Source organism: Durio zibethinus, chromosome 4 (assembly GCF_047325235.1).
Source record: "Durio zibethinus cultivar Kanyao isolate XHJ-2024 chromosome 4, ASM4732523v1, whole genome shotgun sequence".
In the NCBI taxonomy this organism is placed as follows: domain Eukaryota; kingdom Viridiplantae; phylum Streptophyta; class Magnoliopsida; order Malvales; family Malvaceae; genus Durio; species Durio zibethinus.
This window is the reverse complement of record NC_143165.1, coordinates 20,996,373-21,068,461: the sequence shown is the minus strand read 5'-3', so window position 1 is coordinate 21,068,461 and position 72,089 is coordinate 20,996,373. Positions and strand designations below refer to the sequence as shown.

Below are 72,089 nucleotides of genomic sequence, written 5' to 3'. Positions count from 1 at the left end.
AGTTCAAGTTATTCGAATTCATTCCCATTTAAAAGCTTGCTAAAACAATATTTCATATTTCAAAGCCCAACCATAGCAAAAATCGTTTTTAAAGTAAAACAAAAAAACTTCATAAATATTAAGCTTTGAGTGCTTCTCCTAAGTTTGTGCATAATTTATAAAACAAGTTAACAATTAATCGCATCAAGCACCAATAACAATTTAACAAATCATACTTAAATATCATGAGCATTCATATGTAATACCATAAATTTCTTAGAGTGTTTATGAATTCTCCTAAAAATGTACTAAAGCAAGTAAATATGAAACAAAATGAAAAACTTAAAATTGCACAAATGGTTTTTATATCACAGTTTGAAATTGTGCAAATGATTTTTATGCCCATAATTGTCTGAAAATAAATTTTGATATTTTAAGCTCCAAAATCGTTTATAACTTACACATAACATTGTGAAAAATTTAAACCAATGCAAGCTATCCAGTTTCTTTGCTTGAGCAATTTTAAAACACTGGATTCAAGATATTCAAATTCATTCCCATTTAAAAGCTTGGTAAAAGAATATTTTATATTTTCAAGCTCGACCCTCGTAAAAATTATTTTCAAAGTAAAACATAAAACTTCAAAAACATTAAGCTTTGGGTGCTCCCCCTAAGTTTGTACATAATATATAAAACAAGTTAGCACACAATTAATCACAACAAGCACCAATAACAATTTCACAACTCATATGCAAATATCAAGAGCATTCATATGTAATCCCAGCAATTCATGAATTCCTTAGAGCATTCATGAATTCTCCTAAAAATGTATCTAAAGCAAGTAAGTATGAAACACAACTAAAAAATTAAAATCGTGCAAATGGTTTTTATATCACAATTTGAAATTGTGCAAACGGTGTTTATGCCCATTATTATTCAAAAATAAATTTTGATATTTTAAGTGTCGAAATCATTTTATAACTTACATTTAACACTGTGAAAAATTAAAACCAATGTAAGTTATCTTGTTTTGTTTGTTTGAGCAAGTTTAAAACACTAGATTCAAGATAGTCAAATTCTTTCCTATTTAAAAGCTTGCTAAAATAATATTTCATATTTTAAAGCCTGACCCAAGCAAAAATCGTTTTCAAACCAAAACATAAAACCTCAAAAACATTAAGCTTTGAGTGTTCCCCTAAGTTTGTGGATAATATATAAAAACAAGTTAGCACACAATTAATCACATCAATTACCAATAACAATTTCAAAAATCATATCCAAATATCAAAAGCATTTCTATGTAATCACATAAATTCCTTAAAGCGCTCGTGAATTCTCCTAAAAATGTATACAAAGCAAGTATGAAACAAAACGAAAAAATTAAAATCGTGCAAATGGTTTTCATATCACAGTTTGAAATTGTGCAAATGGTTTTTACGCCCATAATTATTCAAAAACAAATTCTGATATTTTAAGCTCCAAAATCCTTTTATAACTTACACTTAACACTGTAAAAAATTAAAACTAATGCAAGTTATAATGTTTCTTTGTTTGAGCATTTTTAAAACACTGAATTCAAGGTATTCAAATTCATTCACATTTAAAAGCTTGCTAAAAGAATATTTCATATTTTAAAGCTCGACTCTAGCAAAATTTATTTTTCAAAGCAAAACATAAAACTTCAAAAACATTAAGCTTTGACTACTCCCCCTAAGTTTGCGGATAATATATAACAAGTTAGCACACAATTAATCACATCAAGCATCAATGACAATTTCACAAATCATATCCAAATATCATGAGCATTAATATGTAATCCCACAAATTCTTTAGAGCATTTATGAATTCTCATAAAAATGTATCTAAAGAAAGTAAGTATGAAACACAACGAAAAAATTAAAAATCAAGCAAATTCTTTTTATTTAATAGTTTGAAATTGTGCAGATGATTTTTATGCCTAGAATTGTTCAAAAATAAATTTTAATATTTTAAGCTCAAAAATCTTTTATAACTTACACTTAACATTGTGAAAAATTAAAACCAATGCAAGTTATTCTGTTTTTTTGTCTGAGCAAGTTTAAAACATTGGATTCAAGATATTCAAATTCATTCCCATTTAAAAACTTGCTAAAACAATATTTCATATTTTAAAATTCAACCCTAGCAAAAATCATTTTGAAAGCAAAATATAAAACTTCAAAAACATTAAGCTTTGAGTGCTCCCCATAAGTTTGTGCATAATATATAAAAACAAGTTAGCACACAATTAATCATATCAAGCACCAATAACAATTTCACAAATCATATCCAAATATTAAGAGCATTCATATGTAATCACACAAATTCCTTATAGCATTCATGAATTCCCCTAAAAATTTATCTAAAGCAAGTAAGTATGAAACACAACGAAAAAAATTAAAATCATGCAAATGGTTTTTATTCCCATAATTGTTCAGAAACAAATTTTGATATTTTAAGATCCAAAATCCTTTACAACTTATAGTTAACACAATGAAAAATTAAAACAAATGCAAGTTATCCTGTTTCCTTGTTTGAGCAAGTTCAAAACACTGAATTCATGATATTCAAATTCATTCCCATTTAAAAACTTGCTAAAACAATAATTCATGTTTTAAAGCTTGACCCTAGCAAAAATTGTTTTTAAAGCAAAACATAAAACTTCAAAAACTTTAAGCTTTGAGTCCTCCCCCTAAGTTTGTGCATAATATATAAAAAACAAGTTAGCACACAATTATTCACGTCAAGCACCAATAACCAAATATCAAGAGCATTCATTTGTAATCCCACAAATTCCTTAGAGCATTTATGAATTCTCCTAAAAATGTATCTAAATCAAGTAAGTATGAAACACAATGAAAAAATTAAAATCGTGCAAATGGCTTCCATATCACGGTTTGAAATTATGCGAATCGTTTTTATGCCATAATTGTTCAAAAACAAATTTTGATATTTTAAGCTTCAAAATCCTTTACAACTTACACTTAATACTTAAAAAAATTAAAACCAATGCAAGTTATCCTGTTTTTTTGTTTGAGCAAGTTTAAAACACTATATTCAAGATATTAAAATTCATTCCTATTTAAATACTAGCTAAAATAATACTTCATATTTTAAAACTCGACCCTAGCTAAAATCATTTTCAAAGAAAAACATAAAACTTAAAAAACATTAAGCTTTAAGTGATCCTCTAAGTTTGTGTATAAAATATAAAAAATAAGTTAGCACACAATTAATTACATCAAACACCAATAACAATTTCACAAATCATATCCAAATATCAAGAGCATTCATATGTAATAATCCCACGAATTCCTTAGAGCGTTCATGAATGCTTCTAAAAATGTATGTAAAGCAAGTAAGTATGAAACACAAAGAAAAAATTAAAATCGTGCAACTTGTTTTTATATCACAGTTTGATATTGTGCAAATGGTTTTTCTACCTATAAGTGTTCAAAAACAATTTTTAATAGCTTAAGCTCCAAAATCCTTTAAACTTACACTTAACACTGTGAAAAATTGAAACAAATACAAGTTATCTTGTTTCTTTGTTTAAGTCTAAAACATTTGATTCAAGATATTTAAATTCATTCCCATTTTAAAACTTGCTAAAGCAATATTACATATTTTAAAGCTCAACTCTAGCAAAAATCATTTTCAGAGCGAAACATAAAACTTCAAAAACATTAAGCTTTGAGTACTCCCCTTAAGTTTGTGCATGATATATAAAAACAAGTTAGCACAAAACTAATCACATCGAGCACCGATAACAATTTCATAAATCATATCCAAATATCAAGAGCATTCATATGTAATCTCACAAATTCCTTAAAGCATTCATGAATTCTCTCAAAAATATATTTAAAGCAAGTAAGTATAAAACACAACGAAAAATTAAAATATGCAAATGATTTTTATATCACATTTTGAAATTGTGCAAATGATTTTTATGCCCATAATTGTTCAAAAATAAAATTTGATATTTTAAGCTCCAAAATCTTTTATAACTTAGCTTTAACACTGTGAGAAATTAAAACCAATGCAAGTTATCATGTTTCTTTATTTGAGCAACTTTAAAATATTAGATTCAAGATAGTCAAATTCATTCTAATTTAAGAACTTGCTAAAATAATTTTCATATTTGAAAGCTCGATTTTAGCAAAAATTATTTTCAAAGCAAAACATAAAACTTCAAAACTATTCATCTTTGAGTGCTCCCCTAAGTTTATACATGATATATAAAAACAAGTTAGCACATAACTAATCGTATCGAGCACCAATAACAGTTTCATAAATCATATCCAAATATCAAGATCATTCACGCAATCCTAAATATCAAGAGCATTCATATGTAGTCCCACAAATTCCTTAGAGCATTCATGAATTCTCGTAAAAATATATCTAAAACAAGTAAGTATGAAACACAATGAAAAATTAAAATCATGCAAATGATTTTTATGCCCATAATTATTGAAAAACAAATTTTTATATTTTAAGCTCCAAAATTCTTTATAACTTACACTTAACACTCTGAGAAATTAAAACCTCATTCTGTTTCTTTGTTTGAGTAAGTTTAAAAACACTGGATTCAAGATATTCAAATTTGTTCCCTTTTAAAAACTTGCTAAAATAATATTTCATATTTTAAAACTCGACTCTAGCAAAAATCATTTTCAAAGCAAAACAAAAACCTTTAAAAATATTAAGCTTTGAGTGCTCCCGCTAAGTTTGTGCATGATATATGAAAACAAGTTAGCATACAATTAATCATATCAAACACCAATAACAATTTCACAAATCATATCCAAATATCAAGATATTCAAGCCATCCCAAATATCAAGGGCATTCATATGTAATCTCACAAATTCCTTAGAAAATTCATTAATTCTCCCAAAAATGTATCTAATGCAAGTAAGTTTGAAACATAACGAAAAATTAAAATCATACAAATGGTTTTCATGTCAGATTGAAATTGTGCAAATGATTTTTATGTCTCTAATTATTCAAAAATAAATTTTGATATTTTAAACGCCAAAATATTTTATAACTTACACTTAACACTGTGAAAAATTAAAACCAATGCAAGTTATCATGTTTCTTTGTTTGAGCAATTTTAAAACACTGGGTTCAAGATATTCAGATTCAATCCCATTTAAAAACTTGCTAAAACAATATTTTCATATTTTAAAGTTTGACTCTAACAAAAATCATTTTCAATGCAAAACATAAAACTTCAAAAACATTAAGTTTTGAATGCTCTCCCTAAGTTTGTGCATAATATATAAAAACAAATTAGCACGCAATTAATCACATCAAACACCAATAAAAATTTCACAAATCATATCCAACTAGCAATATCATTCACGCAATCCCAAATATTAAGAGCATTCATATGTAATTCCACAAAATTCTTAAAGCATTCATGAATTCTCTCAAAAATATATCTAAAACAAGTAAGTATGAAATACAATAAAAAATTAAAATCGTGCAAATTATTTTTGTCACAGTTTGAAATTGTGGAAATTGTTTTTATGCTCATAATTGTTTGAAAAATAAATTTTGATATTTTAAGCTCTAAAATCCTTTATAAATTACACTTTAACACTATGAAAAATTAAAACTAATGCAAGTTACCATGTTTCTTTGTTTAAGAAAATTTAAAACATTGAGTTCAAGATATTTAAATTTAGTCCCATTAAAAAACTTGGCAAAACAATATTTCATATTTTAAAGCTCGACTCTAGCAAAAATCATTTTCAAAGCAAAACAAAAAACTTTAAAAATATTAAGCTTTGAGTGCTCCCTCTAAGTCTGTGCATGATATATGAAAATAAGTTAGCACATAATTAATCATATCAAGCACCAATAATAATTTCACAAATCATATCCAAATATCAAGATCATTCACGCCATCCCAAATATCAAGAGCATTCATATGTAATCCCGTAAATTCCTTAGAGAATTCATGAATTCTCCTAAAAATGTATCTAATGCAAATAAGTATGAAACACAACGAAAAATTAAAATCAGGCAAATGATTTTTATGTCAGATTGAAATTGTGCAAATGATTTTTATGCCTATAATTATTCAAAAATAAATTTTGATACTTTAAGCGTAAAAATATTTTATAACTTACACTTAACACTGTGAAAAATTAAAATCAATGTAAGTTATCCTTTTTCTTTGTTTGAGCAATATTAAAACACTAGGTTCAAAATATTCAGATTCAATCCCATTTAAAAACTTTCTAAAACAATATTTCATATTTTAAAGCTTGACTCTAACAAAAATCATTTTCAAAGTAAAACATAAAACTTCAAAAACATTAAGTTTTGAATGCTCTCCCTAAATTTATACATAATATATAAAAACAAGTTAGCACCCAATTAATCACATCAGACACCGATAACAATTTCACAAATCATATCCAACTAGCAATATCATTCACACAATCCCAAATATTAAGAGCATTCATATGTAATTCCACAAATTTCTTAGAGCATTCATGAATTCTCTCAAAAATATATCTAAAACAAGTATGAAACACAATGAAAAATTAAAATCATGCAAATGATTTTTATGTCACAGTTTGAAATTGTGAAAATAATTTTTATGCCCATAATTATTTAAAAAATAAAATTTGATATTTTAAGCTCTAAAATACTTTATAACTTACACTTAACACTATGAAAAATTAAAAACAATGCAAGTTATTATGTTTCTTTGTTTGAGCAAATTTAAAATATTGAGTTCAAGATATTCAAATTCAGTCCCATTAAAAAACTTGATAAAACAATATTTTATATTTTAAAGCTCGACTCTAGCAAAAATCATTTTCAAAACAAAACATAAAACTTTAAAAACATTAAGCTTTGAGTGCTCCCCATAAGTTTGTGCATAATATATAAAAACAAGTCAGCACACAATTAATCATATTAAGCACCAATAACAATTTCACAAATCATATCCAAGTATCAAGATCATTAACGTAATCCCAAATATCAAGAGCATTCATATGTAATCTCACAAATTCCTTAGAGCATTTATAAATTCTTTAAAAAATTAAAATTGTGCAAATGATTTTTATGTTACAGTTTTAAATTGTGCAAATGATTTTTATGCTCATAATTGTTCAAAAATAAATTTTGATATTTTAGGCTCCAAAATCTTTTATAACTTACACTTAGCACTGTGAAAAATTAAAATCAATACAAGTTATCCTATTTCTTTGTTTGAGTAAGTTTAAAACATTAAATTCAAGATATTTAAATTCATTCCCATTTAGAAAACTTGATAAAACAATATTTCATATTTTAAAGCTTGACTCTAACAAAAATCGTTTTCAAAGCAAAATATAAAACTTCAAAAACATTAAGCTTTGAGTGCTCCCTCTAAGTTTATGCATAATATATAAAAACAAGTTAACATACAATTAATTACATCAAGCACTAATAACAATTTCACAAATCATATCCAAATATCAAAATTATTCATGTAATCCCAAATATCAAGAGCATTCATATGTAATCCCAAATATCAAGAGCATTCATATGTAATCCCATAAATTCCTTATAGCATTCATGAATTCTCTCAAAAAAATATAACATAACGAAAAATTAAAATCGTGCAAATAGTTTTTATGTCATAGTTTGAAATTATGCAAATTATTTTTATGCCCATAATTGTTTAAAAAATAAATTTTGATATTTTAAGCTCCACAATCATTTATAACTTCACTGAAAAATATAAAAGTTCAAAAACATTAAACTTCGAGTACTTTCCCTAAGTTTGTGCATTATATAAAAACAAATTAGCACACAATTACACATCAAGCACCAATAGCAATTTCACAAATCATATCCACATATCAAGATCATTCACGCAATTTCAAAAATTAAGAGCACTCATATGTTATCCCACAAATTCCTTGGAGCATTCATTAATTCTCTCAAAAATGTATCTAAAGCAAGTAAGTATGAAATACAATGAAAAATTAAAATTGTGCAAATGATTTTTATGTCACAGTTTGAAATTGTGCAAATGATTTTTATGCCCATAATTGTTTAAAAACAAATTTTGATATTTTAAGCTCCAAAATCTTTTATAACTTACACTTAACACTACAAAAAATGAAAGACAAATTAACACTGAATTATAAAAATTAAACTGTGAAAAATTTTTATATTTTAAGTTTGATATTTTAAGTCCACTTAACTTAACATTTGAAAAATTATTGTTTATGTCTTTATATTATTCCTAATTCTCAAAAAATATATAAATAGGAACAACTGTGGATAAACTTAATTTTACCTAAGATATTTTATTGTTTTAATCCGGGTTTGTATTAGCAATTGGGTCAACTCTTCATTTTTTAAGCCTAGTAAATAGCTTACTTTTAAATGCTCGTATAAGGCCCAAAATGACCCAATAAAAAGACCAATCTTAAAATCCCATTAACAACCATAATAATAATAATAATAATAATGATAATATTTAAATTTTAAAATTTTAGAATTTAAAAAAAATTATTAATTAAACGACTCCCGAATCTAATTTTGTTCTCCTATAACAAAATTATCTTTTTAATAAACTTATTGTTTTATTAAAAAGGTAACTTTTTTAAGTGACCAATCATACCCTAAAAAAGATTAGTGACGACTCCCATTTTTTTCACGATTTTTAAATTATTACATCAAGCGATTGTGTCTCTAGATCGATACATTACGACACATGATATACAATCCTAAAGGAAAAAAGAAACACTTAGCGTTTCACCTACACTAATTTATATATCTTTAAGTTTAAGACACACAATTCAACCATAATTATGGACTAATGATTAAATATGCTACGAAACTACCCCAAGCATGTCACTGTTCTTTTATCAAGGAATAATGTTTATTCTATTCAATCCTTTTGGTCTAGCAATCATCCATGTAGAAATTTGATTCTCCTACATTTGTGCAAATTTGATTCTCCTACATTAGTGTAGCTTGATTTTTAAATTTATTTTAAAAATATTTTTCATTTGTTCTTTTAATTTAGTCAACTATTCTGGTTGTTAAGTTTTTAAGGATTTATTTTTATTTTAGAATAGAATAATTCTGCTTCTTTTTATTATTTTTTGTTTTCTGTTTCATATAAGTTGTTCCCTAATAAGGAACTTCACTTTTCCTATTTATTTTGATGAACGCCTTTATCGTAGATACAATAAAAAGAAATACGAACAATTGCTTTTTAAGTTTTTTACATGGTATCATAGCAAGTTAACCTAAACGATTAGAATATAGCCACAAAAGTTTCTGTTATGACTAGTAAGAGTGAGAACTTTTCTTTTGCAGACGTATGATATGAAAAAAGTTACAAGGAGGTGATGCTACAACAAACCTTTCAAAATAAGTCTACAACCTTTGAAACTAGTTTACTAGCACAAAAAGATAATTTTCTAAATACTTTAAGTGTTCAATGGGGAAATACACAATCTTGGATTGTTGATTCAAGAGCATTAGATCACATGATTAGATATGCATCCTTATTCAACACATATAAACCTTGCTATGATAGTTTTGCTGTAAAAATTACGGATGACTCTCCCTAAAAAATGGCAGGAATGGGTTCTATTGTAATTTTGAAAGACATAACATTTGACTCTATCCTCCATGTCCTTAATTTAAGCTATAACCTATTTTTTATCAGTAATCTTATGAAGGATAGATGTGTCACTAAATTTTTTCTTAACTAGTAGGAATTTCAAAAATTAGGCTTAGAGAATATTATTGACAGTGCTAGGATATGCTAGGATATGCTAGGATATGTGCAAGGGTCTACCTTCTTCAAGATTATGCACTTAAGAAACCACAAAACTCTTGTACAGCCTTAGCCTCTAGTACTAGTAAGGATGACCTTATCATGTTATTGTATTATATATTAAGACATCCAAATATTTCATATCTAAAAAAATTATTTCCCTTATTATTTAATAACATCTCTAAAGATTTTCAGTGCAAAATTTATCAACTTTTCAAGCACACTTAAAATACCTACCCTAATTTTTCCTATAAATCATCTCAGCCTTTCTCAGTAATTCATAAGGACATTTGAAAATCATCAAGAGTTAATAATATCACAGGTTTTAGGTGGTTTGTTACATTCATCAATGATCATACTAGACTCACTTGGGTATTCCTTATGATAGAATAATCCGAGTTTAGCCAAAATTTTCAAAACTTCAATGGTATGGTACAAATCCAATTCCAAGCTAAAATCTAAATCCTAAAAACTGACAATGAAAGGGAATACTTTAACGCTATTCTCCTCTTTTACCAATCATAGCATTATCTATCAAAGCTTTTACTTTGACACTCCATAGCAAAATGGGGTTGTCGAATGCAAAAATAGACATTTGATAGAAATGACCAAATCCTTCTTGTTGACTTTCAATGTGCCTAAATATTTTTTAGGAAAAACAGTCCTCACTGTAACTTATTTAGTTAACTGAATGCGTTCTCAAGTTCTTAGCTTTAAAATACTTTGTCAAACTCTCATTGCTTTTTACCCACAAACTCGATTGATTTCTTCCATTCCGATCAAACTCTTTGCTGTATTGCCTTTATTCATATTAGCCAACACAACCATAACAAGCTTGATCCCAAAGCCTTAAAATGCATCTTCCTTGGTTATTCCTCAAACTAAAAGGGCTAAAGGTGTTACTCACTCATCACAAAAAAAGATTCTCTAACTTTATGGATGTCACATTCTTTAAGAATCTTTCATACTACAGTAAGAATGATATTCAAAGGAAGAATACTACTCAAGAATATCAATTCTTAACTGTTGACTTGCCAATTTTCCAACCACCCCTTCAAAACCAGATTCCCAACTAGCCCCTTCAAATCTAAATTCTTAACCCACCCAACCTATTAGCCATGCAGATTTGAAAACCCAACCTGTTCAGACAACTCTGGACTCTTTAAACCCTAAGGTTATGCAAGAAAAAATAAAAGAACTACCACAAAAAGAAGTGGACAAATTATACACAGCCCAGCACTAAAAATAAACCTGATCCAAATCTCCAAAAACCTGAAACTAACATAGGTAACATCCCTATTGAGTCTGAAACTGAAACTTGTGAGCCAGCTGGTGACCTTGACATTCCTATTGCATTAAGAAAAGGTGTGAGATCATGCGCCTAGTACCCTATCTACAAGTACATCTCATATGATAGGTTAAATCTAAACTTTCGAGCCTTTACTACTAACCTTGGTAATGTGCAAATTTCAAGAAATATTCAGGAAGCCTTCATTGAACCAGATTAGAAGGCAATAGTCTTGAAGAAATCAGGCACTAGAAAAAAATGAGAAAAAAAATTTTAGATTTACCCAAATGAAAAAACCTGATTGGATGTAAGTGGATCTTTGCAATAAAATACAATATAGATGGAAGTATAAAGATGTTCAAAGTTAGACTAGTTGCAAAGGGGTTCACTCAATCATATGGGATAAACTGTGTGAAGACATTTGCTTTGGTAGCCAAACTCAATTCAATTAGAGTTCTATTGTCACTAGTAGCCAACTTGAATTGGCATCTCCACTAACTTGATATCAAGAATGCATTTTTAAATGTGAATTGGATAAGGATATCTACATGGAAATTCTCCTTGGTTTCGAAAGGCAAGACAACATAAGCAAAATGTGCAAACTCCGAAAATCTTTATATGGATTTAAACAATCTACTCAAGCTTGGTTTGAACAGTTGACCAAGGTAATGAAGAGGTATAGAGTCCTTCAATGTCAATTTGACCATATTATGTTTGTTAAGTTCACTAATGAAGGAAAAAAAGCTATTCATATTGTTTATGTAAATGATATCATAATCACTAAAGACCACAAAGAAGGAATAAATGATTTAATGAAACTCTTTACAAAATGTTTGAAATAAAGGACTTGGGGTTCCTTATATATTTTCTTGGGATAAAAGTGACTCGATTTAAGAATGCAATATCAGTGTCTCAGTGTAAGTATGTACTTGGTCTACTTAAAGAAACCAATATGATTGGATGCAAACTTGCTGATACACCCATAGATTCAACTAATAAAATTAAAAGTCAAAATGAAAGATCTCTCATGAACAAAGGGCGATACCAAACGCTAGTTGAGAAGCTTATTTATCTCTCTCACACATGACCTGATATCAGGATTACAGTAAAAATGGTGAGTAGATGCATGAATAATCCAACCAAGGAGCATCTCAAGATTGTTTATCATATCTTACAGTACTTAAAAGAAAGTCCTGATGAAAGTTTATATTTTAAGAAGTCAACAGACAGGACAGTCGAGGTATATATAGATGCTAATTAGGCTAGATCAATAACAGATAAAAAGTCCACTATTGGATATTGCACTTATGTTTAGGGCAATTTGGTCACTTGGAGAAGTAAAAAGCAAGCTGTTGTAGTTAGAAGTAGTGTTGAGGATAAGTTTAGAGCAATGTCCTATGGTATTTGCAAAGGAATTTGACTGATGAGGTTATTAAGAGAATTAAAAAGTTCAGAATGTGACATTTATGACACTATTTTGTGATAGTAAGGTTACTATAAGTATTGCCAAAAATTTTATTTATCATGATAAGACCAAACACATAGAGCGGAATCGACATTTCATAAAAGAAAAGATAGAAAATGGATTGGTCAAACTAGCCTATATCCCTGCAAATTCACAAATTTCAAATATTTTGACTAAAGCTTTTCCTAAAAGTATTTTTGACAGATTGAAATCCAAACTGAATATGATTAACATTCATAACCCAGCTTGAAGGAAAGTGTAAAAGTCGGATTCTCCTACATTAGTGTAGCTTGATTTTCTAATTTATTTTGAGAATATTTCTCATTTACTCTTCTAATTTAGTCAACTATTTTGATTGTCAAGTTTTTAGAGATTTGTTTCTATTTTAGAATAGAATAATTCTTTCCTTTTATTATTATTTGTTTTCTGTTTCATGTAAGTTGTTTCCTAAATAAAGAACTTCATTGTTCCTATTTATTTAGATGTATTCCTTCATTGTAGATAAAATAAGAAGAAATAAGGACAATTGTTCTTTAAGTTTTCTACAATCCAAGATACGAATAATGGTTTACCTTCCCAAGTTAGAGCTAGGCGATAGCATTAGTTTCAATAAGAAAAATATAGTGCAAAGCAAATTAAGAATCTCACATGCAAGATGACAAAGATAATGGTTAAACTTATGTCAATTCAAGGCATCTTTTGCATTAAAATCTAAAGTCTACTATGGTCACACCATGAAAGAGTATGGGAGCCCCAAAAAAACTTACCAGCAAAACCAGCCAATTCTGAATCCTTTTTAAATTAAACTTGTCAAGTATGATCTTATTTATTTATCTATAAATGAATAGGTCTGCAATTTGTTATATAAAACAAGCATAAGGTCCTGCCTATTGTTAAGCAAGATAATGAAAAAAGCACTACTTGCATATGGTGCAAACTTTTAGACAAGCAAGGTCACATTTAGCTAGTTGAAGCAAATATAAACCATGGAAACTAGAGTGTATAGGTAAGAACTTACCAGCAAATAGAGAAAAAGTATTTTGCTTGTTGTAGATGTGATGGGTTGCATAAAGATACATGTATAGGGGTTTTATATCATGCAACACTCGATGCATCTAGTAAATCCCAAACTCCACCAGCACAAGATATACAAATAAATATACTACATAGGGAAGCCCACCGACACTGCTTATTCTAGCATAACATTTTGTCCAGCCATTTTCAACCATGTATTTTCAACCAACATCACTTATTCAGAAAGAGTTGGAAAAACACAGTACCAAGGCATGGCCTTCATAGCAACACAAATTTGCAAGAGCATTACTTTATTTGTCGGGATAGCATCTGCATTTTTCAAGAAATAAACAAAAGAGCCATCTTAAGCAAGGTTAGGAATTTCACATTAGAGAGAATATAATAGAGATTCAGTGTTGTTTGTTACCTAAAGGCTTTTAAGATTGTGTTATCTATTGCAAATGAGAAGAAAAACTATAATTTTTTTTTCTTTTAGAGAAGCATTGGAGTCTGTTTTGCAGGTAACCTGCATGTCTATACAAATCTTGATCCAAGAATTAAATAGAAAATACCGGTTAAAGACTAGCATTCACAACAATCTCATAACCTTAATTCATGACTATTTTAATTATCTTGTGAAAAGTATCATCCATGAAATCAAAGGAAAAATATAGGGTGCAGATGCAAAATAAAGGCCTATTAAGGGAGTTGTTTTACATGCAAGCAAAAGTTAATTGCTTTATAGTTTGCATAAACAACTCGCTTACTGAAACCACCTAAAAACTTAATCTTACAAACTGAAGTGCACTACTTCTGAGCAAGTTAAAGAGAAATGTTCTTCAATAAGGCAGTGCAAGTAATATTGGGGGCCATATATATACAAGCATGATTTTATAATCTAAGTGAGCTATGGTTTCGAAACCATAGAGACATTAGGAATATGAACAGAATACTTGAACAATTCAATTTCTTCAACACAATTTAGCTGAAAAAAGAGAATAATGGAGGAACTTGACCTGGCGATATCTTTAGAAAGTTTATAAATACCATACTAGAGTTTCCGGTCCATACCTACTACCTAGCTAGTGTTTGCATGTCAGAAAAATGTGCCATCCTTAACAAACTATTGCGTATTCTATAATCTCTAGTCTAAAACTTTCAGAAGAAATTTTTAAATCAAGGTAAGATCACTTGCATATGTAGAAACTTGATTATAATTAGCAAACAAAGGGAAAGGAAGAAATTTATGTAGTGAAGCTATAAGAGATGCTTGTTTATGTAACTTAAGGCCCAAAATGCAAATGCAGGAGGTTTCAAAGAGTTTAACCAAAAAAAAAAAAAAAAAATCCACTCTCTGATTTGGAAAATGAACTGCTACAAGTTACCAAGCCTACCATTCAAGCAAAGCTTGTGATTAGAAGACTTTTTCTTCCTTGTCTGTCCATCAAGAGGATGCAATAGCTGTGCCTGCAATAGTATCACAGGCCAGAAATGTTAAATATCCCATGTGAACTTAGGATTTTGTTTTTCCCAAGAAGTTATGTTTTTGAAAAATAATTAAATACTAACCAAAGACATTTGATGCCCCAACAAGAACACTTGCTGCAATATCAGATGCAATTCGAGCACTAAGAAACACAGCCGTAGAATAATATAACACAGCATTTATCCCAGCTAACTGTTGGAATAAGAAAAGTGCAGCACCAACACTCACAACTGCAACAGGACATAAAGTCAAGAAAGGAAATTACCATGATATAACAGAAATCATTAGAAACTTGAAGGTGTGGTCTCAGAATGATCAGTTTTAAGGAAATTACCATGATAAATTAAGAAGCATTAGAAACTTGAAGGTGTAGTCTCAGACTAATCAGCTTTAAATATGTTACTAGTGATTCAATAATCAGAAGAATCATGAGCTATACTAATTAGAAGTAGGAAGAAATGAAGTTTAAACAAAATGAATAATATTACATCCATGAGCCTTGAGTTCATCCTTATTAATCATCAAGGCATCAAGAGAAAAATAAGTTAGTGCAAGGAAAGCAGTAATTGATGGTTAAACAAAACCTAAGCCTTGCACATTAAGTACTTGTGTCTTTATTTGGTAATCAAGAAACACTAGATGGACTGGTGTTGCTACAACTCTTCAAAACAAAAAGAGCATACTAGTTGAAAGCATGTTTTGAGAAAATTGAACCTTCAAGGTCAAATTTTACAAGGTACTATAGTTTGAAAAAAGCAATACAAGAATTTAATGGATCTTTTACATTACCATCAGGTCCTTCTTAATATTGTCCAGTAGCATTTCTAACAGGGCATGTTTATCAATGGGCTTTATAGCAGTATAAATATTCCATGCAGATTTATGGTAGCTTTCAAAATTCAAGCATACCTTTCCAATAACAACTGCTAAAAAGATCAAACCATCCTGCTTCTTGTTCTGTAGAAACCTGACCTGCAGTTCTTAACTCATATGTAACCTCAGCAACTCTTTCCATTCCATTTAATGTTCTTACAGATTTTTCAGCTATAGGAATTTTTCCTTTGCTGCGAAATTGATGTGTTCAATCAATAAGGAATCAATATTATATACATCGATGTGAGATGAATAGAAATGCAAAATAAAGAGACTGAATAGTCCAATAAGAAACCTGAAACAGCCACCAAGGACTTTCTAGGGAAAGAGCCACTCCTAGTGCCAATAAAATAGAAGGGACAGCAGCAATACCATTGTCCTCCACCTAATAGAAAAAAATATAAATAAGACAGAACTAGTTAGTGTAAATGCTTAAGCAGACACAAAAATTAATTTGCAAAAGAAATCCAATTCTCAATTACATTTTGGCACATCATGCACGACATTAATATGTATAGTGATGAAGAGGCATTTTCCTGACCTATTCACTCAATCTCACAAACACAGAAGAAGATCCAAAAATTAAAGACAGATAAAAAAGCATACCAAAAAATTAGACATTCGAATTAGTCAGATGGAGCTTTTTCTTTTTTTCTTTTTTTTTTTTATCTAGTACAACTTTTTTGGGGAAAGAGGGATTTGCCTGCAGCTCTTTGAGCAGGGAGGTAAATGCACCTATGATTGAGACAAATGCTCGGGTGCATTGGGAATACAGTTACAAGGAATATGGAATAATGACAGCAAATGGACAACAAAGAAGCCTAATCCCACACCATAGTGTGTGGGATTGACTACATGAATTATATTACACCATTGTGCTTTGTCTACAAACATTTGCCCGATATGATTAGTAATGGAAAGGTCATTTTTATCCTTTTAACCCATGTCTTATAGGTCTACCCGTAACCCTTTTGCCAGCAAGATGAACAAAGAAAAAAATAATGCAGAAAAGGGATAAAATCAGCCTATTATTCCATGAAAAGGTGCCAATGAGAGGAAGAACAGTCTTGGAGACTAGTAAGGGAAAGATTTACTACCAAATATAGCTACCAAAAACAAAAAAAAAAAAGAAAGAACTTTTAAGCTTTAATACCAAATTGAACACAGATTTTAGAAACTTCTAACTCAATTCTCATCAACAGTTAGAAGGGTCCAAACTCTTTAGATGAATGATTGAATGCATGCTCGGTAGTTTCCAGACAAATAGTAAAAACACTATTTAACATACCAAATGAATCATGTGAAATAAATATACCATAGCAGGCTTCCAGCTAAAGGTAATCCAGCCACCAACGTCACAAGAATTCCAATGCATATAAAAAGTTGGTTTATACATTCAAGGGCACCACGGATTTCAGTTGGTGAGATCTGACAAATAGAAAGAATGTCAGCAGATGTTTCCAAAAAACTAGACAACTAAAGCAAATAATAAAGATGAAAAATACCTCAGATATGTAAAGCAGAACAATAGAAGACGATTACCAATACCAACACTGGCCGGTAAGCGGCCAATTATCATAGTCTGGACAGTCTGGGCCGTAGCACTGAAAACATTTAAGGCATTTTGAAGAATTAGTTTTCTACAACAGTAGACAAGCTATTAGCGAATGAAACGAAACAAAGTAAGAACAGCTCCAATAATAAGAGGGATAGCATCTAATTGAAAAGTTCTTGTCCTGCCAAACTTGTCTGCCAGTTCTCCCCAAGTAAATGAACCAGCAGGGGCACCAGCAAGGAGTGTGCTGACAACCCTCCTACTCAAATTAACATAACATGATAAGAAGTTAGCTAGTTAGTCGAAAAGCTGTACAATTTAAAGACTAACAAACTACACGCGTAATCAAAACAACCAAATTGACAAAAAGGCAAAAAGCCAATCCAACAATGTCTGAAATTGCTCGAATGATTACATGTGAAGCCATTTCACTTTTATAAACAAAGCACATGACAAGAGATGAACAGCATGGGGAGTTGAATGTGCTCCATTTCACTTAATTTCACTAAATAAGCTTCAAGCAATAAACGTGTTATGGGAATTATGGGAATTTGGTTTATCAGAGACCAAAATGCACATGTAAAGGATTTTCGAAACAAACAACAAATCAAAGGAAAAGGAAAGGAAAGGAAAAAGAAACAAATTAAGAGGATGAATTTTCATAGTAATTAAAGATCACAACACATGCCTTGCATGACGGTATTTTCAGCAATCCCCAGATCCTTAGATAGATATTCAAGAGCACCAATTACCACCTTGAAGAAAGAAAAAGAAAAAGAAAAGGAGGGTGGGGTGAATTAGAAGAGTGTAGCATTATCAAAGCCAAGCACAAAGCAACAAACAAATAAGCCATATGATAAAAAAAATGTAACATGCCAACTGCCAAGATATCGATTATGGATTCTTTGCAGAAATTTTTGCAACAAATTTTTTTTATCTAGAATATTACCAATGGAAGGAATCTTATCCAGTGTTTGACCACTCCCCAAATACAGGAAACGTTCACCCACATCCCTTGTTGCAGGCATCGTATTTTTTTGGGACACATAAATGAACCATATTGATTCTCTCTGATGCTTTGGTATTACTGGAGAGTATACTTATCTGTTTCTACAGCTCTAATTGGCTAAGGTATAATAGAGATTCTAAAATCACTAATTAACAAGTTTAGAACCAAGAAACAAGAGCACATTCCTTCTGAGTTGAATTGGTATATACCCTAGATGGGTAACCAACTAATATAGCTCCCAAGCAAGCAACACCGACAAATGGCAGAACCATCCCAGATGATTTCCCCTGAGGGTTGATCAGTTTCAAATCCTCAATGTCTCCACCTGCAGAATAATTCCAGTTGCCATTTGAAAACAATATAGAAAAGCAGGTTAGAAAGAATCTGACAAGCATACATCCAGCATTACCAACACAACCATGCAAGTTAATAGATTTTAGTGGAAAGAATGTTACGTCTGAATTAAATAACACAATAAAAAAATCAGTTAAATACATCTGCAAGAATAAAGTATGTAACTAGTTATACCCTAAACCATCACCATAGTGCTATAGAATATATCAGTAGAATTTAGTTATTGTTTTTGCAATTTGTATTTTGCACTAGAAGCAAAAAGCAAGCTTGAAAACAAAATCAAGTTATATTCATATATAATTAAAAGTAAAACATTTAACCTTTTAAACACCAAAATGCATGAATTTACTTTTATGGGGAATAATAACTTTTGAATGTGTCACATTTCAGGTTTAATCAAATACAAGATGTTACTTTTTATTATTTACTTTTACTTTCCATTGATTTTTCAAGAAGCAAAAAGGAAAGTATTGAAATTCACAACCGAACAAAACCAAAATGACTCATTTCTTTACAAGATGCTCCCTACAATTCCCAGGATGCAATGCCTCCGAAGTTTTTTTTTTACATAAAAGAATTTGAAATATCTGTCCAATAACTAAAACAAATGCAGATGATTAACAGGAGCAATGTTTTGTGCTTTAAGATGGGAAACAGAAAGGAAGGATTAATAGAAAAGAAAAAGTAGAGAATAGAGAAGAGGAGAGAGTAAAACAGAATTTGCTTCCATTTCGTGAGTGCCCAATACCTCACGTTCATCCTTTTTGTTACAGACAGTTGCATTATATGGAAATATCCATATGGATTATCCCAGCTACTGAGCTTGGCCTAACACTAGCCCAAAACAACAGAAAATAACAAATCTAAACAAATAACAAAATTATCTATTACTCCCACAATCAGGCATGAATATCATTAGCCAGAGAAAAACCGATCTCATCAAACATGCAATGCGTTCATCAAGAAAATTTTCTCACTTTAAAAATCTAACATTAATTCACTAAAAAAATTCAACCGAAACGCAGATTAAATTTAAAAAAAAAAAAGGAGCGAGAGAGAAAGAGAGAGACCAGAAGCCTGGGCTTTGATCGATCAAGATTTGACCGAAGAGCGAACGACAGTTTCGATGCTATTTCTGGCACGTGCGAGTCAATTCCCATTGAAACTGCACCGGAGTTTAAAACGCTGCAAATGGAACCACTTCGGAAGCAAAGATTAAGATTCAAAGTTAAATTCCGTTCGGTAACTTTACCAAAACAAGGTAAAACTCTTCGTTTTGAAAGCTCAAAGCCTAAATTTCCTTTGATTAAATGTGTTGACACCTGCATTCTGAATTACCTGACTCACAAAAAAAAGCATATTTAACCGACAAATCAAAACAGTCCAAAAAAAAAAGAAAAAAAGAAGAAGAACATTAAATCTAGAAATAAAGATCAAAACAGAACCTTATTCAAGAAACAGAATGACTGAGAAGTGAGAGTGAGATTTCGAATTCAAAGGCAGAGTGAAGAGAGAGAAAGGATGATCCGGTTTCCGGGTTCTGTTTGGATATGAGATTTTATTTTGTAGTGTTATTTTCATAGAAAGCTTCGGAATATCCGTTGAGAGAAAGAGGAAGTTACTGTTTGCTTACTAAAATAACTTACCAAGAAGAACAAATTTGGTGGAGAATTCAATCCATTATTCTCTTTCTCTTTCTTTCACTTTTTCTTTTTCTGAAAATTGAAATTAATTAATTATAAAATTTTAAATTTTAAAATATACTACTAATCAAGGTGTAAAATTTTTTTTTCAAAAACGAGAATAATAAAACAATAAAAATAACGTCAGGAGTATTTGTATTTGGATGGATTTATGATTACGTGAGGTTATTTTAGATTAAATTTGTAGTCGTGTTAGCATTGGCATGGACGCAGGCGAGATCCGCTTCGCGATGTCCCATACAATAAATTCTTGTTTTTCTTTATTCAAATTGAATTAGATAAAATGATAAACAAATTTTTTGAACTAAAAGTTAATAATTATTTAAATTTTATTATTTTCTTAATTAATTATATTTTTAAAAATCTATTTTCATCAATTGAATTTTTTTACAATGAAATACCTAATTAAATAAAAATTAAAATTTTAAATTTTAATTAAATAAAAATAAATCTTTAAGGATTTAATTGATACAAAATAAAATATTTAGTGTTTAATTAGTGATAATAAAATATCAAAAAGTTTAATGATTACTAAATTTTTATTTGAAAATTTTTTTGACTCACTTACAAATTGATTTATTATTTTATAATTTATCATATTATTTTTTTGATTTTAGGCTAAAATAAGTTTTTAACATCTAAATTGTAGATTACTTTAAAATTTAAAATCTCATCTTATATGAGTACCAATTCAAGATCATGTATTTTAAAAAAATTTTCAAATGAGGCAAATATGTAAAAATATATATTATAATTAGAAGCACAACTATAAATATATATGGCTTAATGTGAAAATTTGTTCATAAAATTTATTCAACTGATAGTTACATTTGAAAATTTTTCTAAAAAATAAATATTCTTAATTGAAGCAGCCCAGTGAAAAAGTTTTAAAAAAATTAATTATTATATTTATAAAAAAAAGGAAAAAGAATAAAAGAAATAATGAATTTTCATCTTTATTTTCATTAAAATTAAAAAAAAATGAAATGAGAGAAATTATGAAAAAAGTATACGTACTTACCTTTTAAAGAAATTATGCTTTTTTTTTTCAAAATGAATAGAATCTATTTAACATAACAAGGATTAAAAATAATGATAAATATGATTGTGAGATTGATAAATATATTACAAGATTAAAAATTAAGCATGAGATGGTATTTGTTTGGGAAAAGTGTAGTGAGATAAAATAAAAAAATTCATTAAAATATTATATTAAAATTTGTATATTATGTAATTTATAATATATTAGAGCTAGGAATATGGTTTCACCTAGTTTGTTATAATAATTTTTAATATTTTATTAAATTGATATTTGTTTCAATAATAATTTATATAAATTAGACATAAAAATTTTACTTTTTATATTTAAAATATAATTTTAAAAAATAAAAAATTATCTTACAATTAAAGACATGTCTAATTCTAGTTATGATAAAGTTTACAGTTAATATTAAACAAAAATATTCAAAATGTGAGATGAAGTCGTGACCAAAGTTATGGTAGTTAATATAAAGTAAAAATTTAAGAGAAAATTGACATCGTTAATTGCTAGTTCTACAAAGCCTGCAAGTCATACTCTCTCCTCTCCAAGTCTTTCTTTAGCCATTCCATCTCTTGAACTCTCCTAGTTGCAATTGGAACTATCAAGTTTTTATCATTCTTCCATGAAAAATCAAAGAAAATACTCAATGAAAACATCATAATTAGTAATTATATATATATATATATATATATAAAATCTAGTTGCACCAAATAGATTAACTAAACCAACCTTGGTGCCAAGAGAGAGCATGGAATGCAAAGCAAATTTTCATAAATTACCTCCTCATGCAAGGTAGCAGGGAATACAACACTAACACCAGAATGATTTCAGTGAGTATTAGAAGTTAAAAAGACTAAATAGAGTAAAAAAGTTATATGTTTCAATTTGGTTAGCATGTCAAAAACAAATGCATCTTAGCATAAATAAATAAAGAAAAGTAATCTTTAAAGGTTGCTCCTGCTATGTCAAAGCTTAATAGCCCCCGATTTGTACTCAAAAGTAAAAAGTAGAAAAACGGTTAAACTTACAGTTCATTTTGATGTAGCCAAAATTTGTTAGGCAAAACAGTACAGTTATAGGTCAAAAATAATGGAAAAGGAGGTAAAAGTGATACTACCTAATTTCTGATTCTTATCTAAATCGTCTCAAGAAGACATACAGCTGAACAAATCAACGATGAAAGGGTGATTATCAATTTTTGCAGCAGCAATTGAAATAACTGCCAATCCACATATTGTTCTTTTAGTATGATTTTTTTTCCTTTGCAATAGTTCCAATTGGTTATCCACCGCATTTTGCATTGCATCGATGCATTTTTTGCATGAACCATCAAATGGAGAACTAAGATTTGAGCAAGTCTTTAATGTGTCTTAGTATGATGGCTTACTCTTAATCTCTATCAAAGATAGACTTGAGCATTGGCTATTGCCATGGTAAAAGTCATCAAAGCCACAAGAACGTATGGACACTGATTTTTGCCCAGTAAAAGGACCATCACATTTTCTCTAAGCCACAAGAAGCTATCTAATTGGTGCCTGCTACACAACACCAAAAAATATCTAATCTAACACAGAAAATTTGATGGCATTTATGAGTTACCTCCTCATGCCTGGGAATCCATTTATTTGCATGCAACTCAAGAACATCATGAACCATAAATCTCAGTCTTGGTGCAAGCTGAGGATTTGTAATCAATTCCTTCAGTCTGGTGAAGTACATATCATTTATGCACTATGATTTTGAACTCTCATCAAGTTGCTTACCAATAGTGATGAAGAACTGACAAATGGCTTCAACATTCTCCTTTGCAGGGCAAGCTCTAGTATTATGGCCCAAAAGTTCCTATTTGACAAAATAGGCAAAAAATGATTTAGCATAACGTACAACAAATTTAGGTTCCTTGGATAGAAAGAATGTATTGGCAATAACCTGTTCAATATGATGGACTACTTTCTTAGGTACCATTTTCTACTTCAGAAGCTTACCAAGTATAGGAATGTTACCTAAAGTGCGTAGCTTGACCATCCTTTCTTTATCTCTATGCTCCTTCTCTTCCTTAAGTGTAGTCATTAGCCTCACTTCTTCCCTGAGCTTGTTAGCTCCACCAAACAAAATTGGTCATCGCAACAAATAATTGGTTAATCAAAATAAAACAACATGCAAACCTCTCAACAAATTCTAATCATTCTAGAAAGCTTATTTACATGTAAAAGAATTCATATTTGAAATTTGATTCTTGATATAATATCTGCAATTTCTGCTGCACGCCTGCATATCTCTAGAGCATGGCGTGCATCCTCTAAACTAACTGCTACTTGAAATATGTGTATGACATACTTTAATTGGCGAGTGTCAACACATCTTACAACTTGGGTTGAGATTAAGGAGGACTTATCCAAAACTAAGTTAGGCCTATCCTTTGTCCAAATCCATTAAAACGTAGAAATAAAGTGGGCTAGAATAGAGAGATTGTGTTCACACTAGCTGGAAAAGGAAAAAATGAAAATGGATGCGATTATAGTCAGATTCATGGATGAACCTAGACACCAAATATTAGGCACATTATCAATGTGCAAGGCTGTAATTTGCAAGAGTAAATGGACAGCTAATTATGTTCACACTACAATTTATTATATTCACATGCAAATCCATGATTTTAGGCACCATTTTAGCAAGACAAGTTTGAAGGGGATCCCATCAATTCAGCAATGCAAAAAAGGCAATCTTTGAAGCTCCCATGCTTTGAGGGATATTCCTAGCTTACTTATTTTCTGTTATTCTTTGCAGAATGCAGAAAAGAATTTGTTTTATCTTTAAACAATCTTTTAGATTGTTCTCAAGTTCAGTATCTCTTAAGTGGATTTTCTAAAATGGTGAACTTTTATAATTCTGTATCCTTAATTAGAATTCTTAAGGTGTTGTTTCTGTATACCTTAATGTCTAGTCTTGGTGGTGAACTTTCATCATTTTAATCTAATAATAATATTCTGTCATTATTCAAATTCTTGTGAGTTATCTTCTTTGTAAGTTTTTCTATTTACAATTAATCTTTAACATCTCAACCATCAATTCCCAACATCATTAACATCAAATGGAGGGTAGTATAGCCTTATAAAAATGCAAGAATACATCAATTTTAGTAGATGAAAATAAAGAATGAAACCTTTCACAGAAAAACAACAACCCATATAGCAAACATTCCAAATTAATACACAAAAACTGACTTGAGCTTGGATATGAAATGCACATAAGCCAAAAGAACCATGAAAGTAAATACTAAGCTAAGACAATAAAAAACCTATAATATCAAACATCCCAAATTAATCATAAGAAAATACAACTTTTAGCTTGCATAATAAAACCCAAAAACCAAAAAGTTAAAAAAAATAATAATAATAATAATAATAATTATAATAACGCAGCTAAAATAATAACCCAAATCAAACTTCCCATTAGTCATAAAAAAACAGAACTTTGAGCTTCAGTAACAAATAGCCAGGATCCAAGAACCAAAAAATAAGACAAACCAATAATTAAGCTACAATAACAATGGTCCATATTAATCAAAAACTAAAAAAAATCATAAAAAAAAACACATCTTTGAGCTTCAATACTAACTATTCAAAAGACAAAAAAAGGTGATTGATAGAGAAATAGCTACTAGAAAGGGACATAAGGTTGAGCTCTTGAGGCATAGGGATACAACTATCATGAACCTTCATGGTGATGCTGCCACCTATTTCTGAGACTCATCCAAGATTATAGAACTGGAGACAAAGCTCAGATATCAAAGACCTTGTCTCCTTCACTACTTTGCTCTCTAAATAAGCTTGTCAACACTCCTCATCTTCAAGCCCCCGTTTACTGCCACTATTGTAGGTATAGCCATTGCAAAAACAAAGGCTTTCTTTATATTGGCCAAAAAAGAAAAAGGAAGTTTTGCATGTTTTGTAGGATAGAATTTAGATATGGACCAGTCTTTACAGTTTATTATCAGAATTATATATCTTAAGCTTTTTTATATATAGACACACATATATACATATTGCACCTTGCTTCACTTAGGCAAGTAATTTTTTTGCACATTGCAACACAAGCAATATAAGGGTTCTAGAGCCTGTAGTGCACCTAGCACCCTTGATAACACTAAATCCAAGTACCTTATTTAAAAGAGAAACAAAGCTAAAAACATGTTTGGCATGATAGCCATTTATTTTCTATTTGGTTAGGACTGTTATGTCACAAACTTAATTCACTATATTTAATCCCGCATCACAAAGACAAGTAAATATACATAAAAGGTCAACTAAAAGCATATATCTATCATCATATGACTCTAAGATATATGAAAATTGCTTGTTTTACAACCACATTATCTATCCCAAGAGAAAATTAGACCGTACGCTTCTTTTGGTTTCATGGTATAACGAATTCGCTTAAGAAAACCTTCTTGCAATCTATCATTCAAGTAATCCTATTCAAACCAAAAGAAATTTGTAAGCCAATAAGATGGCCAAACTCATTGAAAACCCTGACAGACCAATTGAGTGAATGTAGAGAAATTCCTTACCACATCAACCTTTAAAGGCCTGTCCAGCCTAAAAGTCTCAAAACCTTTTCCATACTCAACTCCAATAGGCAAAAGGGCAAAATAAACATGAACAAAACCATCAAAATTTATCACAACACATACATACCACAAGAAGGCCATATTAAAACAGCTCTCCTCTCTAAATTTAGAGAATTCACCAAAAAAAATTCTTTCCAAACAAATTAGGAAAAAAAAAAAGCCTGCTTCTTGTTCTGTAGAACCCTGACCTACAGTTCTTACCTCATACATAACCTCAGCAACTCTTTCCTTTCCATTTAATGTTCTTACAGATTTTTCAGCTTCAGAAATTTTCCCTTGCTTCAAAATTGATGTGTTCAATCAATAAGGAATCAATATTATATATATATTGATGTGAGATGAATACAAATGCAAAATAAAGAGACTGAATAGTCCAATAAAAAGCCTGAAACAGCCACCAAGGACTTTCTGGGGAAAAAGCCGCTCCTAGTGCCAATAAAATAGAAGGGACAGCAGCAATACAAAACATTGTCCTCCACCTAATAGAAAAAAATATAAATAAAACAAAACTAGTTAGTGTAAATGCTTAAGTAGACACAAAAATTTATTTGCAAAAGAAATACAATTCTCAATTACATTTTGGCACATCATGCACAACATTAATATGTATAGAGATGAAGAGGCATTTTCCTAACCTATTCACTCAATCTCACAAACACAAAAGAAGATCCAAACAATAAAGATAGATCAGAAAGCATACCAAAAAATTAAACATTTGAACTAGGCAGATGGAGCTTTTTCTTTTTTTCTTTCTTTTATCCAGTACAACTTTTTTGGGGAAGGATGGGTTTGCCCCCAGCTCTTTGAGCAGGGAGGTACATGCACTTATGATTGGGACAAATGCTCGGGTGCATAAGGAATACAGTTACAAGGAATATGGTATAATGACAGCAAATGGACAACAAAGAAACCTAATCCCACACCATAGGTTGTGGGATTGACTACATGGATTATATTACACCATTGTGCTTTGTCTAAAAACATTTGCCCGATATGATTAGTAAAGGAAAGGTCATTTTTATCCTCTTAATCTATGTCTTATTGGTCTACCCGTCACCCTTTTGCCAGCAAGATGAATGAAGAAAAAAATAATCCATAAAAGGGTTAAAATCGGCCTATTATTCCTTGGAAAGGGGCCAATGAGAGGAAGAACGGTCTCGGAGACAAGTAAGGGAAAGATTTAATACCAAATATAGCTACCCAAAAAAAAAAAAAAGAATGACTTTTAAGCTTTATTACCAAATTGAACCCAAAATTTAGAAACTTCTAACTACAATTCTCATCAACAGTTAGAAGGGTCCAAACTCCTTAGATGCATGATTGAATGCATGCTCAGTAGTTTCCAGACAAATAGTAAAAACACAATTTAACATACCAAATGAATCATGTGGCATAAGTATAAAAAGTTCTAGGATAACATACCATAGCAGGTTTCCCACTAAGGTAATCCAGCCACCAACGCTGCATGAATGCCAATGCATATAAAAAGTTGGTTTATAGAAACAAGGGCACCACGGATTTCAGTTGGTGAGATCTGACAAATAGAAAGAATATCAGCAGATGTTTCCAAAAAACTAGACAACTAAAGCAAATAATAAAGATGAAAAATACCTCAGATATGTAAAGCAGAACAATAGAAGATGATTACCAATACCAACACTGGCCAGTAAACAGCCAATTATCATAGTCTGGACAGTCTGGGCCATAGCACTGAAAACATTTAAGGCCTTTTGAAGAATTAGCTTTCTATGACAGTAGATAAGCTAATAGTTAATGAAACAATACAAAGTAAGAACCACTCCAATAATAAGAGGGATAGCATCTAATTGAAAAGTCCTTGTCTTGCCAAACTTGTTTGCCAGTTCTCCCCTAGTAAATGAACCAGCAGTGGCACCAGCAAGGAGTGTGCTGACAACCTGTCCTACTCAAATTAACATAACATAATAAGAAGTTAGCTACTTAGTTGAAAAGTTGTACAATTTAAAGACTAACAAATTACATGCATAATCAAAATAACCAAATTGAAAAAAAAGGCAAAAAAATAATCCAACAATGTCTGACATTGCTCGAATGATTACAAGTGAAGCCATTTCACTTTTATAAACAAAACACATAACGAGAGATGAACAGCATGGGGAGTTGGATGTGCTCTATTTCACTTAATTTCACTAAATAATCTTCAAGCAATAAACGTGTTATGGGAATTTGGTTTATCAGAGACCAAAATACACATGTAGAAGATTTTAGAAACAAACAACAAATCAAAGGAAGAGGAAAGGAAAAGAAAAAGAAACAAATTAAGAGGCTGAATTTTCATAGTAATTAAAGATCACAACACAAGCCTTGCATGACAGTATTTTTAGCAATCCCCAGATCCTTAGATAGATATTCAAGAGCACCATTTACCAAACTGAAGAAAGAGAAAGAAAAGGAGGGTGGGGGGAATTAGAAGAGTGTAGCATTATCAAAGCCAAGCACAAAGCAACAAACAAATAAGCCATATGATAAAAAAAAAAATGTAGCATGCCAACCGCCAAGATATTGATTATGGATTTTCTGCATAAATTTCTACAAAAATTATTTTTTTTATCTAGAATATAACCAATGGAGGGAATCTTATCCAGCATTTGACCATTTCGAAAATACTGGAAACATTCACCCACATCCCTTGTTGCAGGCATCGTATTTTTTTGGGACACATAAATGAACCATATTGATTCTCTCTGATGCTTTGGTATTGCTGGAGAGTATACTTATCTGTTTCTACAGCTCTAATTGGCTAAGGTATAATAGAGATTCTAAAATCATTAATTAACAAGTTTAGAACCAAGAAACAAGAGCACGTTCCTTCTGAGTTGAATTGGTATATACCCTAGATGGGTAACCAAATAATATAGCTCCCAAGCAAGCAACACCGACAAATGGCAGAACCATCCCAGATGATTTCCCCTGAGGGTTGATCAGTTTCAAATCCTCAATGTCTCCACCTGCAGAATAATTCCAGTTGCCATTTGAAAACAATATAGAAAAGCAGGTTAGAAAGAATCTGACAAGCATACATCCAGCATTACCAACACAACCATGCAAGTTAATAGATTTTAGTGGAAAGAATGTTACGTCCGAATTAAACTAACACAATAAAAAAATCAGTTAAACACATCTGCAAGAATAAAGTATGTAACTAGTTATACCCTAAACCATCACCATAGTGCTATAGAATATATCAGTAGAATTTAGTTATTGTTTTTGCGACTTGTGTCTTGCACTAGAAGCAAAAAGCATGCTTGGAAACAAAATCAAGTTATATTCCTATATAATTAAAAGTAAAACATTTGACCTTTTAAACACCAAAATGCATGAATTTACTTTTATAGGGAATAATAACTTTTGAATGTGTCACATTTCAGGTTTAATCAAATACAAGATGTTACTTTTTATTATTTACTTTTACTTTCCATTGATTTTTCAAGAAGCAAAAAGGAAAGTATTGAAATACACAACCAAACAAAACCAAAATGACTCATTTCTTTACAAGATGCTCCCTACAATTCCCAGGACGCAATGCCTCTAAAGTTTTTTTATACATAAAAGAATTTGAAATATCTGTCCAATAACTAAAACAAATGCAGATGATTAACAAGAGCAATGTTTTGTCCTTTAAGATGGGAAATAGAAAGGAAGAATTAATAGAAAAGAAAAAGTAGAGAATAGAGAAGAGGAGAGAGTAAAACAGAATTTGCTTCCATTTCGTGAGTGCCCAATACCTCACGTTCATCCTATTTGTTACAGATAGTTGCATTATATGGAAATATCCATATGGATTATCCCAGCTACTGAGCTTGGCCTAACACTAGCCCAAAACAACAGAAAATAACAAATCTAAACAAATAACAAAATTATCTATTACTCTCACAATCAGGCATGAATATCATTAGCCAGAGAAAAACCGATCTCATCAAACATGCAATGCGTTCATCAAGAAATTTTTCTCACTTTAAAAGTCTAACATTAATCCACTACAAAAGTTTAACCGAAACGCATATTAAAATTTTTTTTTTAGAAAAAAAAGAGCGAGAGAGAGAAAGAGAGAGACCAAAAGGCTGGGCTTTTTCGATCGAGATTTGACCGAAAGGCGAACGGCAGTTTCAATGCCATTTCTGGAACGTGCGAGCTCAGCTCCCATTGAAACGGACCGGAGTTTAAACCGCTGCAAATGGAACCACTTCGGAAGCTAAGATTACGATTCAAAGTTAAATTCCGTTCCGTAACTTTACCAAAACAAGGCGAAACTCTTCATTTTGAAAGCTCAAAGTCTAAATTTCCTTTGATTAAATGTGTTGACGCCTGCATTACCTGACTCACCAAAAAAAAGTATATTTAACCGACAAATCAAAACAGTCAAAAAAAAAAGAAGAAGAACATTAAATCTAGAAATAAAGATCAAAACAGAACCGTATTCAAGAAGCAGAATGACTGAGAAGTGAGAGTGAGATTTCGAATTCAAAGGCGGAGTGGAGAGAGAGAAAGGATGATCCAGTTTCTGGGATCTGTTTGGATGTGAGATTTTATTTTGTAGTATTATTTTGATAGAAAGCTTCGGAAAATCCGTTGAGAGAAAGAAAAAGTAACTGTTTGCTTACTAAGAACTTACCAAGAAGAACAAATTTGATGGAGAATTTAATCCATTATTCTCTTTCTCTTTCATTTGTTTTTTATTTTTCAGAAAATTGAAACTAATTAATTAGAAAATTTTAAATTTTAAAAAATACTACTAATCAATTTATGAAGATTCAAAGAATCGAAGGTGTAGATTTTTTTTTTAAAACAAAATTAATAAAAAAAGCAAATGACGTTGAGAATATTTATATTTAGATAAGCTTATGATTATGTGGGATTATTTTGAATTAGATTTATTGTCGTGTTGGTATTGGCGCGAACACACACGAAATCCATTTCATCAACGTCTCATGGAACAATTCTTATTTTTCTTTATTCAACGTGAATTAGATAAAAGAATAAACAAATTTTTTGAATTAAAATTTAATAATTATTTAAGTTTTATTATTTTCTTAATTAATTATATTTTTAAAAATCTATTTTCATTTTTTACAATGAAATACTTAATTAAATAAAATAAATATATAGAAGTTTAATTAAATAAAAATAAATATTTAATGATTTAACTAATACAAAGTAAAAAATTTAATGCTTAATTGGAAATAATAAAATATCAAAAACTTAAATCATTATTAAATTTTTATTTGAAAACTTTTTTTTACTCTTTTACGATCAAAATATTATTTTTTAATTTTAAGCTAAAATAAGTTTTTAACATCTAAATTATAAATTAACTTAAAATTTAAAATCTCATCTTATATGTGTACCAATTCAAGATCCCGTCTTTTAAAGATTCTTCCAATTGAGACAAATATGTAAAAATATATATTATAATTAGAAGCACAACTATAAATATACATGACTTAATGTGAAAATTTGTCCATAAAGTTTATGATGATTTTTTTGACTAATAGTTGCATTTGAAAAATTCTCTAAAAAATAAATATTATTAAGTGAAACAGCTGAGTAAAAAAGGAAAAAAAGTAATTATTATGTTTATAAAAAAATAAAAGAAATGATGATTTTTCATCTTTATTTTCATTAAAATTAAAAAATAAAATGAGAAAAATTATGAAAATAGTATATGTACTTACCTTTTAGAGATATTATGCACTTTTCTTTTTTTTTCAAAATGGGTAAAATCTATTTAACATAACAAGAATTAAAAATAATGATAACGATAATAACGAGATTGATAAATGTATTATAAAATTAAAAATTAAACATGAGATGCTACTTGTTTGGTAAAAGTATAGTGAGATAAAATAAAAAAATTCATTAAGATATTATATTAAAATTAGTATGTTATGTAATTTATAATATACTATAACTGAAGACCTGGTTTCGCCCAATAATTATAATCAATTTTAGTATTTTATTAAATTGATATTTGTTTAATTAATAATTTGTATAAATTTGACATAAAAATTTTACATTTTATATTTAAAATATAATTTTAAAAAATAAAAAATTATCTTACAATTAAAGACATGTTTAATTCTAATTATGATAAAGTTTACGATAACATTAAACAAAAATATTCAAGACGTGAGATGAAGCTGTGAAAGCTGTGACCAAAGTTACGACAGTTAATATAAAATAAAAATTTAAGAGAGTTTACATCGTTAATTGCTAGTTCTACAAAGCCTGCAACTCGTAGTTTCTCCTCTCCAAGTCTTTCTTTAACCATTCCAGCTCTTGAACTCTCTTAGTTGGAGTTGGAACTGTCAAGTTTTTATCATTCTTCCATGAAAAATCAAAGAAAATACCCAATGAAAACAGCATAATTAGTAATTATATAAAACAAAAAAAAAAAATCTAGTTGCACCAAATAGATTAACTAAACCAACCTTAGCGCCAAGAGAGAGCGTGGAATGCAAAGCAAATTTTCATTAATTACCTCCTCACACAAGGGAGCATGGAATGCAACACCAACATCAGAACTATTTCAGTGAGTACTAGAAGTTCAAAAGACTAAAGAGAGTAAAAAAGTTATACGTTTCAATTCGGTTAGCATGTAAAAAACAAATGCATCTTAGCATAAATAAATAAAGAAAAGTTATCTTTAAAGGTTGCTCCTGCTATGTCAAAGCCTAACAGACCTCGATTTGTACTTAACAGTAAAAAGTAGAAAAATGGTTAAACTTACATTTCATTTTGAGGTAGCTACGATTTGTTAGGCAAAATAGTACAATTATAGGACAAAACAAAATAATTGAAAAGGAGGTAAAAGTGATACTACCTAATCTCTAATTCTTACCCAAAACGTTTGAAGAAGACATACAGCTGAACAAATCAATGATGAAAGGGTGATTATCAATTTTTGCAGCAGCAATTGAAATAACAACTGCCGATCCACATATTGCTCTTTCAGTATGATTTTTTTCCTTTGCAACAGTTCCGATTAGTTATCCACTGCATTTCGCATTGCATCGGGGCATTTTTTGCATGAACCATCAAATGAAGAACTAAGATTTGAGCAAGTCTTTAATGAATCTTGGTATGATGGCTCACTTTTAATCTCTATCAGAGATAGACTTGAGTATTGGCTATTGCCATAGTAAAAGTCATCAAAGCCACAAGAATGTATGGACACTAAGTTTTGCCCAAAAAAAAGACCATCACATTTTCTCTAAGCCACAAGAAGCTATCCAATTGCTGCCTTCTACACAACACCAAAAAATAAGTTACCTAAGAAGCTATCTAACACAGAAATTTTGATGGCATTTATGAGTTACCTCCTCATGCCTGGGAAATCCATTTGTTTGCATGCAAATCAAGAACATCATGAACCATAAATCTCAATCTTGGCACAAGCTGAGGATTTGTAATCAATTCCTTCAATCTGGTGAAGTACATATCATTTATGCACTGTGATTTTGAACTCTCATCAAGTTGCTTACCAATAGTGTTGAAGAACTGACAAATGGCTTCAACATTCTCCTCTGCAAGGCAAGCTCTAGTGTTAGGGCCCAAAAGTTCCTATTTGACAAAATAGGCAAAAAATGATTTAGCATAACGTACAATAAATTTAAGTTCCCTGGATGAGAAAGGATGTATTGGCAATAACCTGTACGATATGATGGACTACTTTCTTAGATACCCTTTTTGCTTCAGAAGCTTACCAATTAGTGGAATGTTACCTAGAGTGCGGAGCTTGACCATCCTTTCTTTATCTCTATGCTCCTTCTCTTCCTCATTGCACCTTACTTCACTTGGGCAAGCAATTTTTTTGCACATTGCACCTAAGGGTTCTAGAGCCTATAGTGCACCTAGCACCCTTGATAACACTAAATCCAAGTACCTTATTTAAAAGAGACACAAAGTTAAAAACATGTTTGGCATGATAGCCATTTATTTTTATTTGGTTAGGACTGTTATATCACAAACTTAATTCACTATATTTAATCCCACATCACAAAGACAAGTAAATATACATAAAAGGTCAACTAAAAGTATATATCCATCATCATATGACTCTGAGATATATGAAAATTGCTTGTTTTACCACCACATTATCCTAAGAGAAAATTAGACCATATGGTTTATCTGGTTTCATGGTATAGCGAATTCGCTTAAGAAAACCTTCTTGTAATCTATCATTCAAGTAATCCTATTCAAACCAAAAGAAATTCGTAAGCCAATAAGATGGCCAAACTCATTGAAATCACTGACACACAAATCGAGTGAATGTAGAGTCACTTAAATTCCTTACCACATCAACCATTAAAGGCCCGTCTAGCCTAAAAGCCTCAAAACCTTTTCCATACTCAACTGCAATAGACTAAAGGGCAAAATAAACATGAACAAAACCATCAAAATTTATCACAACACATACATACCACAAAAAGACCATATTAAAACTGCTCCTCTCTCTAAATTCAAAGAATTCACCAAAAAAACAATTTTTTTCAAAACAAATTAGAAAAAAGAAAACGTGTTTCTTGTTCTGTAGAACCCTGACCTGCAGTTCTTAACTCATACATAACCTCAGCAACTCTTTCCTTTCCATTTAATGTTCTTACAGATTTTTCAGCTTCAGGAATTTTCCCTTGCTGCGAAATTGATGTGTTCAATCAACAAGGAATCAATATTATATATATATATATATATATATATATATATATATATCGATGTGAGATGAATAGAAATGCAAAATAAAGAGACTGAGTAGTCCAATAATAAACGTAACAGCCACTGAGGACTTTCTGGGGAAAAAGCCATTCCTAGCGCCAATAAAATAGAAGGGACAGCAGCCATACCAAACATTGTCCTCCACCTACTAGAAAAAAATATAAATAAGACAGAACTAGTTAGTGTAAATGCTTAAGTAGACACAAAAATTTATTTGCACAAGAAATACAATTCTCAATTACATTTTGGCACATCATGCACAACATTAATATGTACAGTGATGAAGAGGCATTTTCCCGACCTATTCACTCAATCTCACAAACACAGAAGAAGATCCAAAAAATAAAGATAGATTAGAAAGCATACCACAAAATTAAACATTCGAACTAGTCAGATGGAGCTTTTCCTTTTCTTCTTTTTTTTATCTGGTACAACTTTTTTGGGGAAGGAGGGATTTGCCCCCAACTCTTTGAGCAGGGACGTACATGCACCTATGATTGAGACAAATGCTCAGGTGCATAAGGAATACAGTTACAAGGAATATGGTATAATGACAGCAAATGGACAACAAAGAAGCCTAATCCCACACCATAGTGTGTGGGATTGACTACATGAATTATATTACACCATTGTGCTTTGTCTAAAAACATTTGCTCGATATGATTAGTAAAGGAAAGGTCATTTTTATCATTTTAACCCATGTCTTATTGGTCTACCTGTCACCCTTTTGCCAGCAAGATGAATGAAGAAAAAAAAAAGAAAAAAACAATGCAGAAAAGGGATAAAATTAGCCTATTATTCCTTGAAAAGGGGCCAATGAGAGGAAGAATGGTCTCGAGACTAGTAAGGGAAAGATTTACTGCCAAATATAGCTACCAAAGAAAAAAAAAAGAAAGAAATTTTTAGCTTTATTACCAAATTGAACCCAGATTTTAGAAACTTCTAACTAAATTCTCATCAACAGTTAGAAGGGTCCAAACTCATTAGATGCATGATTGAATGCATGCTCAGTAGTTTCCAGACAAATAGTAAAAACACAATTTAACATACCAAATGAATCATGTGATACAAGTATAAAAAGTTCTAGGGTAATATACCATAACAGGTTTCTAGCTAAAGGTAATCCAGCCATCAACGCTGCAAGAATCCCAACGCATATAAAAAGTTGGTTTATAGATCCAAGGGCACCACGGATTTCAGTTGGTGAGATCTGACAAATAGAAAGAATGTCAGCAGATGTTTCCAAAAAACTAGACAACTAAAGCAAATAATAAAGATGAAAAATACCTCAGATATGTAAAGCAGAACAATAGAAGATGATTACCAATACCAACACTGGCCAGTAAACAGCCAATCATCATAGTCTGGACAGTCTGGGCCGTAGCACTGAAAACATTTAAGGCCTTTTGAAGAATTAGTTTTCTATGACAGTAAACAAGCTAATAGTTAATGAAACAATACAAAGTACGAACCACTCCAATAATAAGAGGGATAGCATCTAATTGAAAAGTCCTTGTCCTGCCAAACTTGTCTGCCAGTTCTCCCCCAGTAAATGAACCAGCAGTGGCACCAGCAAGAAGTGTGCTGCAACCCATCCTACTCAAATTAACATAACATAATAAGAAGTTAGCTACTTAGTCGAAAAGTTGTAGAATTTAAAGACAAACAAATTACACGCATAATCAAAATAACCAAATTGACAAAAAGGCAAAAAAACAATCCAACAATGTCTGACATTGCTCAAATGATTACAAATGAAGCCATTTCACTTTTATAAACAAAACACATGACAAGAGATGAACAGCATGAGTAGTTGAATGTGCTCTATTTCACTTAATTTCACTAAATAATCTTCAAGCAATAAACGTGTTATGGGAATTTGGTTTATCAAAGACCAAAATACACATGTAAAAGATTTTAGAAACAAACAAAAAATCAAAGGAAAAGGAAAGGAAAGGAAAAAGAAACAAATTAAGAGGCTGAATTTTCATAGTAATTAAAGATCACAACACATGCTTGCAAGACAGTATTTTCAGCAATCCCCAGATCCTTAGATAGATATTCAGGAGCACTGTTTACCACCCTAAAGAAAGAAAAAGAAAAGGAGGATGGGGGGAATTAGAAGAGTGTAGCATTATCAAAGCCAAGCATAAAGCAACAAACAAATAAGCCATATGATAAACAAAATGTAGCACGCCAACTGCCAAGATATTGATTATGGATTCTTTGCATAAATTTTTGCAACAATTTTTTTTTTATCTAGAATATAACCAATGGAGGGAATCTTATCCAGTGTTTGACCATTCCCAAAATACTGGAAATGTTCACCCACATCCCTTGTTGCAGGCATCGTATTTTTTTGGGACACATAAATGAGCCATATTGATTCTCTCTGATGCTTTGGTATTACTGGAGAATATACTTATCTGTTTCTACAGCTCTAATTGGCTAAGGTATAATAGAGATTCTAAAACCACTAATTAACAAGTTTAGAACCAAGAAACAAGAGCACATTCCTTCTGAGTTGAATTGGTATATACCCTAGATGAGTAACCAAATAATATAGCTCCCAAGCAAGCAACACCGACAAATGGCAGAACTGTCCCAGATGATTTTCCCTGAGGGTTGATCAGTTTCAAATCCTCAATGTCTACACCTGCAGAATAATTCCAATTGCCATTTGAAAACAATATAGGAAAGCAGGTTAGAAAAAATATGACAAGCATACATCCAACAATCCTGACAAAACCATGCAAGTTAATAGATTTTAGTGGAAAGAATGTTACTTCCAAATTAAACTAACACGATAACAAAATCAGTTAAACACATCTGCAAGAATAAAGTATGTAACTAGTTATACCCTAAACCATCACCATAGTGCTATAGAATATATCAATAGAATTTAGTTATTGTTTTTGCAACTTGTATTTTGCACTAGAAGCAAAAAGCATGCTTGGAAACAAAATCAAGTCATATTCCTATATAATAAAAGTAAAAAATTTAACCTTTTAAACACCAAATGCATGAATTTACTTTTATAGGGAATAATAACTTTTAAACGTGTCACATTTCAGGTTTAATCAAATACAAGATGTTACTTTTTATTATTTACTTCTACTTTCCATTGAAATTTCAAGAAGCAAAAAGGAAAGTATTGCAATTCACAACCGAACAAAACCAAAATGAGTCATTTCTTTGCAAGATGCTCCCCGCAATGCCTCCAAAGTTTTTTTATACATAAAAGAATTTGAAATATATGTCTAATAACTAAAACAAATGCAGATGATTAACAAGAGCAATGTTTTGTGCTATAAGATGGGAAATAGAAAGGAAGAAATAATAGAAAAGAGAACGTAGAGAATAGAGGAGAGGATAGAAAATCCAAAGAATTAAGAGGGAGAGAGTAAAACAGAGTCTGCTTCCATTTCGTGGGTGCCCAATACCTCACGTTCATCCTATTTGTAACAGACAGTTGCAATATATTGATATATCCATATGGATTATCCCAGCTACTGAGCTTGGCCTAACACTAGCCCAAAACAACAGAAAATAACAAATCTCAACAAATAACAAAATTATCTATTACTCCCACAATCAGACATGAATATCATTAGTCAGAGAAAAAGCGATGTCATCAAACATGCAATGCATTCATCAAGAAATTTTTCTCACTTTAAAAATCTAACATTATTTCACTAAAAAAAATTCAACCGAAAACGCAGATTAAAATTAAAAAAAAAAAAAAAAAGAGCGAGAGAGAGAGAAAGAGAGAGACCAGAAGCCTGGGCTTTGATCGATCGAGATTTGACCGAAGAGCGAACGACAGTTTCGATGCCATTTCTGGCTCGTGCGGGCTCAGCTCCCATTGAAACGGCACCGGAGTTTAAACCGCTGCAAATGGAACCACTTCGGAAGCAAATATTACAATCCAAAGTTAAATTCAGTTCCGTAACTTTACCAAAACAAGGTAAAACTCTTCGTTTTGAAAACTCAAAGCCTAAATTTCCTTTGATTAAATGTGTTGAGGCCTGCATTTTGAATTATCTGACTCACCAAAAAAAAGCATATTTAACCCACAAATCAAAATAGTAAAAAAAAAAAAGAAGAATATTAAATCTAGAAATAAAGATCAAAACAGAAACGTATTCAAGAAACAGAATGACTGAGAAGTGAGAGTGAGATTTTGAATTCAAAGGCGGAGTGGAGAGAGAGAAAGGACAATCCAGTTTCTGGATTCTGTTTGGATATGAGATTTTATTTTGTAGTGTAATTTTGATAGAAAGCTTCGGAAAATCCGTTGAGAGAAAGAGAAAGTAACTGTTTGCTTGCTAAAATCTTCCCAAGAAGAACAAATTTGGTGGAGAATTCAATCCATTATTCTCTTTCCTTTCTTTTGTTTTTTCTTTTTCAGAAAATTTAAATTAATTAATTATAAAATTTTAAATTTTAAAATATACTACTAATCAATTTGTGAAGATTCAATGAATCGATGGTGTAAATTAAAAAAACAAAAAACGACATTAATGAAAAATGAAAATGGTGTCGGAAATAGGAGTATAAATAATATATTAGTATTCGTAAATTATTCGGATTTAATTCGAAGAAAATTCGAATTTGATTCGATTATTATCGAGTTGAATTCAAGTTCAAGTAACTCGATTTATCGATCGAACTGAATTTGAGTATTCTTATATCTGATTCGAGTAGCTCACGAGTCTAATCGAACTTTTATATTTAAATAAATTTTTATTATTTTAATTAATAAAATATTTTGAGTATAAGTTCGAGTATAAATAATCAAATTTTTGTTGAGTATACGAATCGAGCTTATTTTTACATATTAATCGAGCTTAATCGAGTGAGCTCAAGTAGCTCGAATTCGATCACGAATCAAGCTCGAGCTTGAAAAATAAAATTTGATCGAGTTCGAACCAAATATCGAGCCTTAAATTATGAGACGAACTCGAACTCAAATTTTTTACTGTATCAATTCGATTCGATTCTATTATACTCGGGAGTATTTGTGTTTGGATGTGCTTACGATTACGCGAGGTTATTTTGAATTAAAATTTAATAATTATTTAAGTTTTTAATATTCCTTTAATTAATTATATTTTTAAAAATTTATTTTCATTAATTGAATCTTTTTTATAATAAAAGGTTTAATTAAATAAAAATAAATATTTAAAAGTTTAATTAAATAAAAATAAATATTTAAGAATTTAACTAATTCAAAATAAAAAATTTAGTGCTTAATTGGTGATAATAAAATATCAAAAACTTAAATGATTGTTAAATTTTTATTTAAAAACTTTTATGACTTTTTTGCCAATCAAATTATTATTTTATAATTTATCGTATTGTTTTTTGGTTCTAGGCTAAATCAAGCTTTTAACATCTAAATTATAGATTAATTTAAAATTTAAAGTCTCATCTTATATAAGTACCAATTCAAGATCTCATCTTTTAAAGATTTTTCCAATTGAGGCAAATATGTAAAAATATATATTATAGTTAGAAGCATAACTATAAATATATATGGCTTGATGTGGAAATTTGTGCATAAAGTTTATAGTGATTTTTTCGCCTAATAGTTGCTTTTGAAAATTTCTCTAAAAATTAAAAATTTTTAAATGAAACAGCTAAGTGAAAAAAAAAAGAAAAAAATTATTGTAATTATTTGTTTATAAAAATAATAAAAGGAAAGAGAATAAAAGATATAATGATTTTCCATCTTTATTTTAATTAAAAAATACTTTAAATTAAAAAAGATAAAATGACATAAATTATGGAAAAAGTATAAATACTTACATTTTAAAGAAATTATGCACTTTTTTCCCAAAATGGGTAAAATCTATTTAACATAGTAAGGATTAAAAATAATGGTAATGATGATGGTAAGATTGGTTTACGAAAAAAGGCATTTTCTCTAATTTATTTTGTTTGGTTTCCAAGTTTGACACCGGAGTGTTAACACATCTTATAATTTGGGCTGAAATTAAAAAGGACATCCAAAAATAAAATGGGTCTATCCTTGGTGCAAATTCACTAAATAAATGTAGCAATAAGATGTGTTGGAATAGAGGGAAATTGTATTCACACTAGCTAGAAAAAAAAAAGTATGAAAATGGGTGAGATTATGGTGAGATTCATAGATTCATGGATGAACCTAGACACCAAATATGAAGCATATTATCAATGTGTAAGGTTGTAATTTGCAATAGTAAATGAATAGCTAGTTGGGTTCACACTACATATTATTGTGTTCACATACCAATCTCATGATTTTAAGCACCATTTCAGCAGGATGAGATTGAAAGCAATCCCATCAATTCAGCAATCCAAAAAAAAAAAGGCAATATTTGAAGCTCCTATACTTGAAGGGATATTTCTAAACTTTTTTTTTTTTGTTATTCTTTGTAGAAGGCAAAATAGAGTTTGTTTTATCCTTGAACAATCTTTTAGATTGTTCTCAAATTTTGTATCTCTTAGGTAAATTTTTTAGAGTGATGAACTTTTATAGTTTTATATATTTGATTAGAATTCTTAGGATGGTGTTTCTGTATCCCTTACTGTCTAGTCTTGATGGTGAATGTATATCATTTTAATCCAATAACAATATTTTGTCATTATTCAAGTTCTTGTGAGTTATCTTTTTTGTGAGTTTTTCTATTTGTAATTAATCTTCAACATTTCAACCATCAATTATCTGCATCATCCATCATCAAAGTATAAATTCTTCTCACAAAATACCAAGCACAATAGATTTATTGGGATACACGATAATGTTGTTTTCGTTTGCCCATAAAAGATTTATGCTTTTCATTTTTTTTGGATTGTCCTTCAACTCGATCAAACTTCATCATAAAGTATAAGTTTTTTTCACAAAAAATAGTTTGTTACCACTGGGATATACAATATTTTTTCTTTCATTTACCAAAAAAAACATTTCTCTTTTTCATTTTGTTTGATTTTAAAGTTGGTCCTTCAAGACATCGGAGTGTCAACACATCTTAAAAATTAGGCTGAGACTAAGGAGGACTTATTAAAAAATAAGATAGGCATATCCTTGGTCCAAATCCACTAAATAAATACAAAAATAAAATGGGCTAGAATAGGGAGATTGTATTTACACTAACAGAAAAAGAAGAGCATAAAGATGGATGAGATTATGGTTAAATTCATTAGTATGAAATCTATAAAAGTAAATAGGTTCACATACAAATCCCTTAATTTTAGGCATGATTCTAACAATTCAATATGAAAGTTTCCATGCTTTGAGGGATGTTCCTAGCCTATTTATTTTCTATTATTCTTTGGTAGAAGGCATAATAGAGTTTTCTTTATCCTTAAGCAATCTTTTAAATTATTCTTCAAATTTTGTATCTCTTAGGTAGATTTCCTAAAGTGGTGAACTTCTATTATTCTGTATCCTTGATTAGGATTCTTAGGATGGTGTTTTCTGTATCCCTTAATGTCTAGTCTTGGTGGTAAACTTTTATCGCTTTCAATACAATAATCATATTCTGTTATTATTTAAATTCTTGTAAGCTATCTTCTTTATGAGCTTTTTCTATTTGCAGTTACTCTTTAACATTTCAACTATCAATTCTCAACATCACCTGGGCCTAGAACTCATACATGTAAGTATTTTTGAAACTGCTTACCCTTTTTTTTCTTCCAAGTTCTTCCTCTCCAGCACATACATGTCCATGTAGCAAGAAACAGTTTTCCTGCTTTGCCACCTCCTTTCATGCATGCATAGGGCTTTCTACTGTACACTGAATGGGCCCCTCCTTCGGTTCCAAAAGGCCTTCTTTTATACATGTATGTATTTCCAGCCTCTTCTCATTTGGTTATAGTTGTTATAGTAGGCACTAATTTGATTGAGCCAATTTTGGGCCAAGTTTATTTTTTTATTTTATTTTTTCCTATTTCTTTTTCTTTTTCTATTATTTATTAATTTATTAATTAATAATTTTTTAAAAATTTTAAAATTTTAAAATTTAAATTTAATTTTAAATTTTATATATTTATATACTTATTATTATTATTGTTATTATTATTATTATTATTATTATTATTATTATTGCCATTACTTTATTTTTAAGATTGGGCTTTTTATCGGGCCATTTTGAGCCTTATACGAAGTATTTAAAAATAAACTATATGTTAGGCTCGAAAAATGAAGAGTTGATCCAATTACTAATACAAGCCTGGATTAAAACAATAAAATACCTTAGACAAAATTAGTGTCTACATCATGTCAAATCTGTGGAACCTGCAGATGTCAGAATTATAGTTATATGGTAAAATGGTGTAATTTAATAATTTTATTTAATGTCTTTTTGCTACTATAGTGTCATGTCACATTAATAATTAAACCATGTTAGTTTCGATTATATACACATTTGATATGTAAATCTGTCATGCCTTTCATCTGTAAGTGTTAGAAAAGGAATTAAATTGAACCTATCAATTACCTCTATTATGAGGTTTGCCAATCAATATTTTAAGTAAAGATTCTATATTGTGCAATCCAATTACATGCTTGTAGTGATGATATTATACACTAAGATGTGTACTAGTTAATAGCTTTCTAAAGAATGTGTGAACTAGTCTTGCTGTAGGTAATACTTGGTTGCATTTCGTAAAATATACATAAAGATTAGTATGTCATTGTCGTAAAGTATCGGTCCGGAGACTTGTTCGTTGACATAAAAGTTTAAAAGAAATTGTGAAAAACACAAAGAGTTTACCAACAATCTTTTTTAAGGGTGTGATTGGCCACTCAAAAATTATATCTTTTCAATAAAACAATAAAATGGGTTTAAAGCTTTATTAAAAAGATGATTTTGGTTTGCAAAAACAAGATCAGGTTCAGGAGTTGATTACGTGTGGGGAAGGATTAGCATCCTTACCATGCCCATAAAATCAGTACTAATTAATTATGTGCTATTGATAATTTTGGACAAAAATGGTTTTCTATATGAAATTTAATTATAATTCCCTTTGTTTGTAAGAAACAAAATTAGTTAAAAAAATATTTTATAGAGGAATATTAAGAAAATCTTCAAATTAAAGGAACATCCTCAAAGTTTTTGACATAAAAGCAAAATTCGAATGTAGTCTTTCCATTTAATATTTACCATGACATTCCTTCTAAAAATAATAAAATAACATTCTATGTAAATAATAATTATTAATAACTCTTCAATATGTAGGCAAAGTATCGATCAATTATATTTCATAGAATACTATTTTAATTTTATTTGTTCAAAAATAAAGATTTTAAGAAAAATTTTGATGTGGTAAAAAAATTGAATAAAATATAATTAATGTTAAACATCAATTACTAGAGCAAACATATATATATGCATTATAAATTTTAACATTAATTTAAGAACAAAACATATGCAAAATGATGATTAAGTATGAATTTAAGAACTGGAATTTCAAATATAAAGAAACCACTTAAACTTTCCAATATCTAGGCAGAGTTTGGGTGCGAATTTTTATATTTAAAAATGTCATGCAATTATTATTAGTTAATTTAACAGATTTATTATGAGTAGCGAAAATGTATGAAAAATCTTAATAAAATAAAATTTCCTGAATACCTCAATATCTAAGCAGCATTCGAGAATAAATTATTTCATAAAAGGTTTTCATGCAAATCCTCATAAAACAAGTTTGAGATTTTAGGTAAGTTCGGGTTTTAAATTTTAAGAATTTATGAGCCTCTTTAAAAGTCTCTAACATTTAGGCAGACTTTCGAAACAAACTCATTTTTATAATTTCTTCTAAAATGGATCTTTATACTCATATATTTCATAAATATTTATTGCCTGCTTTAAAAATATTATTATTATTATTATTATTATTATTATTATTATTATTATTATTATTATTGTTTCTTTGTAGGTATATAAAAAAATGCATGGAAATGCATGACATAAAGAGTAATATCGAAGCATGAATAATTGAATGACCTAGTAAATATGGAGCTTTAAACATTAGTACACAAATCTTAATTTTAACAATAATGAAAGAAATACACAAGAGGATGAAGATAAACCAATCAAGGTGTCCACCGACAAGCCGTACCTAACCTAAAATGGAAAACATAGATACTTAAACCTTAAAAAAAAAAGGCTTGGCAGTATCTACAAGTAACATGTATATATCTATAAGTAGAAACATGCTTACATTATTACCTCACATACAAACAGAATGGTTGGAAGCAATATAAAAATAATTAAGAAATGAAGCTTTGGATGAGGTCCCCACATGCAAGCAAAATGATTAGAAGCAATATGCCTACTATTATACAAAACCATTTAAGAAATGCAGCTTTCAATTTTTTTCTTTTTTCACCATGAACTACCTTTGCATGAAAAATATATAATAAAAACTATAAACTTCTAAATAGTAAGCATGGAATAAGGTGACTTCCGTAGGCAAACCAAACCGAGATAGCCAACATATGTAGGCAAACCAAATCGAAATAGCCAACATATACAGTAAACCTAATTGAAACAATAAATAGATATAGGCAACCTAAATCAAAATAGTCAACACATATAGGTATACCAAACAGTAAATATATGAAAGTAAACCAACCCGCAACAGCCAACACATGTAGGTAAACCAAACTAAAACAACAAGCATATAGGTAGATCAAACCGTAACAGCAAGTAAGCAAGCAAAATAAATCAAAACAGTAAATAGGAAACAAAAGAAAAAAACTAAGCAAAACACATCTAAAAAAAGGAACATTCTAGCTACACATGAGGCTTGTACTACTGGTCTACATTTAGTTGTCCATTTTTTACAAGAACCAACCTACACAAATCCCACATAGAAGAAAGAAACTAGAAGAAAACATAAAGCTTAAAGCTTTATGGCTTGTGCAAGACCTCAACGTGAAACAAAGAAGTGGAAAAAAAAGAACACTTAAACTTTTAAACCCTTCTACGTTTAACAACTTACCTTTTTACTTTAGAAACCACCTTCTGTTAAAGCCTTCTTTCCACATCAAAATAGAAGGGGCTATATACATAAAACATCTAAATCATGACTGCTTCAAGAAGCTAAGCAGCATGGTTTGGTAACAGTTGTCCAAGTCTTTTTTTTTTTTTTAACTCATACTAACTAAAGGATGGCCATGAAAGATGGAAGAAAAAAGGACTTGTCAAGACTTTATGGGATGAAACCGATTGCTATAGCTACCATTAGAAGAGGCATGGAGCATTTGATTGAACCAGAAAACAAGAAATGAAACTTTAACTATTTGGTAAAAAAATAAAGAATATGTAAAGCTTTAAAATTTATCAACATTCACACAAAAAAAAAACATGTAAGGAGCAAAAGAAACATTTTACAGAAAAGATCATGAATGGTGTAAGAATAGTGTAAAAAATAGAGATGCAAATGGCAGCATATGCCCTTTGTGTGGGCTGTCTCACCTTTAAAAATTTTCTCTTTTCAGCTCTCTTCTCTTTTTTTTTTCATTTGTGTTCTCTCTCTCTTTTTTTTAGATGCCTCTCCTTCCTCTACCATTTTCTAGTAGCTTCTAGTCTTTTTTTATTTGGTAGAGCCTCCAAGAAATCAAGATCTCAATCTTGACCAATGAGAATCTCCTTCAAAGGCCAAAATTTCTCCTTTTCTATTTTTCCAAGGAGCCACCTTTGGTCCTTGGATCAAAAGTTAGCAAAAGATCCAATGGCCCATATTAAACATATCAAAGGTTGAATTTTTATGTCCCACAAACCCATAAAAAGATTATTTTACCCATAGTGTAAAGTTTTAGTATTTATAGTCATTTCTTAGAAATCAATGTTCCTATGATCATTTTTTGAGATTTTAAAGCGATAAAAATCATGAAATATTATAGAATTGAGATCTAAAAAGTTTTGTGAAATTTCGAGATCAAAAAAGCCAAATTACAAAAATACCACTATAAGAGTATTTTGGTAATTTCACACTTCCTGAGGTACTGGTATGATTTCAGACCAACCAAAAAGCATAAAATATTATGAAATTAAGATCTGAAATGTTTCACAAAAAATAAAGCTTGAAAAAGCCAAATTACGAAAACATCCCTATAAGAGTATTTTGGTTATTTTTACCTTTTCGGGGGTACTATTGTGATATTAAATGCACTTAAAATCATGAAATATTATAAAATTAAGATCTAAAATGTTTCACAAAATCCAAGCTCAAGAAGGTCAATTTACAAAAATACCTCTTAGAAGGGTGTTTTAGTAATTTTACCCTTATCAAGGCACGATGAAAATTTTAGTATTTTAAAAAATTCAAAATTAATTTTAAACCATAATGATTTCTATTATGGTGTAAATTTTCAAAATTGTTTTGGGTTCTTATCCATTTTGATCAATTTTTGTGTAATTTTGACTTTGTTTGATCAAATTTGACTTTAAATTTTGAATAGGCAAACTTGTGAGCTCTTTATGGATTGTAAATGGTCCTCCTAAATGGTCTTAGCCCATGTTCACAAATGAGCCCTGGATCAACTGTATTGAAAAAAATCCCAGACTAAATTCAGTGTCCACAATCATGGATGTGGTTTTTTAGAACTTTTTCTTACTAGATTCAATTCTTTAGGCTTCTTATAGTGCAGGTTGTCTTAGCTGCTTTTTTATGTACCTTGAGTGGCTATCGCCTTTCTTTATTCATAAATGCTACCTTTCTTTCAATAGAAGCTTATACTAAAAATATGAAAATTTTGAATAAACACTAAGCAATATTAGTGCTCCCATCCTTTTTTCATATATACTTGAGTGTCCACATAGCTTCAATTCAGTGTCCACATAGCTTTTTTAGCACATGGATGTGGTCTTTTAGAACTTTTTCTTACTAGATTCAATTCTTTAGGCTTCTTATGGTGCAGGTTGTCTTAGCTGCTCTTTTTTGTACCTTGAGTGGTTATCGCCTTTCTTTATTCATAAATGCTGCCTTTCTTTCAATAAAAGCTCATACTAAAAATATAAAAATTTTGAATAAACACTAAGCAATATTAGTGCTCCCATCCTTTTTTCATATATACTTGAGGTTGTTAGTATTCAAAATAAAATAAATTAATATGAACTGGTAATAATTATATTTATTAATTACAAAATAGATCAAATATAATTTAATTTGATATTTTAATTAATAATTTTATTATGATACTTAATTACAATTCTAAATAGTAATAATTATCTGAATCAATGACTCAATGTATTAGTTTGAACATTATAATTTAACTTTAAATAATATGATCGATAATTGTAATAAATTTAATTATAATATTATTATAATAATACATAAAATAATTAAATAAATAACCCATTTAAATGTTATATAATTATTAATTATCAATTAGTAATAGTTTAATATATTATCAAATATTAATAATAAATATATTTTTATAACTTAATAATTATTGATAATAATTAAACTAAATTATTATTAAATAATAATATTATTTGAACATTTAAATCTTAGTTATTTAATAATTAAACTTTAATTAAATGTAAATTAAATAATAGTTAATTAGATATTAGTTTAATAAGTTAATTAATTATATAATTGTTATGTAATAGTTTAATAACAAAACTATTTAATATATAATAATTATAATATTAATTTATAATTATAACTATTAATAATGATAAACATTCCCATTCAATTATTATATTAAAGATAATTTGGACTAATAATTTATAAACAATTATTATTGTATTAATTTAATAATATTATAGTAGTATTTGAATATAACTAAAAGTCAAATTATTTAATATAATTTGTTTACTATTGTTTAAAATTATTAAAATTAATTAATAATTTTATCGATTAGTTAATAATAAATTACTAATAAATTAATATTTAGACTATAATATCTATATATGTTACTAGTAATAATAATATAATATTATTATTATTAATTTATTAAAATAATAATTAATAAATTGATTATTAAAATATTCATAAAAATAATTATTAATATTTATAATTTAAATATTAATTATAAATATTTACCTTATTAAACTAGTACAATTAATCCAAATTGTATTAAGTAAATAATAAATAATTATTATTTATTATAATTAATGAATATAATATTTTTATTAATATAAATATACATTATTAATAATTAATAATGATTAATTTTTTGGATTATTGATAAAATAATTATGATAATTAATAAAATATTTATTTAGTTTATATTAATTTAATCATTTAATTAAATTATATAAGATTATAAGTAATAAATAGTTACTTTATTCCTAATATTATAATAAATAATAATAATCAAATATTATTATTAATATTTATAATAATAATAATAATATTATTATTATTATAAGACTATTTGAACAATTATCTATTCATAATTATATCAAATTTATCTTGTTTAATATTAACCATTATTAATATACTAAAAATATTATGATTAATATTATATGTTAACATTATCATAAGTCATTTAACAATTATAAAATGATATTTTATCACATTACAAATTAATTTATAAATTAATAAACTTATTAATTATATATTATGAATTTTTTAATAAAACAAGCTATGTTTTAAAGTTTATTCTTGTATTTATATTTTTGTTGATTCAATTAAATATTAATTAATATTTAATTAATAAACAATAATATTAATTGTCATATTATTTATTAAAAATAATATTATTAAAAAAACTTATTTTAATTATAAGCATTATTATTTTAAATAATAATTTATTTCAAAATCTATTATTAGTGCAATAATAGATTCAAAATCATTATGACATTTTCTTTCAACGTAAAACAATTGTTTTGTTTGTACAAGCTTATTTGAAATTTAATAATATTTTGAAAATTAATAAGAGATTTAAAAAATAAATTTGTTTACTGAATCAGTTTAAATGGTTAAAATTATTAGAATAATTATCTATTTCATATCATTTTGATCTTTTTTTTAGTCATAAAAAATTGTTTCAATTCATACAAGTTTATTCAGAATAAATTAATATTAATTTATTAACATTTGGAAAATTAATATGAAAGAGATTTAAAAAATAAATATGTTTACCAAACAAATTCAAATAAGTAAGTGATTTAAAAAGTGAATATGTTTACCAATTCAAATATTAAATTGAATATATATTTATAAATAACAATTATTTATTTATTAATAATTATAGTTAATATTTTTTTAAATAATTAATATTAAATAATAATTATAAATATTTTATTAGTATTTGAATTTAATATTATTTGAATAATATTTCAATTATAAAATGTTTTATATAATTACTAGCATATTATTATACTTTATATAATATGATTTATATTATTTAAAAATAATTATTAATACAATATAATGTATATTAATAATTATTAACACTAAATAATTAATCATAATGAATAATATTAATATTAATAACTATTTCAAATAATAGTATATAATAATTTTAATTAATTATTATTGATAATAATAATATCAATTATTATATTAACTAATTATATTTGATTAATATATTAATGGTTAATATTGTTATAATTAATAAATTAAATTTTATTATTATTTAAATTATTAAATAGTTTATTGTTATCGATTAATAAATAATTTATTAATGTTTAATAAATGTTATAATTATATTTGATTAATATATTAATTTTATTTATAATATGTTAAAAATAAATAATTATAATATATTAAATATTTTATTTATCATATATATTATTAAGATTATATGCTTATATAATTTTTATTTAAATAACTAACAATAATAAATGATAAACTATAATAATATTTTTAAATGTTCATTTAAACTATTAATCAGTAAATATTAATATTTTAATTAATATTTAAATGTAATTATTTAAATGATATAGATATTAATTTAAGTAACAAGTTCAAATCGTTATGACTATTTGAATAATTATTTATTTCAAATTATTATGACTTTTTGTTTTGTCATAAAACAATTGTTTTTGTTCATAGTAGCTTATTGGAATAAAATAATATTAATTTATTAATATTTTGACAATTTATAAGTAAAAGATATAAAAAACAAATATGTTTGCCGAACAAGTTTAAATAGTCATGAGTATTTGAATAATAATCTATTTCAAATCATCATGAGCTTTTGTTTTGTAATAAAATAATTGCTTCAGTTCATATTAGCCTATTTGAGATAAAATAATATTTCAAAAATTAAAGAGTAACAGAATTTTAAAAATGAATTTTCTTATCGATCAAGTTGAAATAGTTAGGACTATCTAAACAATTATCTATTTCAAAACATTATGACATTTTGTTTTATCATAAAACAATTGGTTCTGTACATGCAAGTGTATTTTGAATAAAATAATATAAATTTATTAATATTCCAAAAATTAGTAAGTATAATTTTAGAAAATAAAGTTGTTTTCTGAACACATTCAAATAGTTATGACTATTTGAACAATTTTTATTTCAAATCATTATGACCATTTGTTTTGTCATAAGCCAATTGTTTCTGTTCAAACAAGCTTATTTGAAATAAAATAATTCTAATTAATTAATATTCCAAAATTAATAAGTAAAAGATTTAAAAAATAAATTTGTTTATCGAGTAAGTTCAAATAGTTATGATTGTTTGAACAATTATTTATTTCAAATCATTATGATATTTTGTTTGTTATAAAACAATTGTTTCTATTCATGCAAGTTTATTTGGAATAAAATAATACTAATATATTAACATTCTAAAAATTAATAAGTTGAAGATTTAAAAAATTAATTAGTTTACCAAACTAGTTCAAATAGTCATGTCCATTTGAATTATTATCTATTTCAAATTGTTATGATATTTTATTTTGTTGTAAAATAATTGTTTCTTATCGATCAAGTTGAAATAGTTATGACTGTCTAAACAATTATCTATTTCAAAACATTATGACATTTTGTTTTGTCATAAAACAATTGGTTTTATTCATGCAAGTGTATTTTGAATAAAATAATATAAATTTATTAATATTTCAAAAATCAATAAGTGAAATTTTAGAAAATAAAGCTATTTTGTTAAATTAATTTAAAATGATAATTTTAAAATAATTAATAAATTATTATTGATAATTTTAATAATTATAATATTTTTATTAAAATTATTATTCTTATATAATATAGTTATTATATATAGTAATAATTAATTGTTCTAATTAATATTTAAATTAATCAAATTATTAAGACTAATCATTATTATTTAATAGATTATAATTTTATTAAGAAAATTATTTGTTCAATATGCTTATTTATTAAACCCAATTATTGGATAATAATTATATATTTTATTAATTAAACCATAATTATTAGATAAATTATATTATGATTAAGCTTGTATGATAATAAAATAAAGATATTAATATGAATTATTGATTTTAATTTAATATAACTAATAAATAAATAATTATATTTATTAATTTTCAAAATATTTAACAAATATTGTAATAATTATTATTAAATATATTTTTACTAGTTATATTTAATACTATAATATATATTAATTTTAAATATTAAATCTAATTTATTTAGATTAATAAATAATAAATTATATATTATTATTATGATTAATATTTAAATAATTCATATGAGTTAAATTATAATTATACTTTTTTTATAATATAATTAATTAATTTGTTAATTAATAAATATTAATTATATTATATATTGTTAGTAACTTTAATAATTATTAAGATATATAATTAATAGTATAATTTAAAATTTTAACAAACTATTTAAACTATATATTTATTTACACTATAATATTGATATGAAATATTATAATTGATTAAGTTAAATAACTTAACTAATATAATCTAATATTATATAATTATATATTATAATAATTTAATATTATTAAATTTATTAAATAATAATTTTGGATTATTATAAGTCACAAAACAATTGTTTCTGTTTATACAAACTTATTCGAAATAACATAATTCTAACATAATTATATGATTATAATTTATAATTATATACATTATAATTATATATAAAGTACAAAAAAAATAACTTAATGGAGTAATTTGAATATTATATTATAGAAACATAAATTTTATTTTATTTTATAACTTGTATTATAATTTGATTATAAATTGATTAATATATTAATCAAATATATATTATAATATTATAATACTATATATAATATAATATTAGTTAATTATATTAATTAGTTATATAAAATATATTAATTATATTTAATAAACTATTTAATCATATATTATTAACTATATTAACATAATTAAACATAAATAAAGTTTTGATATATATTATTATAATTTACTATTTATATAATTATATATATTAATAAATATTGGCTCATTGTCAATAATTATTTATTTATTTCAAATCGTTATTACTTTTTGTAACTGAAAATAATGATATAATTATAATAACATTTATTTATAAAGCTTATCCAAAATAAAATAATATTACTTTATTAAAATTTCAAAAATTAATAGGTTGGAGATTTAAAAAATAATCAGTTTATCAAAATTTAATAATATTTTATAAATTATCTATACTATTTATTATTAAAACTTATACTTAATTTTTATAAGTATAATCAAATAGTTATTAATTTTTAAATAAATATTATTGATTATAATTTTATAATAGATAATAGTTATATTAATTAATTTATTAATAAATATTAAAATTATTAATATTTTAAATAGTTAATTAATTAAATAATAATTTATTTAACATATATACATATGTTAATATTTATTAGTTAATTATAAAATTTATAATGAATAAATTAAAAAATTATATAATAATATGAAGTATTATAAATTAAATTTAATACTAAATTTAATTATAGATTTATAATTAATTAATTATAATAATTTAATATACTATTTTGTTATTTATTTAATTGTGTTAGTTTTATTAATAATTATATTGTATTAAACAATTTGTAAATTATCAAATAATTTATATAAATTATTTATTTATTAATATTATTAATTACTTATAATTAATTATGAATTATGTTAAACATTAGTTTATATGAATATAATTAATAATTTCTTAAGGGATTTAATTATATTAATTATAATTATTTAACAAGTTAATAGGGATTGAACTATTCATAAGTTTTATTATTATAGTCATTTAATCAAATAATTATACTATATTTGTATTCTATTATAAATCATAATATTATATAAATTATTTAAAATTTATATTAATATAAATTATAAATTTATTAATAAATTTAGATTACTATAAGTATAGAGTATCATTAACCATTAACTTATAAACTTAATATTATAATTAATTTACTAATCTAATTAACATTATTACTTTTGATTAAAGTATTATCAATAATATAATCAAAATAGATCTAATATTAAATTAATCATTAATATACTAATTTTATAATTAATTAATTTAATAATAAATTATTAAATTATAATTATATTGTTTAATATTAAATTAATAAATTATAATAATTTAAATACATAAACTAAAATAATTTATTAATATAGTTATATTAATTAAATAATTTATGTTAATATATATTATAATTTAAGAGGTTATTAATATTTTAGATAAATAATATTTTTATAATTTATCAATTTAATATTATAATTATAATTAATAATATTTAATAATTATAAATTATTAATAAATGTATCTATTAATAATTAATAATTGAACCATAATACTATTAGTATTAGTAATTAATTAATAATATTTATATGAAATATAAATTTATCCAAAAATATATTTAGTTATCTTATAACTAATTGACAATAATTATTTAAATTTATAATTTTGGATTAAATGACTATAATAATTAGTAATAATCGATATTAACAAGCAATTTTATAATATATCAATTTATATATTAATAATTTAGATAATTATTCTTTTTTTTAATTATTATTATTATTTGAAATAAAATAATATTACCTTTTTAAATTTGTTTGATAAATAAATTTATTTTTTAAAACTTTTGCTTATTAATTTTGGAAATATTAAGAAATTAGTATTATTTTATTCTAGATAAGTTTTTTATAAATTGAAACAATTCTTTTATGTCAAAACAAAAGGTCATAATAATTTTAAATAAATAATTATTCAAATAGTCATAACTATTTGAACTTGTTCTATATTATTATTTATTTATTGTTTATAAATTTAATAATTAATATTTAACTTATTATATTAAAATACATGTTATGATAAAAATTATAATATATTAACTAATTATCGATTAGTTAATATTATTGGTACTCTTAAAATATTTAATTACTTATTAATTAATATAATTTATTCTATTATTTATTTGATCCATGATAATTAAAATATTATAAGTATGTTAATAATTAATATATAAAGTAAACAATTATAGTATATAATAATATACTTAATTATAATTAAATAAATAAATAACTATTAATATTATTAATAAATTATTCATAATAATTAATATTAATTATATCAATATAAGTTATAAATTATTACTATAAATTTATAATTAAGTTATGACCTTAACTATTAATATATTTTTAATATATAAATTATTAAATTATAACTATTAATAATAGTTATAATATTATATAATTATAATATTACAATATGAAATATAATAATAATTATATTAAAATTAATTAAATAATAATTTTATTAATATTAAAATTATATAAATTATTAGAGTAAATAATAAACTGTTATAAATTTTAATTTATCATAAATATTAATAATTACTATTAATATTTAATTCAATTAATATAATATAAGTTTAAATTATTAAATAAAAAATAATTAATATTTTTATAATATTAATAACTTTATTAATAATTTCTATTATAATTATTAATAAAGTTTATCCAAAATAAAATAACTATTTTATTATAATATTATAATATATTTATTATAATGTACTAATAAATATTTATACTTAGGAATATATACTATCGATTAGTACTATTATTTGAATAGTTTAAATAAAAATAATTATATAATATAACAATTATTAATTATTATATGTATTAAAAATATAATACATATTTGACATGTATATTATATTATATTTAAATATAATATATTTTAATTATAATTAAAATAATATATATTATTACTATAATTGTTTTAATTCTATAATACTATCTTTAATATATTAATTACTTAATTAATTAGTTTTTAATTTGTAACAAAAGGCCATTAGTTCTAATCCAATAATTCATATTTGAATTATAGTATTTTAATAATTGTTAGATAATTAATTACCTATTAAATATAATTTTATACATTAATAATATTATACAAATAACTAATTTATATTAAATTATTATATTTTATTAAATAAATTTTTTTTAATCTTAGTTATTAGTAACTAATTATTATATATAGAATAGATATATTAATTTAAATATATAAATTATCCATAATAATCCATAATAAAAATTTTAATTATTGTTAGTTTAATAATAGTTTTGTAATATTAAATAAATTATATTTAATAATTTAAAAAATTATTAATTTTTTAATTTGTTTATAGCTAACAATATATTATTAGCTATTATATAATTTAAACTATAATATTTAATAAAATGTTATTGAAAAAATATTAAAATTTCAAATAATAGAATTATTTGAATGTAATAAAATTATTGATATGATTCTTTCCTTATCAAAATAAAATATTTTATTTAACTAATTTTATATATTTATAATAAAATATAATATAATAATTATTATATTTTGTTAATAATAAATTATTTATAATTTATAAAATTATAATTATAATGGTAATTAATATTTTATATTAAATATTTAAAATTACTAATAATTAATTATTATATATTAATTATTGATGTATTTTTAATTTTTATAATAATATTTTATTATATAATAAAATAGCTAATTATAATTAATATTAAATTTTGTTTAAATAAGCAATAGTAATCGTAGAAAAATTGATTTATTATAAATTAGCTATTTTAAGTGACAATTTTGTTAATAGTTATTCAAACAGTTAAGACCATTTGAACAAATATCAATCTCAAATTGCTATGATATTTGTTTTCTCATAAAACAAATTGTTTCTAATCATACAAGCTTATAATATATGTTATGACAATTAGTTACTAATATTTTTCAATCTAGAATCAATTTATTAATAATCAATTTCAATACTTTTGCTATCAATTAAAGTAAGGATATTATTATTTTAATAATAAATATATTGAAATTTAATAAATTATTAACTATTTATATTATTAAATATTATATTAATAACATATTTAATATTTTTAAATATTAAAATAATTTTTTATTCAATTAATATAAGTTTAGATAATTGAACTAAAATATTAAATATAAATATAATATTTATATATTATCTAATTAAATTATTAGATAATACAATAAAAATAGTAATGTTCTCATAAATTAATATTGTTCAAATAGTCATAACTATTATTTAAATAACAAATTACATTATTTAAATATAATTATATAATTTTTAAATAAATTAAGATAGATAATAGTTATATTATAATTGATACTAATACAACTGGATATTAAAATAATTTAAAATTGTTAATTTAATTAAATAAATCTAATTAGGATTATATAACTAGATTAATAATTAAATTTAAATAATTTAAATAATATTAATTATTTGATAGAATAATATATATTTATAATCGGTTTAAAATATTATTAAAAAATATATTTAATATTTTTATCTAATATTAAATATTAAATGCATCAATTGCTTAGATTGATTATATTTTAATTAACTATATAGTTTAAAATATAATTAATTAATTGTTGCTTAGATTATAATATATTAAGATTTACATTAAAGTAAATATACTATTATTTAATTAAAAAAATTAATTAATAATAAAATTAGTATATTAATTAATATATTTTATATTTAAAATAACTTAAATTTATAATTTGTTTAATTATCAATTATATATTAATAACAATTATTATTAATAGAATATTATAATAAATATTTTGTTGTCCAACCTTTTAGTGACACGAGTGATTTGAGATATTGACGTGATAAAATGTCATTTTATGATTCATGTACTGTGGATGACTGTTGGGATCTAAATAGTTATTTGACTTTGTTTGTTAACTATTTAACTTTGACTAGGGTTAATATTTTTGGTTGAGCTAGCAAAACTAATATTTTATTAATGAAATTTGACTGAGTTGAGCTTTTTTAGTTAAACTAACCTTTTATGAAGGCAATTTGGTGGAGTCAATACTTTATCTAAGAAACTTGATCAAACTAAGCTTTTTTGTTTGAGTTACTCTTTTAACCGAGTAAATCAATAAGACTTTTTAGTTGAGTTGAGCTTTTGCCAAGGAAATATTAATAATTTAAAATGAGATTTAAAAACTAAAATTATTTCATATTATATGTTAGTATTTAGTTAATAATTTATTTGAAATAATTAGCTAATTTATTAAAATAATAATAAATTATGATAATTTACGTATATATATTTATATAATTATGTATAAATCAAAGTTCTAATTAATTATTCCTAATTATTCATGATTTAAATAAAATAAAATAAATTAATATAATCTAATTAAATATTTATTAAAATCCTTATTAAATATATAATTCAATAATTTAATTTATTAAATTATTAACTGTATAGATTATAACTAAGAATACTTAAACAAAATGTAATAAATTAGTATTATTATTAATAATAAATTATTTCATAATTGCAACAATTATCACTATTTAAAATTTTTATTATTTAATTAAGAATGTAATAAATAATGTTATAATAATAAGCTATAATAAAATAATAAGCTATTATTTAAATTATTTGAAATAGATAATAGACAATTATTTATTTGAATAATTATACCTAATATTGATATTATTATTTGCAATCTGTACTTTAATTAGTTATAATATTATTTTATTATAATATAGATAATATATTTTCAAAAATTATTTACTACAAATAATAAAATTTATTATTAATTTAGTAGTAATAATTGTATAGTAATAAATTTAATTATTTAGTTATAATTAAATAGTTTTAAAGATAATAAAAAATATAATATATTCTATATTAATATATCATAATATAGAGCATTTGTTTATAATATAAATTTAATTCATTTAATTATATAAATATTTGTTTAATTAATAAATTATTGTTACTAAAATAGATAATTATTCTAATCATTTTAACTATTTGAATTGGTTCCGCAAGCAAATTTATTTTTTAAATATCTTACTTATTAATTTTTGAAATATTATTGAATTAGTAATATTTTTAACCAAATAAGCTTCTATGATCGAAAATAATTATTTTATGACAAAAAAGATCTCAACGATTTGAGATTGATAAATTTAATGCTATATAATTGGAGAATTAATGAGTAATTGTTCTCCTCATAAATTATAAATAATAATTGTATTCATTATTTATTATATAATTATTATAAATTAAATATATTATAATTAGTAAATTAGTTAATACTAATCTAATTTAAATTTTGATTATTTAATATTTTTATACTAATATTATTTGATATAATATTTTACACATAAATATAGTTTCTATTAATATACTAATTATTATAGTACAAATTTATATTAATAATAAAATATAAATTAATTATTTTAACAATTTTTAGTTACAATTACTATTATTAATAATTAATAATTGGTTATAGCTATTTATAAACATAATTTATAAATAATCAATTAGTTATATTAGAATCTGATAATAAACAGACAAAATATGTTAATATAAATATTAACAAATATGTTATAAATTTATATTGTAAATTATAATAATTTAATATTAAATTTAATAACAATATTAAATAGATAATTAAGTTATTAATTATTAAAATTTTTTTAATATTTGTTAATTTTTTAACATTTTATTTATATTACTTATTAATTATATTTAATAATTAAGATTGTTAATTATTAATTAAGTTTAATATAATTATTATAAATAACTAATTTTAAATTGTCATATTAATAAATATCGATAATTATCGATAATAATCTGATATTTATTAATAAATATCGATAATTAAATAATAAAATTTAAATATTTAAATTTAAATATTTAAAAAATTTAATTATTAACATTCAAAAAATTAATAAGCAAAAGATATAAAAAAATAAATCTATTTTCCGATTAAGTTCAAATAGTTATGACTATTTGAACAATTATTTATATATATTTTTTAATTATAATTTATAATCTAATTATTTATATTATATATATTCATTATTATATTATATAATTAATAATTTAATATATAATTTCTCTAGTGATATAATTATAATTATAATACATAATCTATATTATTTTATGATTATATTTATTAAATTATAATACTATAAATTATATATTAATTTATTAAAGATAAATTTATTATATTAAAATCTATATTGTTTATACTAATAATTATACATATAATTAATTTATATTAATAAATTAATATAATAAGTTCAATTAATATTATAATATTATTAATAAACTATATTAAGTATAATTATATATAATTATTATATATAATTATTACAATTGTTAATAATTAACGATATTTTATTATTGTATATATTATCTAATTAAATTACTGTAATAAATAATAATATAATTATATTAGGTTAAATAATTATAACAATAATTAATAGTTATTTATAGTATTACTTATATGATAAACAAGAATTTATTAATTCTATTATTTCATAATTTTTATGATATAATAATTATTTTATATTTTATATTTATATTTAAATTATTAATAGTTAATGATATATTATAATTAATATTTTCTAAGTGAATAAGTAAAAAAATTATTATAATCTATTTAGTTTTTAATTAGTATTATAAACTTATTACAATTGTTAATAACAAGCTTGATTTTCTAGATGAGGAACTAATGGCCATCTCAGAGTTCAAGGAAGATGATGAAGAGATATGGAGGATGTATTTCGATCGGGTCGCTAATAAATTATTTTATTAATGAGTAATTAATATAATATATTATTATTATTATTATTATTATTATTATTATTATTATTATTTGGTTATGGATTATTAAACCATTATAATTATTATATTATATATTATATTTATTATAATATAATTATAAAAATTATATTTTATAATCCATTTTTGGATAAATTTATATTTCATATAAATATTATTAATTAATTAATAATACTATATTATAACATTAATAATTATTAGTAAATAATATATTAATATATTATTTAATAACTTATATATTTTAAATTTGTATTATAATTGAGATATTATTATACTTTATTAATTTATTATTATATATAAAAATATTACTATTATTAATAAAGTATAACTTATAACCAAATCAGATCAAATGATTATGGCCTAATAAAATTATAATATATTATAATGTATGTTATAGTTATAACATTATATTTAATTTTCTTAATTTATAATTTATATTATAATTCTATTAAAATTTATAATAGTTTTATGAATAATAACTTAAATATAAATAGTATTATATACTATTTATTATATAAATTGTTTTATAATTAAAATTTTATTTATTATAGTTATCTTTGAACAATTATCTATTTCAAATAATTATGACCATTTGTTTTGTCATAAACCAATTGTTTCCATTTATACAAGCATATTTGAAATAAAATAATTCAAATTGTTATGACTGTTTGAACAATTTTTTATTTCAAATAGTTATGATATTTTGTTTTGTCCTAAAACAATTGTTTCTATTCATACAAGTTTATTTGGAATAAAATAATACTAATTGATTAACACTTTGAAAGTTAGTAGGTAGGAGATTTAAAAAATAAATCTATTTACTAAATAAGTCTAAATAGTTATGTCCATTTGAACAATTATCTGTTTTAAATAGTTATGAACTTTTTTTGTCATAAAATAATTGTTTCTGTTCATTAAAAATTATTCAAAATAAAATAATACCGATCTATTGATATTTTGAAGATTAATAAGAGATTTAAAAAAATTTAAAACTAATTTATTATAAATTAATTAAATTTATAATAGAATATAAATAGACTATTAGAATTAAGTACATATATAGATTAAAAAATAAATATGTTTGCCGAACCAGTTCAAATAGTTAAAACTATTAGAATAATTATCTATTTGAAATTGTTCTAACCTTTTGTTTATTCAAAATAAAATAATTCAAATTTATTAACATTTGAAAAATTTATAAGCAAAAGATTTGAAAAAATAAAATCCCTTTATCAAACAAGTTCAAATAGTTATGACTATTTGAATAATTATTTATTTAAAATCGTTATGACCTTTTGTTTTGACATAAAAAAATTATTTCAGTTTATAAAAACTTATCTAGAATAAAATAATACTAATTTCTTAATATTTCCAAAATTAATAAGCAAAAGTTTAAAAAATTAAATTTTTTTATTGAACAAATTTAAAAAGTAATATTATTTTATTTCAAATAATAATAATAATTTTAAAATAGAATAATTATCTAAATTATTAATATATAAGTTGATATATTATAAAATTGCTTGTTAATATCGATTATTACTAATATACAAATAATTGCTTGTATAATAAAATAGAGTTCTAATTATTATATAAATCAGGATTTAAATAGTTAAATGTTATATTAACATTAACAATTTTATATAATTATTAAATTAAAAATTGTCTAGAGCATATATTATAATAATTATTTAATATTGTTTGTCATTTAAATGTTCATTATCAAGTTTTATAATTAAAGTATAATATTAATTTTATTTGTTTATTAATTATTAATTATTATTGATTTTTATAATAACATTTAATTATTTACTGATTAATAGTTTAATAATCAATTGTAATTAGTATTATTATATTATTATTAAACTACTAATTAATATTGTCATTATTTAATTTATTATATTAATATTTATAACATTACTAATAATTAATATTATTATAATATAATAATTATAATATTTTTATAATATTAGTAATTTTGTTATCCAAAATTAGTTATGAATATTTAGTATATTACTATTATTAATATAGTTATTAATTAAAATAAATTAACAAATATTAAAAATGAATATTTTTATCAATCAAGTTTAAATAATTATGACTATTTGAACATTTATCTATTTGAAATCATTATAACTTTTTGTTTTGTCGTAAAATAATTTTTTTTGTTCATATAAGCTTTTTTTGAATAAAATAATACAAATTTATTATAAAATTGATCAAATCTACCCTCATGTGATAATTTATAATTTCAATTATGAAATCTTTTACTTATTAATGTTTGAAATATTAATAATTTATTTTTAATAAAATAACATTAATATTTGATTATTAATAACAAGCAATTATTAACTTAATTATAATAAAATAATTATATACGTAAAATTTACTTTTCATAACTAATTTAATGATTTAATGATTAATAGTTAAAAGCATAAAAAACTATATTTTCAAAATAATAAATCAAAATAATATCATTATGATCTATTAAATTATTTAATATTCTAAACTAATGCTCAATGGAATGTTGGCATAAGTCCCAGGCCCATGATAGTTGGTATTTGAGCAGGTTTTGGGTATATAATAAATAGTTTAGGTATTTTAATACAATAGTTAATCATATAATCTTAATAATATATAAGATTTGAATACATTTAGAATAATAGTATTATTTTATTAATAATAATATTTAATTAATAATTATTAATTAAATTAATTATATAAATTAGATATAATTTGACTTTTTGTTTAATTTTACCAAATTTAATCAAGTTGTTAATAAATTAAGAATTGGGTTATTATTAAAATAATTTTTAATATTTTTTAATATAACTTTGTTTAAAATAAAATAATACTAATTAAACTTAACTTATATTAAAATAATTTATTCTATTAATTTATTTTGTTAATAGTACTTAAATTATTTAATATTATTAATATTATTAATTATTATATAGTAGTTTAATTATTATCTTAATTAATAAATTAAAATATCTTTAATTAATTTTTAGAATATTAATAAATTAGCATTCCTTTAATTATTAATAACAATTGCAGATTGGATAATTTAATTAATTTAATTATTTGGATTTATAATTATTATAATTATATTATAATGTATAATTCAATTCATAATGATTTGAATTAGATAATTGTTCATATAATCTTAACTATTTGAACTGGTTTGGCAAACAAATTTATTTTTTAAATCACTTAGTTATTAATTTTTGGAATATTATTAAATTAGTATTGTTTTATTTCGAATAAGCTTGTATGAACAGAAATAATTATTTTATGGCATAGCAAAAGGTTATAACGATTTGAAGTATAGAATTGTTCAAATAGTCATAACTATTTAAACTGGTTTGGTAAACAAATTCATTTTTTAAATGTCTTATTAATTTTTGAAAGATTAATAAATTGTTATTATTATTTTATTTCGAATAAGCTTGTATGGTCAAACACTTATTATTTGAAATAGATAATTATTCTAATAGTCTTAACTATTTGAACTGGTTCGACAAACACATTTATTTTTAAATCTCTTATTAATTGTTGGAATATTATTAAATTAGTATTATTTGAATTGAATAAGCTAGTATGAAAAGAAACACTTTTTTTATGACAAAATAAAGATCATAAAGATTTGAGATAGATAATTGTTCAAATAGTCATAAATATTTGAACTATTTTAGTAAATAGATTTTGTTTTTAAATCTCTTATTAATTATCAAAATATTAATAGATCAATATTATTATATTCTGAATAATTGTACATGAACATAAATAATTGTTTTACGACAAAACAAAATGTCATTGTGATTTGAAATAGATAAAGTTCAAATAAACATGACTATTTAAACTTGTTCGGTAAACAAATTTATGTTTTAAATCTCAAACTTATTAATTTTTAGAATACTAATAAATTAGTATTATTTAATTTCAAATAAAATTGTATGAAAAGAAATAATTGTTTTATGACAAAACAAAAGATCATAACGATTTGAAATAAATAATTATTCCAATAGTCATAACTATTTGAACTTGCTCTGTAAACAAATTTATTTTTTAAATCTTCTACTTATTAATTTTTTGAATTTTAATAAATTAGTATTATTTTATTTCAAAAAAGCTTTTATGAACAGAAATAGTTGGTTTATGACAAAATAAAAAAGGTTATAACGATTTGAAATAAATAATTCTTTAAATAGTCATGACTATTTGAAATTGTTTAGAAAATATATTTATTTTTTAAAGTTTTACTTATTGATTTTTGAAACATTAATAAATTTAAATTATTTTATTTGAAATAAGCTTGCATGAACAGAACCAATTGTTTAATGACAAAACAAAAAGATCATAATGTTTTGAAATAGATAATTGTTGAGATAGTCATAACTATTTGAACTTATTCGGTCAACATTTTTTTTTAATTCTCTTACTCATTAATTTTTAGAATATTAATGAATTAGTATTATCTTACTTCAAATAAGCTTATATGAATTGAAACAAGTGTTTTATTACAGAAGAAAAGGTCATAATGATTTGAAATAGATAATTATTCAAATATTCATGACTATTTGAACTTGTTTATTAAATATATTTATTTTTTAAATCTTTTACTTATTAATTGTCAAAATATTTATAAATTAATATTATTTTAATTTGAATAAACTTGTATGAATAGAAATAATTATTTTATGACAAAACAAAAAGTCATAACAAGTTGAAATAAATAATTACTCGAATAGCCATAATGATTTGAACTTGTTTGGTAAATAGATTTATTTTTTAAATCTCTTACTTATTAATTGTCTTAATATTAATAAATATGTATTATTTTATTCAAAATAAGCTTAGATGAACAGAAAAAACATTATTTTATGACAAAACAAAATGTTATAGCTATTTCAAATAGATAATTATTTAAATAGTCCTAATTATTTAAATTTGTTTAGAAAACAATCATTTTTTAAATCTCTTTATTATTACTTTTTGGATTATTAATAAATTAGTATTATTTTATTTTGAATAAGTTTATATGAATTGAAACAATTCTTTAATGACAAAGCAAAAGGTCATTGAAATAGATAATTATTCAAATTCTCGTGATTATTTATAATTATAACTATTAATATTATTTATTTAATAATAACTTGCAAAATTATTTTTATAATAATTATATTATAATATAATATTATAGTCAAAATTAATTATTATAAATTAATGATTTATGTAATATTAATAATCAATTGATATTAGATTTCAAGTTATAATATGTATAGCTATAATAATCTAATATAGCTGATTATAATTATTAATATTGCAATTAGAATATCAACTGAGGTTCAAATAATTGTAAAAAATATATAATTTATATTATAAAATATAACTAATTACAAGTTATTATAATAATATAAAAAAATTTATTAATAATTAAAATAAATAATTTCAAATAATCATTCAAAGAATAACTCTTATAAACATAATTTCACAAATGTTGAAATTATTTTTATAACTTAAATAATTACTAAATTAATAATTATAATTATAATTAGTTATAATTATATAACTATTAGATAAATTAATAATATTTTATTAATACTAATTAATATATAGTCAATTCTTAGTAATAGTATAAATTTTAATTAAATAAATAAATAAATTTTAAATATTTATTATATTTATGAATTAATTTAAATATAAATTAAACTAATTTATCCTTAATAATTTAGTAATTATTATTTAAGTTTAATATTAATAAAAATTAAATTTAGTATTTAAGATAACTATATTATTATCTTAATTATTATTAATTATAACATAATAATTAGATTTATTTGTATTAATAATTATTATTAATAATAACTTTTAATTTTTCGTATATATTTCTATTTTATTTTATTATAATGTTATAATGATTGTTAATAAATATTTATAATAAATATCATATAATTTAAACAAACGAAATAAAATAATTTAATATAATTAATTAAATTATACATGTCATATTACAAATATATTTCTATTAATATATGTTATTTTTATTAAATAGAAAATTAAAATAATAGATTTAAATAATTACAATTAATATTTATATTTATAATTTAATTCTTTAAAGTATTAATTGTTAATTATTAATTTTCTATTTAATTAAATAAATTTATAATTAAAATTAATACTTAAAATTGAATTAATAATTAAATAATAATACTAATTTGTTACCTTTTGTTTAGTCATCAAAAACTTGTTTCATATCTTACAAGTTTGTTTTAAATAATTATTATATATTTAACTAAATTATTATAAGGTTTTTAATTTTATTATTAATTTATTTTTAATATTATTAAATAATAAATTAATTTATTATTTTAATATGGTTTATATTAAATTATTTATTAATCTAATAAATTTAATTCATATATTATCTTTCAAATATTATTTTTACTTACAATTATAGATAATTATATAGTTAGAATATAATTGAATATTAAAGATAATATAAAATATTATGTATTTTATTAATTAGATAATAAAAAGCCTATTTAAATATTATTTATTTTTATTTTAAAACAAAAAGTTAATACTATATTCAATTATTATTTTTTTATTAATACTATGGTAATAATGAAATTATTAAAACTATAATAAATAATTTTCAATATTTTAATATTAATTAGATAATTGTTCAAATAAGTTTATTATTTAATTTATTAAATAGATAATATTGAGATAATTTATTAATTATTTTAATATAAGTTAAGTTTTATAATTGTTTTATAAAACTTATTTAAATTATCAAATAATTTAAATATAAGTTGAACAAACAACTATTTGAATGTTATTCTAATTTAAGTTTAAATAGTTAAGACTATAAAGAATATAATTATCTTTTAAATTAATAATTATTTAAATAATAAGATTTAATAATTTAAACTATTTAAATTTGTTTGGTAAACATATTTATTATTTAGATGTGTAACTATTTCAAAATATTCAATTTATAAGATAAGGGTCATAATTTATTGACATTCAAAAAATTAATAAGCATGAGATTAAAAATCTATTTATTGAATAAGTTCAAATAGTTATGACTATTTCAACAATTATCTATTTAAAATCATTACTAATAATAATATCAATATTAGGTATAATTATTCAAATAAATTACAATTGTTATTAAATAACAAACTCCTTATTATTATTTTGATTGAATTATATTAATAAGTTTAAATATTATTGACTTTTAGGTATTTGTTAATTAACATTATAATATTATAAAATTTTGAATATATTTTATAATTTAAAATGATAATTATTTTTAATATATATAATATATATTTATTATAATTTAATTAATAATAATAATATTAATGATTATTAATAATTTTTATAATTTGATAATTATACATCATACATTCATTTTACTACATACTAATAAAATTTATTAGTACATGTGAACAGATAACTTGCTTATCAATATTATTAATTAATAACTAATAAATTATTAGTATTATAATTCTAATAGTCTATTTAATTATAATTAGTTAACTTAATTATATTATAATTATATATAATAATTGCTATAATATTATTAGTTTATTAGTTCATTATGGATATCCAAAAAATTATCGTTAATTGTTATAATAATAAATAATTATTATAATTAATTTAACTAATTAATTAGATATTATTATACTATAAATTATAATCTAATTTTAAGTTAATAATTATTAACTAATAATTATATTTCAATTTATATAAGCTTATTCAGAATAAATTAATACTAATTTATTAACATTTGAAAAATTCAAATATTTTTATAATAATTAAATTATCTATTGTTCATAAATTAGTATTACATTAAATAATTTTTAAAAATATTAATAAATGACAATACTTATACTTATATTACTAATAAGTATTTAGTAATATAATCAGTTCATAATGATTATTAAGATTTAAATAATATTATAAACTACCTAGTTATAATTATCAATGGATATCTTATTATATATTCTATTTTTGTTTATTATATTTATAACTATATATAAACTAATTATTATTAGTAATAAATAATATAATAAATATTATATAATTATTATTTCAATAATATAAATTATAACCAATAATTATTAAATAGTACTTATTATAATAATCATAAAAGATTATTCATACTTCAATTAAATTATAAATATAATTTATTATTTGTTAATAATAAATTACTTATTTATTTTATCAATAATATTATTATTGATACTTATAATTAATATTGTATTTTAATATTATTATAACTTAACTAGGTTATAATTATTAATATATAGCATTATAATTAATTAATTATTATATCTAATAATAGTTATTAATACTATTAATAAATTATTAATATAAAAGGGCACTAATTTATTTTTCTCAAATAAAATTTAGATATAGATAATTAGTATCTATTATATAATTATAAATATTTATAATTAATAATTAATTGTTTAATAAATTTGTTATAAATTATACTATTTATAATTTAATTATTATATTTAAATTAAAATCAATATTCATAAATTTAATATTAATTAATAATATTAATATTAATATTATTTGGTATTATAAATAAAATAATATTGATATTTAATAACAATTGTAATAAATATATAATATTATATATCTAATTGTAAATTGTTTATAAAAATTATAATTTTTTTAAAAAATTATATATCTATAATTCTATTAACTAATATTTTTAATTAAATTTGTTTAATATCTAAAATATTATAAATTTAATATATAAACTAATAAATATAATCATAATGTTATTATAACATTAAATTAATATGAATATATTATTAATATTAACAATAATTTTTACGACTATTTATTGATATTAATAATCGTAATAAAAAATTGTCATAATTTTTATAAATTTGTTACAAATTTATACTATAATTTAATTATATTTAAAATTGTCATAATAAATTACTATTAATAAATAATAATATTTATTAAATTAATAAATAATTCATTAATAGAAATTAAAATAATTTTAATTTTAATATTATAATTTAATTATATTATTTAATTAATAATATTATTTAAATAAAATAATTTAAACAATTGTTTTATGACAAAACAAAAGTTCATAATGATTTGAAATAGATAATTGTTTAAATGGCCATAATTATTTGAATTGATTCGATAAACTGATTTATGTTTTAAATCTCTAACTTAGCAATTTTTATAATATTAATAAAGTAATATTATTTTATTTCAGATAAGCTTTTCTGAACTGAAACAATTGTTTTATGATAAAATATAAGATCATAACTATTTTAAATAGATAATTGTTCAAATAGTCAAAAATATTTGAACTTGTTCAGTAAATAGATTTTTTTCTAATTTCTTACTTAATAATTTTATGAATGTTAATAAATTAGTATTATTTTATTTTGAATAATCATGTATGAGTTGAAGCAATTATTTTATGACTAAACAAAAGGTCAAAATGATTTGAAATAGATAATTGTTCTAATAGTCTTAACTATTTGAACTAATTCAGCAAACACATTTATTTTTTAAATCCTTACTTATTAATGTTTAGAATATTATTAATTTAGCAATATTTTACTCTGAATAAGCTTGTTGAATAGAAATTAAATGTTTTAGGTCAAAACAAAATCATAACAATTAGAGATAGATAATTGTTTAAATAGTCATAACTATTTGAACTGGTATAGTAAAAAGATTTAGTTTTTAAATCTCTTATTAATTTTCAAAATAGTAACAAAATAGTATTATTTTACTATCAATAATTTTGTACAAATAGAAAACAATTGGTTTTGGAACATTAATTTTTTAAATAAATTTATTTTTAAAATTTTTACTTATTAATTTCTGGAACATTAATAAATTTATATTATTTTATTTGAAATAAGCTTGAGTGAATAGAACCAATTGTTTTATGACCAAATAAAAGGTTGTAATGTTTTGAAATAGATAATTATTAAGATAGTCATAACTATTTGAACTTGTTCGATAAACGTATTTATTTTTTTAATTCTCTTACTTTTTAATTTTTGGAATTTTAATAAATTAGTATTTTTATTTCAAATAAGCTAACATGAATTGAAACAATTGTTTTATTACAAAACAAAATGTTACAATGATTTATTAATATATTAATGAATGATTAGTTTTTATATAGTATTAGTAATAATAGTTGTTAATAGTTATAAATTATAAGAATATAATAATTTATCTCAATTATTTAATTTATCAAATAATATAATTTAAATAATAATATAATAATACTATATAAAAATTAAGATTTGAAATAATACTAATTTAATAATATTCTAAAAATTAATAAGAGATTTAAAAAATAAATATGTTTTCTAAACCAATTCAAATAGTTAAAACAATTAGAATAATTATCTATTTCAAATCATTCAAAACTTTTGTTTAGTCATAAAATAATCCAAATTTATGAACATTTGGAAAATTAATAAGCAAATGATTTGAAAAAATAAATTTGTTTACCAAACAAGTTTAAATAGTTATGACTATTTGATCAATTATTTTTATAAAATCGTTTTGACCTTTTGTTTTGACATAAAATAATTATTTCAATTCATACAAGCTTATCCAAAACAAAAAAAAATAATAAGTAGGAGTTTAAAAAATAAATTTGTTTATCGAACAAATTTAGATAGTTACGACTATTTGAACAATTGTCTATTTAAAATCATTATGACCTTTTGTTTTGTTATAAAATTATTATTACTAATAATAATCTTATATATTATTTTTCTATTCATATTGTTTAATTATCAATTATTTATTATAATACTTAACTTTAATTAATTAATTATATTAATATAATATAATATAATTATATTATTAAATATTAAATACAATATTATAATTTAATTATATTTAACTAATTAATAATATTATAATATTATAATATTATAATAATTGAATAATGTTTAATTATTATGATATAACTATTAATTATAATAGATTAATATTATAAAAAATTAAATACAAATTA

General features: G+C 24.0%; 1 protein-coding gene, 1 long non-coding RNA gene and 1 pseudogene across 11 annotated transcripts; all 3 read right to left on the bottom strand.

Moving 5' to 3' along the window:
- Window positions 1–14,970: 14,970 nt before the first annotated feature.
- On the bottom strand, window positions 14,971–18,515 carry LOC111299408 (plastidic glucose transporter 4-like; annotated as a pseudogene).
- Window positions 18,516–26,477: 7,962 nt separating this feature from the next.
- On the bottom strand, window positions 26,478–39,366 carry LOC111299418 (plastidic glucose transporter 4-like). Of its 8 annotated transcripts, none has more exons than XM_089759840.1 (7): window positions 38,752–39,359; window positions 37,517–37,632; window positions 36,449–36,572; window positions 36,264–36,379; window positions 36,074–36,186; window positions 35,343–35,467; window positions 34,985–35,121 (listed from the first exon to the last, which is right to left on the bottom strand). In XM_089759840.1, exons 1-4 carry the CDS (start codon window positions 39,008–39,010, stop codon window positions 36,297–36,299), a joined length of 582 nt encoding a protein of 193 aa, XP_089615966.1. In that variant the 5' UTR covers window positions 39,011–39,359; the 3' UTR covers window positions 34,985–35,121; window positions 35,343–35,467; window positions 36,074–36,186; window positions 36,264–36,296. The 8 variants fall into 8 exon arrangements, 6 of the variants coding, with proteins under 6 accessions (XP_089615970.1, XP_089615969.1, XP_089615966.1 ...); XM_089759839.1 differs by having other exon boundaries at window positions 34,988–35,124; XM_089759842.1 differs by having other exon boundaries at window positions 34,988–35,124; window positions 36,264–36,362; window positions 38,752–39,353.
- On the bottom strand, window positions 32,412–34,878 carry LOC149519301 (uncharacterized). 3 transcript variants are annotated; one of them, XR_016341669.1, is made up of 3 exons: window positions 33,581–34,878; window positions 32,693–33,507; window positions 32,412–32,585 (listed from the first exon to the last, which is right to left on the bottom strand). It is a non-coding gene; the product is annotated as an uncharacterized LOC149519301 (long non-coding RNA). The 3 variants fall into 3 exon arrangements; XR_016341668.1 differs by having other exon boundaries at window positions 32,412–33,507; XR_016341670.1 differs by having other exon boundaries at window positions 32,412–33,504.
- Window positions 39,367–72,089: the final 32,723 nt, after the last annotated feature.

What these genes read in the sequence shown, in the direction of transcription:
- LOC111299418 (XM_089759840.1), bottom strand. Translation starts at nt 39,010, where the DNA reads ATGCAGGCCTCAACACATTTAATCAAAGGAAATTTAGGCTTTGAGTTT. An exon ending in GATCAAAGCCCAGGCTTCTG is followed by an intron (nt 37,633 to 38,751) that starts GTCTCTCTCTTT and finishes ATTATTCTGCAG; the next exon opens with GTGTAGACATTGAGGATTTG. An exon ending in TATTTGGTTACTCATCTAGG is followed by an intron (nt 36,573 to 37,516) that starts GTATATACCAAT and finishes TAATTTGAGTAG; the next exon opens with GATGGGTTGCAGCACACTTC.